Source organism: Crinia signifera, chromosome 7, assembly GCF_055691185.1.
Source record: "Crinia signifera chromosome 7, ASM5569118v1, whole genome shotgun sequence".
Lineage (NCBI taxonomy): Eukaryota > Metazoa > Chordata > Amphibia > Anura > Myobatrachidae > Crinia > Crinia signifera.
In genome coordinates this window covers 41937563-42009651 of record NC_139223.1, presented here as the reverse complement: position 1 = coordinate 42009651, position 72089 = coordinate 41937563, and the positions used below count along the sequence as shown (strand labels likewise).

At 46.9% G+C, this 72089-nt stretch overlaps 2 protein-coding genes across 3 annotated transcripts; one reads left to right on the top strand and one right to left on the bottom strand.

Annotated features, from left to right (window-relative positions):
- Nucleotides 1–18438: 18438 nt before the first annotated feature.
- CAPN15 (calpain 15) lies at nucleotides 18439–67792 on the bottom strand. 2 transcript variants are annotated; one of them, XM_083152906.1, is made up of 12 exons: nucleotides 67645–67792; nucleotides 36234–37383; nucleotides 32220–32428; nucleotides 27856–28039; nucleotides 27541–27764; nucleotides 27060–27191; nucleotides 26807–26959; nucleotides 25203–25364; nucleotides 23042–23274; nucleotides 22780–22952; nucleotides 22443–22621; nucleotides 18439–22340 (listed from the first exon to the last, which is right to left on the bottom strand). In XM_083152906.1, exons 2-12 carry the CDS (start codon nucleotides 37368–37370, stop codon nucleotides 22163–22165), a joined length of 2964 nt encoding a protein of 987 aa, XP_083009032.1. In that variant the 5' UTR covers nucleotides 37371–37383; nucleotides 67645–67792; the 3' UTR covers nucleotides 18439–22162. The 2 variants fall into 2 exon arrangements, with proteins under 2 accessions (XP_083009032.1, XP_083009031.1); XM_083152905.1 differs by lacking the exon at nucleotides 67645–67792 and adding an exon at nucleotides 47666–48205.
- LOC146020087 (uncharacterized) lies at nucleotides 58807–60742 on the top strand. The gene is made up of 2 exons (XM_083152904.1): nucleotides 58807–59792; nucleotides 59990–60742. The coding sequence occupies exons 1-2, from the start codon at nucleotides 59180–59182 to the stop codon at nucleotides 60451–60453; spliced, it is 1077 nt and encodes a 358-aa protein (XP_083009030.1). The 5' UTR covers nucleotides 58807–59179; the 3' UTR covers nucleotides 60454–60742.
- Nucleotides 67793–72089: the final 4297 nt, after the last annotated feature.

Below are 72089 nucleotides of genomic sequence, written 5' to 3'. Positions count from 1 at the left end.
AATAGAAGCGGCACAATGATATCCTCTGGGTGTCTGGGGACAGATGGATAAAGTTCTGTTGGCTTTTCTTGTGTTAACTCCTCTACCACCAAGGCAATAACACTGCTCCAATCTGCCTACCCCATTCTGTATGTAGGTGTCATGCCCAGTGTTTATGTAAGTTTCCTATTGGCAAGTTATTATGTAACTGTATGGGGAACTGGGCTGAGGAATGCATGTTACTGTTATCATTGGGTAATCATAGTCAGCAGTGTTAGGATACAAGAGAGGATGTGCAGTATATCTGCTTCACAAAGCTTTATATCCTTAATCAAGTGTCTCTGTATTGAAGGCACTGACAATTAGAGCACAGACTCAATGGGGCAGGTAATTACATCTGAGAGATGGTGTCGACAGCCCTGGAAATGTGCTGCATGTAAATGAAGGTTATGAATGTACCTGCAGAAACTCAGGTGACTGTCCGGGGGTGAAGGTCTGTAATAATACACTGTATACAGAGAGAATGAGAGTCATATATCAGCTATATATATCACAAAGCTTCCCTTGTCCTAGCCTGGCTGACTCCAGCTGGATGTCTATTGCACTAATCATAATTGAAGATGACAGAGGCTTCTGACAGTAAATCTGTTTTGCAGGAATACAACATGGGAAGAAGTTGCTTTAAGACAGAAAGGACATGGCTCCGTCTGCTGAGCCCCGCGAGCATTCCCAGCCTGGTCTCCATCTTCTCTCCCAGTGCTCGCTCTCTATCATTTTTCTTCACTCTCGCCCTCCTTTCATCTCCACTTATTATTTCTTCTTCACTCTCTCCATCCCCTCTCACATTCCCTTTCTCTACCGTTCCCCTTTCCCTTCCTCTATATTACATCCACTGTTGACTTCCTCTAATTGTAATCCACCTTTCCCTTCCTCTAACTCAGTGGTTCTCAACCTCTGTCCTCAAGTACCCCCAACAGTTCACGTTTTCCAGGTCTCCACACCGAATCGCAAGTGAAGTAATTAGCTCCACCTGCGGACCTTTTAAAATGTGTCAGTGAATAATGAGTACACCTGTGCTCCTGCAGGGTGACCTGGAAAACATGAACGGTTGGGGGTACTTGAGGACCACTGATCTAACTCACATACATCGTTCCCTTCCTCTAACTCAGTGGTAGCCAACTCCGGTCCTCGAGAGCTACCAACAGTTCACGTTTTCCAGCTCACCTCGCAGGTACACAGGTGCACTCATCACTGACTGACACATTACAAATGATCCACAGGTGGAGCTAATTACTGCACTTGTGATTCTGAGATCTGGAAAACATTAAAGGTGCGTACACACGGGGGAGATATATTGCTCAGTGTCTCCTTTTCATCAAGGACCAGACATGGTCGCTGATGAAAGGGATCCTCTGCCGGCGGTGCCGCAGAGGTAATCAGCTGGTAGCAGGAGCAAGCTCCTGCGACCAGCGATTACAATGGGGCTGAAAACGGGAGTGCGCAGCCGGCGATTTATCGCCGGGGCACACTTCCATCACTGCCAATATGGTCGCCAGCGACCATATTCCCAGCGATTATAGCCCCTATCACCCCCGTGTGTACACGGCTTAACTGTTGGTAGCTCTTGAGGACTGGAGTTGGCTGCCCCAGCTGTAACTCATGTCCTCTGTTCCCTTCCTCTATAGGTGAATATACAATGAGCGATTTTTCGCCCGTCTAAGTAATTTCACAGTACCACACAAAGGTGGCATCCTATAACAGTACCACACAAAGGTGGCATCCTATCACAGTACCACACAAAGGTGGCATCCCATAACAGTACCACACAAAGGTGGCATCCTATCACAGTACCACACAAAGGTGGCATCCCATAACAGTACCACACAAAGGTGGCATCCTATCACAGTACCACACAAAGGTGGCATCCTATCACAGTACCACACTATGGTAGCATCCTATCACAGTACCACACAAAGGTGGCATCCCATAACAGTACCACACAAAGGTGGCATCCTATCACAGTACCACACAAAGGTGGCATCCTATCACAGTACCACACTATGGTAGCATCCTATCACAGTACCACACAAAGGTGGCATCCTATCACAGTACCACACAAAGGTGGCATCCTATCACAGTACCACACAAAGGTGGCATCCTATAACAGTACCACACTACGGTAGCATCCTATCACAGTACCACACTATGGTGGCATCCTATCACAGTACCACACTATGGTAGCATCCTATCACAGTACCACACAAAGGTGGCATCCTATCACAGTACCACACAAAGGTGACATCCTATCACAGTACCACACTATGGTGGCATCCTATCACAGTACCACACTATGGTGGCAACCTATCACAGTACCACACTATGGTGGCATCCTATAACAGTACCACAAAGGTGGCATCCTATCACAGTACCACACTATGGTAGCATCCTATCACAGTACCACACTATGGAGGCATCCTATAATAGTACCACACAAAGGTGGCATCCTATCACAGTACCACACAAAGGTGGCATCCTATCACAGTACCACACAAAGGTGGCATCCTATCACATTACCACACAAAGGTGGCATCCTATCACAGTACCACACAAAGGTGGCATCCCATAACAGTACCACACAAAGGTGGCATCCTATCACAGTACCACACAAAGGTGGCATCCCATAACAGTACCACACAAAGGTGGCATCCTATCACAGTACCACACAAAGGTGGCATCCTATCACAGTACCACACAAAGGTGGCATCCTATCACAGTACCACACAAAGGTGGCATCCTATCACAGTACCACACTATGGTAGCATCCTATCACAGTACCACACAAAGGTGGCATCCTATCACAGTACCACACAAAGGTGGCATCCTATCACAGTACCACACAAAGGTGGCATCCTATAACAGTACCACACTATGGTAGCATCCTATCACAGTACCACACTATGGTGGCATCCTATCACAGTACCACACAAAGGTGGCATCCTATCACATTACCACACAAAGGTGGCATCCTATCACAGTACCACACAAAGGTGGCATCCCATAACAGTACCACACAAAGGTGGCATCCTATCACAGTACCACACAAAGGTGGCATCCTATAACAGTACCACACTATGGTAGCATCCTATCACAGTACCACACTATGGTAGCATCCTATCACAGTACCACACAAAGGTGGCATCCTATCACAGTACCACACAAAGGTGGCATCCTATCACAGTACCACACTATGGTAGCATCCTATCACAGTACCACACTATGGTGGCATCCTATCACAGTACCACACTATGGTAGCAACCTATCACAGTACCACACTATGGTGGCATCCTATAACAGTACCACAAAGGTGGCATCCTATCACAGTACCACACTATGGAGGCATCCTATAACAGTACCACACAAAGGTGGCATCCTATCACAGTACCACACAAAGGTGGCATCCTATCACAGTACCACACAAAGGTGGCATCCCATAACAGTACCACACAAAGGTGGCATCCCATAACAGTACCACACAAAGGTGGCATCCCATAACACTACCACACAAAGGTGGCATCCTATCACAGAACCACACAAAGGTGGCATCCTATCACAGAACCACACAAAGGTGGCATCCTATCACAGTACCACACTATGGTAGCATCCTATCACAGTACCACACAAAGGTGGCATCCTATCACAGTACCACACAAAGGTGGCATCCTATCACAGTACCACACAAAGGTGGCATCCTATAACAATACCACACTATGGTAGCATCCTATCACAGTACCACACTATGGTGGCATCCTATCACAGTACCACACTATGGTAGCATCCTCTCACAGTACCACACAAAGGTGGCATCCTATCACAGTACCACACAAAGGTGGCATCCTATCACAGTACCACACTATGGTAGCATCCTATCACAGTACCACACTATGGTGGCATCCTATCACAGTACCACACTATGGTAGCAACCTATCACAGTACCACACTATGGAGGCATCCTATAACAGTACCACACAAAGGTGGCATCCTATCACAGTACCACACAAAGGTGGCATCCTATCACAGTACCACACAAAGGTGGCATCCTATCACATTACCACACAAAGGTGGCATCCTATCACATTACCACACAAAGGTGGCATCCTATCACAGTACCAGACAAAGGTGGCATCCCATAACAGTACGACACAAAGGTGGCATCCTATCACAGTACCACACAAAGGTGGCATCCCATAACAGTACCACACAAAGGTGGCATCCTATCACAGTACCACACAAAGGTGGCATCCTATCACAGTACCACACTATGGTGGCATCCTATCACAGTACCACACAAAGGTGGCATCCCATAACAGTACCACACAAAGGTGGCATCCTATCACAGTACCACACAAAGGTGGCATCCCATAACAGTACCACACTATGGTGGCATCCTATAACAGTACCACAAAGGTGGCATCCTATCACAGTACCACACTATGGAGGCATCCTATAACAGTACCACACAAAGGTGGCATCCTATCACAGTACCACACAAAGGTGGCATCCTATCACAGTACCACACAAAGGTGGCATCCTATCACATTACCACACAAAGGTGGCATCCTATCACAGTACCACACTATGGTGGCATCCTATAACAGTACCACAAAGGTGGCATCCTATCACAGTACCACACTATGGAGGCATCCTATAACAGTACCACACAAAGGTGGCATCCTATCACAGTACCACACAAAGGTGGCATCCTATCACAGTACCACACAAAGGTGGCATCCTATCACATTACCACACAAAGGTGGCATCCTATCACAGTACCACACAAAGGTGGCATCCTATCACAGTACCACACAAAGGTGGCATCCTATCACATTACCACACAAAGGTGGCATCCTATCACAGTACCACACAAAGGTGGCATCCTATCACAGTACCACACAAAGGTGGCATCCCATCACAGTACCACACAAAGGTGGCATCCCATAACAGTACCACACAAAGGTGGCATCCTATCACAGTACCACACAAAGGTGGCATCCTATCACAGTACCACACTATGGTGGCATCCTATCACAGTACCACACAAAAGTGGCATCCCATAACAGTACCACACAAAGGTGGCATCCTATCACAGTACCACACAAAGGTGGCATCCCATAACAGTACCACACTATGGTGGCATCCTATAACAGTACCACAAAGGTGGCATCCTATCACAGTACCACACTATGGAGGCATCCTATAACAGTACCACACAAAGGTGGCATCCTATCACAGTACCACACAAAGGTGGCATCCTATCACATTACCACACAAAGGTGGCATCCTATCACAGTTCCACACAAAGGTGGCATCCTATCACAGTACCACACAAAGGTGGCATCCTATCACACGACCAAGCTTGAAGTCACTGAGGGGTAGATTTATCAATAGCTCCATAACGTTCTTTATGCATGCAGGTTCTCTTCACCACTTTATCGTGGTGAATCTCACCTGCAATTCGCCCGAATGTATTATTAGTTTAGTGTACGTTATGGGAGTGCGTTACCTCCAGCCGACGGGGATACGCTTCCTCCCATAACGGATGTGCGCTCCCCCCTGCTGCCAAGTTCTGCGCATGTGCCGGTTACCTGGTCTTGCGATGTGTAGCGGCGCATGCGCAGATACATCCATCAGACGGCGGGGACCAGCAGGCGACGGGGAGACAGAGAGCACTGTCAGCCGGGGAGAGGACCGATAAAGTTTATTGAAAGTGACAAAAAAAACCCCCAACATTTTGCTCTGACCCCATCAGACAAAAATAAAAACGGGACCCCAGCAAGTTACTGCAGAAGCCACATCACAGGTGTAGTCAGCAGACAGCACATACATGGCAGGATTGTGGAGGCACAAAATGATGGGATGAGTCTAAAATAACAGACAATTCAACAGATTGTTCAGACTATGGGCCAGATGTACTATGCTTGAAAAGTGCTAAAATGGAGAGATTGATAAACCACCAGCCAATCAGCTCTTAACTGCCATACTACAGGCTGTGTTTGAAAAATGATAGGTAGGAGCTTGCTTGGTGGTTTATCACTCTCCATTTTATCACTTTTCAAGGCTTGGTACATCTCACCCTGACTGAGATTAGAAACGTCATCAGCTTGGTTGTAAACAACATAGATTCGCAACCCCATGCTGAAAAAGTCGGGACCCACTTTTGGGTCAGGACCCGCAGTTTGAGAACCGCTGGCATAGTCAATATGGCAACCGATGGTATCAAAGTATAGATGGAATTAATGGGACTGCCTGGGAGCCAATGCTAGAGTTGGTCTGGGAACTGATGGTGCGGCCTTGAAGTCGGGGGTGGAGTCGGTCTGGGAACCAATGGTGCGGCCTTGAAGTCGGGGGTGGAGTCGGTCTGGGAACCAATGGTGCGGCCTTGAAGCCGGTGGTGGAGTCGGTCTGGGAACCGATGGTGTGGCCCTTAAGCTGGTGGTGGAGTCGGTCTGGAAACCGACGGGTGGCCTCAGAGCCAGGGATCGGTAGGGATCGGTCTGAGAATCGATGGTGCAGCTTAGGAGCTGATAGCAGGGATCGGTCTGGCGACTTAGGATCCCATGATATCTGGATCCTGTGTAGTGATCCTGGGCTGGGCACAGAAAACTAGAATGCACTGGAGTTGGTAAGTAGTGAAGTCTCTGACAGCAGTGGAATCACCAGTGAAGCAGGTACAGCAGGACACAGGAATCCGGATCTCTGGGGTAAGCCTGGAGCCTTGGGAGCTGACGCTGGAGAACTTGCAGGGAAACTTTGTACAAGTACTTTGGGACACACATTTGCAAGTGATGCTTTTAGTAAAGACATGAGTCCCGATATATATATATAGGAGAGCGATACGTGGAGTCACTCTGGGCAGCAGTTGCCTACAGTTATATAACAGAACCAGCACCACCACTAGTAGCATGAGAGGATGTAGGGATCAATTAATTGGGGCAGATGTATTAACCCTGGGGATAAGATTTTTTAAACACAGCTGGTTGGTGCGTTATCACCTTCTACTTTCTCTTCACTAATCTCTTCCCCAGACTTAGGGGGTTATTCTGGTTCACTCGCAAAGGCACAATCATTTGCCCATTAGAAAGTGATTGTGCCTTTGCGAGTGAACCAGAATAACCCCCTCTGCCACTTCCTCTCACCCTCTGACTCTCCCTGTCACCCACTGCCATGTTGCATATTGTGAACTTGAGGTAGGCCCAAATTATATTTTTGCACCTGAGCTCACCACCCACAAGTTCAATCGGCCCGATCTAGCCCGCTGTCCCCACACACTGGTATAGGGACCTAAATTCATCAATGTTTGAAAAATGCTTGTCAGAGCTTTACAGCAGGAGCCTTCAGCACCTTCACCTGGTGCGGATTTTGCCAGGTGAGACCACTGCTCAAGTATCCCAGATAGGCATCGCGGGGACAGCTGAGCTTCGGATAAGCCGTCTCTGCAGCGGAGAAATGTGGAATTGCTCCGGTGATTATTCATCCATTGGTTCTACTCGCAATGAGTTGGATACTTAATTGCCAGGGAAATCCATAATCCGTTCCCCTATAACATACTTGCCTAGTCTCCCACGAGTTGCTGAAGACTCACGATTTATTTGGTAGTCTCCTGTACTCATGGAAGAAAGACAACATCTCCCGCATTCCACCTGTATCATAGTAAAGCAGGCAGTATACAGAGATTAACAGTGGAATACCGACACTAGGGGGCAGAGTGAAATATGTAAATTAATGTCACATAGCCTAGTGACGTCACAACCCGGCCCTGCCTCCCTGAAGTGCCAAGCAACGTCTCCTGTGAGATGTGACAGGTAGGTAGGTATGCCCTTATATGAATAGGCCTCGAAAAGGGGAACAGATGGACATATTTTAATTTAAAGAAAACAATCGGGTGCAATAGTCACGTGGTTGCTCCGCTTTCCAATATATATATATTAACATATGTTAGTTAGGATGAATACGTATTGGCTGCTCCCAAAAGCAATTTTGGAAATTGCTAATGAAAATAATGGGTAGTTAGGCAATATAAACCAATTATTCCTGTACACATATGTACTTAAATATATCTGACTCAAAGGGCGGTATTCAATGTCCTGAATCGTTGGTCACAGTGATTCAGATTTTACATTCGCCTGCCAATCGCCGTTTTTTTGCTGTGAATCGCCATGCATGGGGATTCGTGTGGAGTCGCCGAGTCACCCTATTCAACGTGGCTGAGAATCGCCGGCCCTAACGGCGATTCTCAGCCAACCCTGCGTTTCCCAAAACAGCGTCAGTAATGTCGTCAGTGTTTAAAAAAATGCAGTGAAATGCAAGAGAAATGCTATTTACCCTGAATAAACGCTTCCAATACTGCAGCCGGCAAAATCGGGGTAATCTGCACAAAGGGCAAACGAAGGAGTGAGGTGGGGAGGAGAATCATGGGTAAGTGAGGTGCACCATGGGTAAGAACAGTGCTTTGTGGGAGAAAAAAAAAATACCTCAAAAAATTAAATATATATTTGTATAGCACTTCTACGACCATCACATCACACAAGGGCAGCAAATAATAATACATTACACTTGCACAGTTAAATAGAACACTTAAAACCAATTATTTGACATGTTCCTATCAAAGTTCACCAGAAAAAAATGACGAGGGACACTCGGTGAGGAACGGCGATATGTAACAAGAAAAAGGAATCGCCAACTTCACATTGAATACACTTTTGGCGATTCCCCTCGACTACCGTCGATTCCCCATGCAAAATCCTATAGACTAAAAACGGCGATTTTTAGAGAATTACATTTGGCGATTGGTGCTTCATTCACCGGTCCTCAACGGCGATTATAGGTCATTGAATAGGGTGATTCGCTTATACAGCTCATAAAATCGCCGGCACACATGAAAAAAACACAGAATCGCCATAAAACTTGGCGATTCTGGCTCATTGAATACCGCCCAAAGAGAGCGCCACACACCTGAAAAATTATTCAAAATGTATTAGCTTGAGAGTACTTTAAAAAATAAAAACATAAAATAACAATAAACAATGACCCAATATAGATTATTCTGAGAAAGAATACAGATAGGGCAATTTTCCTAAAAGATTTTTCCTTAGAAAAATATTAGTAAACATTAAATTAAACCCAGCTCAAGATCGATATTCCTTCTGAAGAAACCGCCGTTTGTACCTAGCGGAGAAACGCGTCAAGGATTTCATTTGGGGCACCTACAACCCTTGCTCTCACCTGCTGAGATACTTGTCACTCTCAGAGATCGCACACAGGCGACTGGAACCTCCTCCTTACAAGCTATACACCGCTGACTGAACGAACGGGTTGGAACAGTGAAATGTACAGAGCGTCCAGTGTGTACGCTCTGTGTCGCTGACAATGCACGTTCCCGTGCATAGACCGCAACATCCTCCATCGTCTCTGCATGCAGGGCCGACAGAAGACATCGCTAGAGAGGGCCATGCTGTGGAATGAAGCATTGCTGCCACCGGCACGATGTCACTGCTGGTGTCGGCAAGTGTGAATGCATGATCTCGCTGGTTACACGTGTGGTCTAGTGTGTACCGAGCTAAAGAGCTGTTTCTGTAGTCACACATTATGTCGCACTTGTAAGACGGGGACAGTTGTATAATGTACACAGCCATCTCATAGTGCATTACAATCTGCTCTGAATACTTGTGACATGCCCTGTGCCATAGAATAGCCAGGCTTCCCTGCTCCATATTCTAAATTCTGACCAACAACACATTTTCTATCCGATTCTGGTTCAAACCCGACCGATGGTCAGTTTGTGACAGCGCATTTCTGTGCATGTGCAAACCCCCTACTGCGATTGACCGTGGCAATTTACTGTGTCACTGGGCCATTTCCAGCTGGGTGGGAGGGACGGAGTCGATGGCGGTGTTGGGCCATGGGAATGCGGACGGGACAAAGTCTCCCAGGGGTGGGCGGCTGCCATTAGCCACCAGCCCTATCTTCGTCCTGGCGCCACTGACTTATATTTTGAAGGCAGGAAAAATCATTCCATGGTCGGTAACTTCTGATAATTTCTGATGGTGGGGGCACATGTAAGTGGGTACAACACATCACATGCAAAGGGGATAACATATCCCCTCGCATGGTTGCAAGGGGTAACTTGGCTGCTTACAGAGTCAGTTAGAATCACGCCTTTGTGATGTTGGTCGGAATTTAGACACATAGGAGGCATATTTCCACACATACAACCGCAGTCCGCTGTGGGGACCCTATGATGTGTGGTCCTCCTCTGAGGATCCCAGGCTGCTTGTATCCAGGGGCTGACCATGCTACCCCCGGGCTCCGCACATTTTTTATTTTATTTTTTGTTTTGCTCCTAACTCTAAATAATTCCATATATGTTTAAAAACCATATTTTTGAGTGTTACAGAATTGTACCTGCACCTTCTTATTTCTTTCATTTGTATTTTGTCTCAAGACTTCCACAAGTGCATTGTGCTATATAAATTATTCCTAAGGTTTGACAAAGGCATCGATCTCCTACTGTCAGTTACACATGAGCCAAGTTCTTTATTCTGAGTTGCATGTCCGCAAGCTGAAGTTGGCTGTTGCTCTCGCTGCTCACTGGAAGTCAGGCTGCTGCTATATTCCACTAGTCTACAAAGTTTTACTCCGGATACATACAATACTGGGGAGCATAACGGAGAATGGGGGTACTGTGGGGAGAGCAGGGGCACGACTAGTGATATTACAGCGCTAGGCTTTCACTGTACACCACAAAGATAGCACTGGGAGGCTGCAGGCACTATTGGCAGGTGGCTATGAGTGGGATAGTCCTCGCAGCAGTCTGGACTGTTGAGATGATGGGAAAGTCCATGTACTAGCTGTAAGGCCCAGAGGTATTGGGGGGTGACCTGAATTGCACTGTAGCTGAGGCAGAGAGAGCCTCTTCTGTCATCATCCTGTACTGTTTGAATGATTGGGGCAAGTAGAGGCAAGGGGCAGCGGAGATGGAAGGGGAGAGCAGAGTCTGTGGAGATAAATCTAACAGTGGGCAACAAGGCTGGCGAGTGGAGGAGGGTGAGATGGTTTCAGTGTCAGTCTGGGGCATGATGGGCCCACCAGGGGCCCAGGCCTAAGGGATGTGGTCATCTGCCACAGAGGGGGTGTGGCCAGCCATCACTAACCATTAGTCAAATATTGGTGCAGTTATTGTAGATGTCAACTTAAGCTCCCGTGTCTATCAGTCGTCCTGTCCATCGGGTAACTGACCCTTTAACAAAGTAACCATGTGCAATTTGAGTCCGGAAGCGTAGAGATGGATCCTCAGGTGGTGAAGCCCACCAGGGATTTCTTCTGGTAACCTGTGGGCCAGTCCAATCCTGGATGGTTTGGTTGTTATTGGCTCTGCTAGTGCTGTCTGTACACCAAATGAATGCTTTATTGTGTATTGTCAGAGGGTGTACATTACAACCTGTAGGTACATACACCAGTTCGGGTTCCAGGATCTAATTTTTTGGGAATTATGGTTATTAGATTGTACATTGTATTGGAAACAAAATCTTTTGCCACCCAGGATCAAGGGCACACTAATGCTAGGAGTTCTGGGAAATTGCCCCATTTGTACTTGGGGTCCCAGGATGAGGATTATAAAACTAGCAACAATTTGTAAAAGTTTTTGAGGGAAAAAGAAAAGGAAATATTTGCTGACCTTCCTTCATCTCCTACCCGTACTCTACTCCTCCTTATTTTTCATCTGACTCTATGGGGCAGATTTAATGAGTGATCAATGGTACTCCAGCCAATCAGCTGTTATGTTTGAAAAATGACAGTTAGCCCTGCCCCCTGCTTTTAAAATGCTGGTGAAAGCGGAATGCAAGGCTACAGCAGGAACACCATTAAGTAGGCAAGTATGCTCTGAATGTTGGCTGGGATTACTCGGGACAATATATAAACTTAACTCCCAAAAATTCTGAGTGCAGGGGCTAAATGGAACAGAGTTCCAGAGGTGTAGGACTTTTGTGCGAGCCCACACATTTTTAAAACTGCAATCATTTACAAGACAAAACCAACCAATGTGGCTACCCCGCCATATTCCTGGAGACCTGTACATTCACAGTAGACTCTGGCATAGCATCAGCTGTGTCCTAGCTGAAAGGAGCATCATTTTTTTCAAAACAACGGATAACAAGAATAGCAGGTACTTATATGTTAGTTGGGCGCCCAATTAGCATAAGTATGGTTACTTAGGGAAATCGCATCGCATGGGCCATTTTAAGTGGCATGCGATTTTCCTATGTAATTTATTCACTGCTCTCTTAGCCCCGGGGGATCGCATCGCACCTCCTGCAAAATCGCATGTCCCGAAGTGTGGCGTGCGCAGCGGAACGCGTCCTCCTTTTCATACCCCCACTATCCACGTCGGCGTGGAGTTGAATTTATATAGTGTGGCGAGCGCACGCGGATTACTTTACATGTATTCCGTGTCCGCTCGCCCCGCTTCGGGCTCGGTTGCTCGCCGCGCTCGCGGGTGGCGTGGATAGTGTGTGTGTGTGTGTGTGTGTGTGTGTGTGTGGGGGGGGGGGGGGGGTGCCTAGAACATCATTGGGTACTTGTTTCCTAGCACGGCCACAATCTTAAGTAATCGTGTCCCTTAATTAAGGGACACGATTACCCCGATGGACCCGATTTCTTTTGAAATCAGGTCCATTTTGCCGGCTAGGAAACAAAAATCGGGGGCATCGCGTCGGTCGGGACCATTAACATTGGTCCCGACGCGACCGACGCGATGCCCCCGATATTTCCATTGACTTCAATGTTAAAAAAATTTTTAACATTGAAATCTTGTCGGGAAGTTAAAATATCGGGGGCATCGCGTCGGTCGGGACCATTAACATTGGTCCCGACGCGATGCGACGCGATGCACCCGATTTTTGCATAGGATTCAATGTTAAAAAAAATTTTTAACATTGAAATGGTGTAAAAATGTAAAAAAATGTGAAATGGGTCAATATGACCCATTTCACATTATAAATGTCCCCGTCGTCGCCCCACGATACACGCCAACCCGAAGCGTGGCGAGCGCAGCGAGCCCGCGAGGGGCGGCGGTACGCGTCCTCCGACCTTTTCATGCCCTACTATCCACTAGGGCGTGGAGTGAGAATAGAATAGTGTGGCGAGCGCAGCGAGCCACCGAGCCCGAAGCGTGGCGAGCGCAGCGAGCCCCGCGAGGGGACGCGGATATCTTCACAGTTATACGCGTCCCTTCGCGGGCTTCACAGGTGTCCGTGGCGACGCGGACAGCTGTGAAGCCCGCGAAGGGACGCGTTTACCTGTGAAGGTATCCGCGTGCGCTCGCCACGCTTGGGGCTCGGTGGCTCGCTGCACTCGCCACACTATTCTATTCTCACTCCACGCCCTAGTGGATAGTAGGGCATGAAAAGGTCGGAGGACGGGTACCGCCGCCCCTCGCGGGCTCGCTGCGCTCGCCACGCTTCGGGTTGCCGTCTATCGTGGGGTGGGGTTTACGCGCTTGAATTTGGGGGGGTTGGGAATTTTTTTCATTCAATCCAATGTAAAATTGGGTCCCAGGGACCCAATTTACATTGGATTTAATGAAAAAATCGGGTGAAAAATCGGTCGGTCGCGTCGATCGCATCGCATGCGACCAAATCGCATGCGATGCGATCGACCCGATTTTTTTCAGCACGATCACCCCGATCTTAATCGGTGTGGCCGTGCTAGGAAACAAGTACCCATCATTGTATGTCATACAATGCTATTATTGTATACCTAATGTCATGGCATCGTACACCCTATAAAATTGCATCACACGCGATTTTGTGGGAGGTGCGATGCGATCCCCCCTGGGGCTAAAAGAGCAGTGAATAAATTACATATGGAAATCGCATGGCATGGCCCATGTGATGTCATTTCCCTAAGCAGAATAGCCCACTAAGCAAATAGCTTAGTGGGCACCCAACTAACATATAAGTACCCATTATTTTCATCATAATAACCTGTAATGTTTACCTTTTATAGGAAATATAACACAACATTTTTGGGGGATTTTATATAACAAATGTGAGCGATATTGGCATCTTCAGCAGATATTTTGAACATCTCTCACAGATGTTGGCACACAAAGGGTTAAATCTGCCTCTATGTAAAAGGAAGTAAAGATTTACCTATCATGGTAAATCATGGTATGCTGTCAGTAATTGTTAATTCTCCTTTTATGAGTATAACAGAAGTTAAAAAAAATAATAATATTTTATTTCCACCCATTAAGTTCTGCTTGTTCTTGTGTTTCGGCAGCCTCTTTGCAATTATAATGCTGTACCAGCGCTGTCCATCCCATGGGCAGCAGAATCCTTAAAATCAATTTTTTCCTCCAACCAAATTGAAACAATGCTGATGGCAAAAAAAGGACATAGATTCCAAGTATGAGACCATGCAGACAGCTGGGGGTAAGTAACTCTTTATAAGTCTCAGCAGTGGACTTGTCCACTAAAATACTAAATGACCTTTATACATAATAGATCAGCCAACAAAATAAATAGAAAGTTTACTCCTTTTTCCTCTGGTGATTCTACTACATCCAGCTCTCCTTAGCTCTTGTCAGAATAACCTCAGGGACACCTCTTAGTATTGTGAATGGGTGTAGAATCCATTCTGCGGTGTACGTGCTCCCCCTGCTGGAAGGTTGTAGAATTACACACTACAGATGTACACATGGAGGAAATGTGTATGAACAATTGTTATCTGTGAGACTATTGCTGCATTGTGCAGCGGGTTTAGGCAAAACAGCTATAAAAAAAAACAAAAAAACATATGCAATTACTGTGGCTCGACCGGGCACCAATTAATTATGAAAGGCTGCCACAAAAACAATTAAAAGTGATTGCGTATTAGGGTAAAATGATTAAAAAAATGTATCAAGGGCCAATAAATGATTAAATTAAAAGGGTAATATTTTAGCAATATAATAGGGGGGGAAATACTATACGATTTATTAATGGAGTGAATAAAGTATATTTAAGACAGGTGCAACACTCAGTTCTTCATGACATGGTCACCATTAATAGTGATACATTCCAGTTTGCAATTTTTAATGGTATTCGGTCACTTAAGTCGACTCAATTAAAGTCGACATGCATTGGGTCCACCACTGAAGGTCAACACAAGCATTAGGTCGACAATGGGAGTGTTGACAGTCAAAATATCAACATGAGTATTTCAGTGTTGGGGGCAGCGCTAATCGGTGCAGGGACTGTAGTCATCTTACAGGCCACAGCTCCCCCCCGAACCACCGACCTACATGCAACTGTTATGCTGAGCTACACTGCATCGGGGGCATATGTGTATCTGGCACTGCACTATTGGGGCATATGTGTACCACAACCCCATTTTCATTGGCCGCACCCAATGTGGCTACAGCTCTTAGAGCACTGACCATGCCCCCGTAGTGGAAAAAATGGGGGCTGTGGCCTTGCAGGAGTACCACGGTAGTAGGGGATACCCTAATTTCGGGTAGATGTCCCTTCTCCTCTGCCTCCAGTGTTGGGAGGTATGTATGCAACATATTGGACATTGCAGTGTGTGGCATATTGTGTCTGGGGCATTGTGGTGTGTGGCATAATGTGTAAAGGGCATTTTTTGGTTATTATGCAGATTTTTCTGCATAATAGGGCGGTTTCTTTTGTTGCGAGTAGCTCACAGCCCAAAAAGGTTGGAGACAACCGACGTAGACCATGTCGACCTAATGCTTGTGTCAACCTAATGATCTGTCCACCGTGCAGTTTGTCGACACAGTGGTGTCGACCTAATGAATGTCAACCATCTTTAGGTTGACCCATTGACTGTATCCCCCTGCACAGCTTCATGGACACTGAAGAGTGTCCCAGCACCCAAGCAGCGGTACACAGGGACACAACAGTAAGAGTGGGACACCCCATTTACTATACAACTCCCACTCTGTCCAATAGAAAACACAATTAAAACTAAGGTGTAACTATCATGCCTTGCTACAAGGCATGAAGAACAAGACTGGGGCCGTGCTGAAGGGGAGGAGTTATATACAGCTTAGTGATAGGCCCACACTCTATCCCCAGAGGAGATGAGGCAGATAGAGGAGGAATAAATTAATTAGAATAAAATAAATTAAAATATTTTTCAATCCTTATAAGTTAAAGACCTTCTCCTCTTTTTCATCCTTGGTAACTCTCCTTTTATTTGTACTGTTTCTATACAGTATGTCAGGGGTGAAAACAGCGATGCTGGTTAAGCGACCAGTACAGGAAGGACTCCAGTCTGTACCACCCTGAAGGCCTTCAGCCAGCATGATTGGCTAATCATGTATGATTTACCTCATGATTAGCCAATGCTTGGTAACCATTAGGAAAACCAGGCTGACCTGAAGGACCAGCCGCATGACTATTTGCGTTTTCTTAGAAAACTTTTCAATAGTGTTCAAGTTAAACTTATGGGGTGACAGCTCACTGATATAGGAGGAAAGAGGCAATGTAATTAAGTCACCGGATGGAAAGTCATGATGCTGTCAAATACAGTATTATTGCACTAGAGAACAAAATCCCTCAATACATGCAGGCAACCATTAAACCAGGTAACCGAGAGGTTAAAGTCCCTCCCCCTGGGAGAAGCCAGGAGAGGAATCCCTGCAGGACACTTCAAGGTGAGGCCATGTGGCCATTAGGCCCCACCCCCCAATATGAGAAAACACCTTTGATTCACGGGTATGCTGTGAGGGGGTGGAGCTAAATTGAGATCCAGTCATGTAGCCACGCCTTTTTTCACATTAGCCAGTAACATACAATCATGCAAGCTGCACTAGGATGATGGAGAGATGCCTATTGTTCTGGGGATAAGGGGGACTACACCAAGTATTGGGAGCCTCCCGCAGCTGTCTGGAGGGTAGGCAAGTATGTGTTAATGTTTGTAAAACGTGAAAATCCCCCGGGTTTGGATGGACAGTGATCCATACATAGCACACAAGAGGCGGCACAAGTACCTGTGTATTCGGGATGCATACATGGAACATATTACCATTTTCCTGAAATGCATGGGGGCACAATCCTGCCAAATTATAAACGCAAAAAATCAGCAAAGGTCGTTATTACTGTCTGTTGTCTACACTCCTTTAAATGTTTATTAGGTGTGTCGGGATCCATATACAGCCATTAATACTATTAACCCTTTGACTGCCAACGTCTCACATTTGTTATATAAATTCAAATGTAAAAAAAAAAAAGATTATATCTGCGGTACTTGTTTCCTAGCACGGCGCCCGTCGGGGTTGATCGCATACCTTCAGTTAAGGTACTTAAGGTATGCGATCGACGCAATTTTCTGTCAATTACCTGCTTTATTGCCGGCAATGAGAAAATCGCGCTGATCACGTGCCATTATAACGACATGCGATGCAAGCGACGCGATCAACGCGATTTTCCCATAGAGGTCAATGGTAAATGAGCTTTTAAAGTTAAAATCGCGTTGATCGCATGCGATGAACGCGATTTTACATAGGGAAAAATGTAAAAAGGGCCAATGTGCATATGCACCCTCATGGGTATTAAGTATGTTTAATGGTCCCCCATTATGAACGCCACCCCAGTATTGACGCCAACCCGAAGCGTGGCGTGTGCAGCGAGCCCGCGAGGGGCGGCGGTACGCGTCCTACGACCTTTTCATACCCCCACTATCCACGTCGGCGTGGATTTGATTTTAAAAAGTGTGGCGAGCGCAGCGAGCCCGAAGCGTGGCGTACACCTGTGAAGTTATGCGCGTGCGCTCGCCACGCTTCGGGCTCGCCTCACTTTATAAAATCAACTCCACGCCGACGTGGATAGTGGGGGTATGAAAAGGTCAGAGGACGCGCACCGCCTGCGCTCGCCGCGCTTCGGGTTGGCATTAACAATGGGGGGGGGGGGGGGGGGGGGGCATTTCAACCATGAGGGGGGGGGGGTTTGCAATTAAAATTGGGGTTTTTGGGGCTTTTTACATTGGAATCAATGTAAAATTAGGTCTCAGGGACCATTTTACATTGATTCCAATGTAAAAATCACGTCGACCGCATCGCATGGGATTTGGTTGCATGCGATGGCCGCGATTTCTTCGGCCGCGATCAATGCAATCAAAATCGCGAGCGCCGTGCTGGGAAACAAGTACCATATTTCCTATATAAAGTAAACATGACAGGTCATTAGGATGAATAAAAATCGTTTGCTTGGCAATTATTTACAATAAAAAAAATAATAATAATTAACTTGGCACTCAAAGGGTTAAGTTATTTATGTGGCCGACAAGTCCAAGTTTAATGGATACAAGGCTTCGAGTAGTATTGAATAGTGTACAGTAATGTTCTATTGCATTAGAAAAAGCAAAATGATCACGTGCTGAGAGAAAAGCATGAAACGAGTCTTAAAAAACAAAATCTTTATTTGGTCCGAAAGAACCTGAGATGGGAGCGAGGGCCACCCAAAATGTATCTATCTATACAATCTGAGTATATAAGCTGATAAAATAGCATTTTGTCTTATTACAGCTGAACAATATATACAGGTTTCAAATATTTCCCAGTTGTGGCAGACGGGGGGACAGATAGGGACCAGGGACCCCATTATACTAGTTGGCGGGAGAGAAGGAAGCGTTTGGGGAACCAAAAAAGGTCTTCTACTGGATTTTACAGACATCTGACAGAACATGAATGCAGTGGAGGTCATTTACAAAGTGCGGAGCTGCTGATTCGCAGAGCATTGTCAGCATTGGTGCCGCAGCAAAGTGCGTCTGGATTGCGGATAGAGAGCATGGCATACACAGCGGACGTTTGGAGAAATGTTTAACAGCGGCGATTAGGTTCACAGAACACCCAGCGTGCTTTGTAAATGAGACCCTTTCGCAATAAAGACAATAACCACTTTGTGCTACTAGCGAGGACCCTGTAAGGTAAGGAGGGCGATAAGACAGCATTGCATCCGTCTGACCTTTTGGCAAACATCAAATTGTAATATTGGCATCACATTTCCAGAAACAAACTTCTACTTCTGCATTGTGACATTTCCATTAACGGTAATAAGGGGATGTTAAAAAAAAACAAAAACAAATATTAAAAAAGTCCCCAAATTCCACAGCAGCTTTGGTAAAAATGAGTATAATCAAATGGACCATATTTTAGCTACACCCCAAACGATAAAATAAATGTTTAGGTTTAATTCAAATATTGGGAGCGCTTTAAAGTGCATATGCTGTCAACACAGGGGAGATGTACTGTATCAAGCGTTGGGGAGAGATCAAGTACCAGCCAATCAGCGCCTACCCGTGGTTTTTACTGGTCAAGTCTGAAAAATGACAGACAGAAGCTAATTGGTTGGTACTTTATATCTCTCCAAAGCTTGATACACCTCCCCTACGGAGTAGGCAGCCATTTTATGGGTTGAACTAGTATGCATGAGACAGATTTAGTGCCTCTCAGCCATTGGATACTAGTGAGTGGGTAGATGACATTTTCAAGACCATAGAGGGACATTAATTTCATCCTCTAAAAAAGAAAATAAATTATTGTCTATTGCAACAAATCAAATTGTAACTAGCAATATATAGACTATACTACAGTAATGACAGCAAGGATCTGATTGGTTGCTATAGGCAACACTTCTAGTTTTCCTGTTTTTACCTCTGCAGTACACAAAATGGCTTCCTTCATTCTGTTTTGAGAGGTAAAAACAATGTATACAATGCTGTGAGCAAATAATTATTTGGTCCCAATACTGAATTATTAAGGTAAAAGCTATCAGGGAGGGTTTTTTTTAGACTGTATTGCCTTTAAGGATAAACATTGTTCTACCAGTACAATGTGGCAGAGACCTGACTGATCCTGAAGGTGAACCTACAAATAATTGTAAGCATATACCAAATACACCAGCAAATTGCAAAAATAAGGTTAAGGGGTATGTGGCAGACACCATTCTCCATAACTATTCAGTGCCCTTCACTATTATTTATTGCAGGCCTGGCCAACCTGTGGCTCTCCAGATGTTGTCATACTACAAATCCCATCATGCCTTGCACAGTTTTGCTATAAGGGAGTGTTAAAACGGTGGCAATGCATTCTGGGATTTGTAGAGCCACAGGTTGGCCTGTCCTGATTTATTGGTATACCACACACATTGACTGCTAAAAGGAGTTGCAGCTATATTCATGTGAATTATCACCGGGAAAAGTGTGCACAAAATGGCTGCCTCTAAGATGCGAGGATGACAAGTGCACGTTAATGGCGTTCTGTGCAGAACCAGGCAGCAAAGCATAGCGATGGGGCAGATGGTGGTGAATACCTCAGATTAGTCACAGCTGTGAATAAAGGGTCCTAATTATTATTTTAACCAGGACACTAATCAGAGATTTGCGGTCTGAGCTGGCTAAGCCAAAATTTCATGTAATCCAACCTCATACTAGTGGTTATCCTGATCACCTGTCCTGTCAGCAGTCAAAGACCCTGCTGAAATACATTGCCATACACAATTCCCCCTTCACCATCCATTTCAGACATCAGATAATATACATTAAATACAATTCTCTTTAGCATATTTCACATACATGAACATAACATGGTATAAACAAATAGCCCAGTGTATTTCATTTCAGGATGTAGGCAGGAAAGAATTAGTCTAAGGTAGGGTGTTAATGAGTGAGCAGCGCTTCTTTCCCTGAGACTAAAGCCCCCATCTTTGCCACACAAAGTTCGTAACGCCTTCCATTACTAAGCAAGCTGCTGATTGGCTCCCTAACAAATTAGACTATAATAGCACAGGCCAGGACAAACCATGCTGGAACTTGTAATTTCACAACATATGACTTACAGGTTGTCCAAGCCTGATGTAGCAACTGCATACAACCATGTACGCGCAACTAATTTTCACACAAATTTGCATTTATGGCGGGACGAGTTCATCAGCGCTGCGGGATGTTGAACGAAAGCAGACTTTTTTTTTTTAAGTGGCAATCATTTACAAGGCTTGATCGCCACTTTAAAAAAAAAGTCCGGCTTCCCGCACCCCAGCGAACTTTGACCCTATTAAACCCCACCTCTAGTGTTTCCAGCCATGCATGTCTCAGAACAATACATTCTGCCACAATGACCAGTCACACAGCTGCGAGGGGGCCGGTGCATAAGGGATTATACAAATCTATGCAAGACCTCATTTTCCGTGAGATCAGCTACTTATAAGTTAGTCTAAAACACTTTCTGAGGTGATAAAAACAATGTTCTTTGCTTTCATACTTACCCTGTTTGCAAATGTACAGGATTACTGTATAATTAAGTATCATGGCTGCATTTTCCTCCCTTGAGAATAAAAAAATATGAGATTTACATTTATTGCATGACGGTGGGTTTCACCCCCCCCGATATATATGGTATATAAGCTCCGTGTGATCATTAAGACTTCAGCAGGCAGTGGGATGTGCAGATTTGGAGTAGTAGCAGAATGCCCCGGCTGATGCTATAGTAGAAAATGAAGAAAGCAGTCTATTGACACAATTCCCTCTCACTTGTAAAGCTGGCGCCCATGCATATTATCGAATATTTCATGATCATAGAGTTTTCTCTATGGTCACTGATGAGAGAGAATTAGCAGCCATAAGTATGTAGCGTTCGATATACAATGAATTTTTAAAATATGTATCTTATTAAGGATTAACTTGATGAATTACCGTGTGGCCACCAGCTACTCACAGTGGAGGCGGACATATTGTGGGCTGGGCCAATATTAATGAGAATGCTGCCTATTGGCTCATTAGGGACTCGTGAGGTCGCGCGTTCCAGGTCACACTGCCTCCACAGTGAAGGTGGTGGGCGCAAAAGTGATAAAAATAAAAAATAATTTAAAAAAGCAAAAACAAACACAAATTAAACTTGAGGAATTAAAATGTACTCTTTTTTGCCTACGATGCGGCCCTTTAAAATATATGGGGGTAACGGGCAGGATTCCAGGATGGGGTAGGGTCCCTGTATACACAGGATAAAAGTCCTGAGTAGATTTCAAGTGTAGTTTTCCGGGAATTGTTTAGTCTGTAAAGTGCTCCCACTGTACCTGGGTAGTCAAAGCCCCCTCCCCCCCCCAAAGGGACGTCTTGCTGTGAGTGTTTGTCAGAGTGGTCGGGGGCCATGTAGACCAGAGACCTCAGGGGACAGAGGGGGGCTGTGGGTGCCTTTGCTACACATCCAATCATTCAGAGAAGCCTGGTTAGCTTTCCGATGTGCCAGACGGTGAGTAATGGAGAAGCCAGCGTTGCCCTCCAGCTGGGACAAGATGACCAGCACCTGCCTGAGAACGGAGAAGAACAAGCTGTAAGTATATGTACATGCGATGCAAGGACAGCAGAGGAGAGGGACTGCAGAGAGCACAGGAAAGGCTGAAGACAGTCACCTGTGGAGAGGGGGGACACTGTCGCTGGTTTTGAGGCTCCCTCTGGTGGATACAACATTGAAGCTGTCTGTGCAGTCACACTGTATGTGCAGAAAGGACTTGGGATGACGATTTTCCACGACCACAATAAGCCCGGCCCATCCGTGTGTCAGATAATAGCAGGTCATCCCCTCACGGCCCTGTGGAAGGAGTTCAATGAGTAATCTAGCTCTATATGCAAGAACTGGATGCTGAGGACACTTTATTGTGGACAACTGTTTAGCAGAGTACAATGACATCTGTTATATAGGACTAACAATGACTTATCGGTCTCTATGGAAAGGCAGCGTGCTCTCACCTCGTGTCGTTCCCCCTTGTCTTCAGTCAGCAGAATAATGGCATCTGCAAGTGTTGTTGGTTGGGCCTCCACTTGCTCAACCATGACAAGCCGGGAACTATAAATAGCTAAAATATACCCCATGGGATCTGCTACTGAGCGGCGGTTATTACTGCTACCTGTGGGACTGGAAGCTAGAAGACAAGAAACGTTCTGGTCAGTTCCCATACTCCGGATTCATCCTTGCAGAAAAGCAATCGCATCAGTCTTGTGCTTACTGTACCTTGAACTGTGGATGAGGCGGCCAGATTCACGGTATGCCAGTGGTTAAATGCGCAACATACCACCGCGTACTCTCCGGGCTCCAGCATCACATCGCAGCCCACAAACTTCTTCACTGCCCTTTTGCTGTGTGCCATGAGCCTGCCCAGCATCACCTTCCCAGCACCCCCATGGGACGCCCGGAACACCATGATGCAGAGGTCCAGGAGGTGACCGTCCACTGTGTCCGATCGTCTGCAGGAGAAGAGGACAGTTACAGTGTGCATACCGCAAGGAGATTTCTCAAGGCCCGCCTCCTTATTATGATGTGGCGCACTAAGCAGTACAGGAGGGCAAACTGAATGTAACATAGCTTAAATAGCTCAACCTCAATAAGCAATGAGAGAGGAGCTGAGATTGCCCTGCTTGATGTACGTGATTAGGATGCAACCGAAGACTGTGTAGATAAATTTGATTATGTGACACTTGTATACCTGTGTGCGACTGAGTCTCTGACTTTGTATGCGGCGTGCTACAATGTAGCAATCAGCTTTTTCCCAATTCAAGCTCTTCTCTGTGTACAGACTCAGCTGCACACAATATACAAGTGTCCTATCAAATTAACCTCCTCATGCGCCCTAGTCACATTGCGACTGAGACGCATTTTTGGCACAAAGGTGCCAAATAATAGCACAGAGTTACATGGGACCTGGTGGCTTACTCATGCCAGGCATCTCACGCTACTTGGAACGTTACACACACAGAGGAATTTTGGACACTGCTATGAAGTTTTAGTGTCCACCCAAACACAAAGGAGTAAGATGATAGTGACTGTTCTACATGAAGATGTTATGAAGGGGATTTGTGGGCTCATCTGCTGATCCAAGCTATGGTACCTATATACTTGAAAAAGATCCCAGAGTGGATCGAAACGCGTTGTGTGTACTGAGAGGAAGGTGATCCCTGGATGACTGCTGGATCTTGGAACTCTGAATGACCTACTCCCTGGCTGGATCGTCCGGAAGACCTCCCAGGTTGTAGACTCCAAGTTTTCACCACTGTTCTATTATATACGGCAGTCACAGTGATTACTCTGTTTGATTTTATTCTATATTGTCACTTCTGGATGTGGAAGTTATTAAAGCACTTTTCCGATCTATCAACTGAGTGGCCTAAAAGATACCTTGATGCGAGTACTACAACATTTGCACCAGTGAGTTGGGGTACGCACCCCCTTGACAGAATTCTTTATTTCGTTTGGTTAAAAGATACCTTTATGTGAGGATACCATTCTTCTTAATTGTGAGTTGGGTACGCACCAAAGATTTAAAGATACCTTGATGTGTGGAACCAGCCACATTTTTATGTGAGTCTTGGTACCCACCATTCTTACAGATTATATCTGTCTGTCCCCTTCTTTGTCGGGTGGAAGAAAGAATACTTCACAGCCTCCATCCATCCGCACGGGTGTAGAATTAATTATATAGTGTGGAATATTGATGTCTGTACTCTCCATTTTTTACATGTACTATAAAAATCTATGAGAGTTGAATCACAAGGACGATCAATCCCACACACCTGTCTGTAAAGAAGTATCCACGCCAAATAAAGGGAAGTACCATCTTTCATGTTTAAGCGCTAGAGGGTTTCCACTTATAAAATTGTACTGTGTACCTATATGAACTTGCCTGCAGAGACACATTATCAGTATGGCTAACCTTGACTCGCCAGCTGTTGTTGAACTACACATCCCAGCATGCCCTGCATCAGTTTTAGCATGGCCAAATAGCAGGGCATGCTGGGATGTGTAGTTCACAGCTGGAGTGTCAAGGTTAGCCATCACTGGTGTATAGCTATCCTAAATGAGTGTGTAGTGCAGAGTATTTAAGACAAATGGTACAGTTAGTGGTGGTGGTGGTAGTGGTAGTAGTAGTACTAGTAAGGGAGGATTAAAAGCATACGTCGTTGGCATGAAGAGCATGGTCGGGAAGGCGCAGAGGCTAAGGAGACCTGTAAGAGTTACAGTAAGGTAGTGGCCATTCCTGGCAAGAAGGAGTTTTGTATTCTAGAAGTAACAGGCCCCCCCAGTCCAGCAGCCTCCAGCGGGTAACATTACTAGCGTTAGTAAAACGAGTTGGTAAGAATATCAGGGGGGCAGCCATTTTCTTGCCTATGGTCCTTACCTGCTGCCTTCCTGGAAGAGGGAAAACTCCACAGATGTGCGTTCCACCACCGTGAGAGATGTAACGGTCACCGGGACCGAGGCCTTGTTCGGGAAGGTGCCCTGGACACGGACTTCATGCCAGTCCGTGTGGATTTTGCAGATATCCACAGAGTCAAAATACCTGTGGGAGACAATGTAGCGGGATAAGGGGCAGAGCAGGGACGGATAGTGCCGATATGTAGACAATTAGCAGCAATAGTACAAAACAGAAACAAAGGTCATTTGGAGAGATGTTCCTAAAGGTCTTTTACATTAAGTGATAATAAAATAAATATGTGCACAAAAGGTGAACAGGTTCTTGGTACTCTGTCTGCTGGTGCTCAGAGGGTCTGGCAGCTCACTCCCACCAGTCATCTCATTTCACATAGCGACTTGTATGAGGACACATCTGCATGTGCAACCTAGTTACAAGAGTATGAAGCACATACAACTGGCTTCTGATTTGGCAGTGACTTGCTCATCCAGTCAGCAGCTGGCAGCTAATAATACCCCTATCACACCAGAAAATGCAGGGACCCACCCGGGAATATGGCCCAGGGATCATGCCGGGCCATTCCTGCATTGGCCCCTTTCACACAAGAAAAGTCCCTGCATTTTCTGGTGTGTGAAGGGGCTGTCAGGGAGGAGGCGGGCAGGTGGCTTGATGCCGGCGGGATGGCAGCGAGTACTCACCCCGGTTGCTGGTCCTCGGTGCAGGCCTGGGATCCACACAGCCGGCAGGCGCAGATGACAAGTCAGGCGGCGGGCGCAGATGACAAGTCAGGCGGCGGGCGCAGATGACAAGTCAGGCGGCGGGCGCAGATGACAAGTCAGGCGGCGGATGCAGATGACGCAGCTCTCCGGCGGCAGTGAGGGCGCCCCGGAGAGCTGCGTCATCATCATCCGCCGCCGCTGTCCTTACACACCAGCGCTTGTCGCGGGTTGTTCCCGGGCCCAACCCGGGAAATTTGGCTGGTGTGAATGGGGTATATTTCAAGTCACTAGAGCACGCAGATCCTTACGGATACAGAGAAAGACGATCAGCAGGGTTTGTGAAGAGCGTACACTATGAGGGTCCGGACAATGTTTAGAATGGATAAAGAGTTTACCGTAATTTAGAAAAAATACTGGTTTAAGGTTCTATACCCCATGTAATCCTGCAGGAGAATATATATATATATATAGCTTGCTGGGAGAGAAGCACTCTATGCTTACTCCTATACCGCATACACTGCAGGCACTAGGGCCCAGAGTCTTCAGGGAAGTGCAACTGCAGCAATCTATACTGTGCAACAGTGTCGCAGTACTGCACACAAAAGCAGTACTACAATCCTGAGGTGAGAAACCAAATCTCTCACCCTATTAAATTTCACCCCGCATCTCTGTCATCAGATAGGTGGTGTGGCAGGTAAGTCCAGCTGCCCCCCACCCCTAACTGTTGTGGTGCCCCTGTATATCACATAGAACATAGCCATTATGTTAGTTACTCTGTAGAATAATACAACATAATAAGGTTGGCCTTACATTACAAACCATTTTATTACAACTTATATTTCCATCCCTGACAATTAGCGGGCAACTCACCGGATAAAGTCACTGTACTCCATCCAGAAGACACCCTCACTGCTGCCATGAGGCATCAATTCATGTTTCAGCGAGGAAGGCCACAAAGCCCACTCGTCCGACCAGCTACCATTCCAAGAGAAGCGGCCCCAAGGGTTCCGAAGTCGGAGAAGACTGAAGGAAGTACGGAAGGGTGATCAGACATGGCACAAGTGGTATAGATCAGGTCTTCTACTCGCAACGATCATGCCCAATGCCTACATCTTATACTCACCGGGAACCGTGGACATGGACATCTCTCACGTCCAGTATAGAGTACGCGTGTCGAGGTCTAAGCCCAACGCTTTCATAAGCTGCATCGTCCACCTTCATGTTTCCTCCTCCGCAGGAAGCTCCCATTAGGAACCTGGATTAATAGGAGACAAAGACAATAGAACCCACATATCAGTTTGTTGATAAAGCCTTAAGGATCCTCAAGATTGGAAGAAGAAAAAAAAAAGAATCCGAAATATATATTAAACATACATAAGTGCATCTCAAGCACCCCTCCAGAATAGCCTTCTGAAACCTACAAAGGCGAAGATAAAAGGTTCTCGTGAACAGAAGCTGGAGGTTTAATTAACATACTCAAGGGGTGATGAAGTCTTTCACGGTGTACAGGGCTGAAACGAGCCGTACGGTGGCTGTGTGATCACAGAGGACACAGCACAACCAGATTATCAAGGAAAGGTATTAACCCTTGACTTTGCTCTTACCCTGCCTCCTTGGAGCTCAGCATTTTGGCCCAGATAAGGTCCGTGTCTACCGTTTCCTCTCGGGGGTTGGTCGAGCTGACCTGAAGCATCAGACTTTCGCAGGGAGCTCCAGTCAAAGTGGCTAAGCCCTCAATGGCACGGCCAGCCTGAAGGGCAAAGTACGAGCCGTGAAGCTTGGCTAGGGCCTTTTCGATCAGAGCCACCCAGAGCTGCTTTCTTTGGGCCTGCATGGAAGACAAATACCAGTCTGCTCCAATCCAAACTGTATGTATTACACAAAAGCCTGTGTTACAGCAGGGTTACTGCAATGTGTACCTGGGAAAAGAGCAAATATCCTGATTCATCACACGGCAACATGTCGTCCACCAGGACTGTGCTCCACGTCCCGTCTTTGCATAGTCGCACCTGGTAGGCGCCTTCTGGGCAAATTGTCCTGGTGATCATGACCCGCTCCACCAGCTCTGGTCTCTCTGCCAACACAGCCAAAGCACTCAGGAACCTAAACAAACGAGAAGACGTCATAAGATATCACTGTTATCATATTCCTGACTGGCTCAATCTTCCCATTTGGTAGCCTGAAAAAATGTACTTACAGTACTACTGAAAAAACAGGGCTAATTGCAAAGTCCTTAGGGATTCAAAATACGCTTAAACCTCAAACCGCAGGGGCTAAATGGATAGTCTCTGGGGATATTATTAACCATGATAAATTACTGCAGGCAATTGAATACTCCGGTATCGTTGTGCCTGTGGTGTCACTCTCTGCTCTGGTGCTGCTAGCACAGTCTAGTTTATATCTCAGTACTGACAGCCCAAACTGTGCTAAAAGCTCCAAAGCAGAGTGCGACACCCCAGGCAGGAAAGTAGAACTGTACGGGTTTAGAAAGGTGCACGGTGTTAGAATGAACACTACTATTCACAATGTGATGAACCAGGAGACTACACTGTTTAATAGATTTATAGATCTGCATGCATCTGAGTCTGTGTAAGAAGCGCTACAATGTAGCGCCGCTGTTTTTCCCCATGCCATGTTCCGCTGTGCTCAGTACAGTGGTCATTCTAGCACTCGCCATCTTTGAAAACCCATGCAGTTCCTCTTCCCTGCCTGGGGTGTCGCGGTCTGCTGTGGTGTTTCTAGCACAGGCCTGGTTTGCATATCAGTGCGGATATACAGACCACACTGTGCTAGAAGCACTACAGCAGACACCCCAGGCAGGGAAGAGGAACTGCATGGGTTTTCAAAGATGGCGGGTGCTAGAATGAACACTATCAGTATACAGACTCAAGTCGCACACAGATACACGGAGTTGCATACCAACTGCATCAGTTCAGGAGGAGACACGGATTAAATATCGCACTGAGCAGATTTCTTACTTGAACTGGAACCAAGCGCCATTTTCAAGCAGAGAACAAACAGCTATTGCTAGCAGAGTTACAGTGGACATGGCGGCCCACTTCTGCCATCTGCAGGAGTGGGCCACATGGTAGGAGGTGTATGAGGTAACATCTGTAGCAAAACACAGCAGTGCTGCGCAGGTGAAGTTCCAAGCTAGACTGGAGGTAGGCATCCAGTGGCTCTCCAGCTCTGGCGGAACTACAAGTTGCAGCTGTTGTATATCGAGATGAACCTCAGTATACAACAGCTGCAAAGCCACTGGCTGCCTACCGCTGGGCTCAGTAGGGGATTTCCCATAACTACAGTCATGTTGCAACAAGTAGCAATCTCATACACCCGCGGCTGGTTACAATGCGTCTGTATCTTACTTTTATACGTTTTCGCTGTGGCATAGATATAACCAGTGGTAAAATCTGGACATTAACTTCCATTATCTCAGAGGGAAAGATTTACTAATCTATTAAATTAGAATTCCAATTGATCTAAATCAAAGTTGTGTGTTCTGGAAAAAAAATGCAATTTACTAATACACTTTTTGAATGTGGATTTTTAAATGTTAGCTGGTTATCATTGATGCAGATAGGATAAGAAAAGTATTAAAATTGATCTTTAGTAAATTGTGCATTGATTGGAAAGAAATGAATGAAATCCTCCACAAAACAGCCAGTTATTGGGATTTCAGCAGGTGGACACACATACCTTGCAGCAAGCTATGGACCACCAGCAGCATGTATTACTACCAGTGGTGGATTTTACCTATGGGTGCAGTACCGCAGCCTCCCCAGTAATATCCAACACCCATAGGGACTGCCTAGCAGTGGTTACTCATAGGAAGCACTCCCGGCTGATCACAGCCACATTCCTGCCAGTCCAGACTGCAATTAGCAGAGAGTGCTCTGAAGCCACTCCCCTGCAGAAAACTCCTATGGCATCTGGAGGCTGCAGACAATGCAGTCACTAGGGACCTGGGCTGCTTGGTAATTTGGTTAGCAATTCATATTATTTCACTAACTTTTGTTACTCAAGATACATGTTTCATCATTGTACATGGCTGGTCTTGGCTGCTGCCTGTCCTCTTTCCACAACCCAAAATCAGGTAGCCTCCAAGTGGATGGAAATTATCACAGCTGGTGCTTTTTCTACAGTAACAGCAACCATGCCTAAGAGGTTCATGCCGCAAAAACAGAATGTACAGTATAATAAGTATGCCGGCTCCTACCACAGGTACCACTAAGACATAAAAGCTATTAGTATCCAATTAATCCACAAAGGTTTGGGTTAGGGTGTCAGCGCAGCACAGGAGGATGCCTAGTACGCTGGCTGGTTTGAAGTTAAAGAGCTTTTCCACAGAGGTTGCACACTGCCTACGCCGGCTCTGCAGGAGGTGGAAATCTTGCTCCTGGCAGTGGAAAAGGTTCTTTAAAGAACAGAGCAGGAGCAGAGATCCCCAGTCAGAGAGGTTGCTGAAGAATTCTGTGTGTTCCACAGCCCCTGTATACACTGCAGGGTGTGCAGGCTCGCTGGATATACAGACAGATGAGCTTTCAGATGAAAAGTTACAGCAACATAATGGACTGAAACACCACTCCATTCCTTGGAGTTAAGGCCCCCATACACCGCTGCGACTTCTACCCTTGGAGAAATCACACGCAGCGCTCCCTTGAGCAAGATTGCATGCTAAAAAATCCCCACCGAGTCTGCATGGAGCCGGAAGCAATCCTGCAGGGGTGACTCGCACCGGATCGATCATTGCAGCGGAGCTGCTGTTATTCACCTGCAATATGGGCTCTTTTCCAGAGATTCATCACCACAATCGCAGGGAAAGAGCCTCAATTGCAGCTGAATCGCCCAGTGTATGGGGGCCTTTACTACAAGTGTTTGCCCTTTGATAACAAAAAACTATGCAAACACCAACAGGAACCAGGAAATCCTACATAAGTCACCAGTAATTCTGCATATTCACATTGTGCCCACAGGGGGGCGTTGCAGGATGCACAGTTACAAGCAAGAACTCCCAGAGTTCAGTCTGCAGTCGCCAACCTCTAACAGAGAATAGCTGCACAGCGCACCTGCTTCCCCGCTTCGTTTCTTCTAGGCATAGAACTACAAATCTCAGCAAGGTCTCATTACAAGCAGCTGGGTGTGCAGTCTATAGACTGTTTTCCTAATTATTTATATCAGAGATGGCTAACCTTTGACACGCCAGCTGTTGTTGAACTACACATCCCAGCATGCCCTGCTACAGTTTTACTATTTGGCCATGCTAAAACTGTTGCAGGGCATGCTGGGATGTGTAGTTCAACAGCTGGAGTGTCAAGGTTAGCCATCACTGATTTACAACATCAATTCTTACCCAGACTTTAGTAGTGCTAGAGCCAATTAGGGGTAATTTATTGAAGTGAATTGCTATTTCCCAGTATTATGTAACATAACATTTTTCTCACCCAATACGATAACCAAATAAGCATAATTTAGCATATTCAATCAAGTGTTGTTTTTCCAGGACGACTAATGGTCCCCATACATTGAACGGTCCGTTTCCCTGATCTGCCCAATCAGGGATCGGCAGGATATGGGAATGGCTGACAATGTCAATAGGTCCACACCAAAAGGTCGGCCCAACAGCTGTTGTTAAACTACACGTCCCAGCATGCCCTGCAACAGTTTAAGCATGGCCAAATATCAAAACTGTAGCAGGACATGCTGGGATATGTAGTTTAACAACAGCTGGAGGGCCGAAGGTTCCCCATCCCTGATGTAGACCAAGACATGGTCTGTGCGCTGATCCGCACCAGATTACCAGGTTGCGACTATCGGCGATCAGTCAGGGAAATGAAGCATGTTTAAATGTCAAATTTGCTCTTCCTGACCATTTGCGGACAGAATCGGGGAATCGGGAGCTTGAAACATGTTCATTTCCGATTCCCCAGCTCGGACGTTGGGGGATCGGGAAATTGCCCCAGTACATCTGTGAAGTATGGGACTATTTGTTTTGCTATTTCTTTAATACATAGGCCCATGTACATGTCTACATTATGTGCATGATATGTGAAGGACCAATAACACGTGAGAGACTGCTACCAGAACAATAACTGTAGGCCTAGTGCCCATAACTCTTTCAGTTTGGGCATTACCACCCTACCCTAGCAGCAGACATCTCCATAGTGTACACTTGTCAGAGACGAGCTGAAGTGAGGAGCCATGGTCCAGTTATCTCATCTCCGACAATCGAAATACAAAGACATTGGAATCTGTAGAGGATATACAGGTCACACGTGCTCACCAGCAGTTTCCCAGCAGCCCTTGCAGTATGTCGGATGGTCTCGGAGTTCGAAAGACGGACCACTTCACCGCGCGGTCCTTGAAGATGCTACAGTTGATCTCCTGTGGCCGCAGCCACTGCTTCACCCGCTGCTGGACGCTATCAGACTCCGGAAAGCCGACAGAGCGGGGACCAGGAGGGAAGCTGTCATCCACAAAATTGACCCTGTTCTGGGATGGGAACAGCCAAGAGGACAACTGTCAGGAGGGGGCAGTAGTATATAGGCAGTGTGACAAGGGGACAGAGGAGGGAAAGAATGACAGAGTAGATTAGTACAGAATGAGAGGAGCTTCTGATGAGAGTCACACGGCTTTGTGCAATGAGTGAGAAGTAAAGCAGGAGAGGAGCACAAGGGATTAGAGCCGTCAGGAAGGACCAGCAAATAATACCAGGAAACAGAGAGAAGGGAGGTGATATAGGAATTCAGAATGAGGCACTTGTACCTATTATAGGAGAGATACTGAAGGAACAGATAAACATAAACACAAGACGCACAATAATATTTCTACATGATAAAAACAATTTTGGGTCAATCACAATACAAAATGGAATTACACTATAACTCTTGGCTTTGGTGAAGTCATCATGTGACGTACTGCGATCAATCAGATGCTGTCAATTGTCTCGGTCATAAAATGAAAGCCAGTGTCTCATTGGCTGCTGCTTTCTACCGTTACCTGCTCAGCAGCTGCCAGGGCTGCGCCCTGTACAGAAGGTTCTTCATGCAATGTAATATCATTAAGAATTACTCATTGGATCTTGTACACAAAGCGTAAACTGGATAAGATGCAGAGCAAAATACTGTAAGGCGGAGAGAATTAGCACAGGGGCACCTAGCTGTGCCACCAAAGTGCATGGGTTTACAGAGTAACAACAGTCAGCAGCAGCTAAATGGGAAGGCTTGGATGAGATGAGGGTTTTCCAACAAAATACACAAATGGTGCAATGAGGCTTGATTAAAGAAATGAGAGAAGAAGGGGCGAAGGTGGCACATTTTCAGTAGGGGCACAACACCTGTATTTGGCACCACCCTGGCAGAGCCTCATCTTGTACGGTCAGTGTGACACATTTTGCAGACTGGTGATTGGATGTTCGGGGGAGGGAGCTTTGTTTTGTTTGCACAGCCCTGTCCCCAATAGATGTGGGACACCTCCGCCGTACCTTGGCCTTGTAGTCTTGAGATGCGGCATGGCCAGCTAGAGATAATTCTCTTAGGGCAGGATGTCACCCGATACAAAAAGCATGAATGAACTTTATATATAAATACAGCTACAATACGGTCACCTGCCACTAGTCCTGCACAATGGATGTCCGTCACCCCTAAGCCTCCTAAGATTCCTCACACTGCCAGCACACTAACTGGAAACCACGGTGTTATTGTGTACACAATAGTGTCATGTAATGTGGTGCTGAAACAAACTGTCAGGTGTCCGTTTCAGCTTCGGTGTCAGGTTCATCTTCTAGCGGCTCCTCATTGAATATCAAGGTGCAGGTAAAGTGGTTTTATTGAGCGTGGCCGCGTTCTAGGCTGTTACAGAGATCGCTGCCTACAAGCGTATAACAGCAAACACTGCTGGGGCTCATTGGCATCTCACAGACTCCAGAGGCTGTTGGGTTCTCAGAAAGGGACTTTTTTGAATGAAAACATATTATAACAGCTCGTGGCTGCCCAGGCTATTAGTGGCGGGTTCAGCTGTCCTGGGGTATGTAGCATTCCCAATCTACGCACTTTAAGTGGACGCAGAAACTTGCATATTCATGCCATACATCTACATATATAAAAGGCTAAATACTCCTCACCTCTGAGGTGAAGGACCGCCAGGGACCACTAGAGGCCATTTGACAGACCAAATTACTCCTTAACAGAAAGTGAAAGCAAAATGATCTGTTTCAAACTTGTCGGATAGGTTAGATCTAAATTCCAGTGGGCTAAAGGACCTTTTCATGCACAGGGGGAGGAGCAAGGCCTCCATGCCACCACTGGTTACCTCTAGTAACCAGGTGGCGAAGTGGAGCAAGCCATGGTGCCCGAAGCGTGGCGATCGAAGCAAGCCCGCAATGGTGCATTTGGGTCTCTTGTTCCGACCTTGCCCCTCTCCTTCCCTGTCATGTGAGCAGCTTATCCCAATGTTCCCATGGTGCAGTAGAGACCTGAAGTATTGGGAGTCTTCTTTGGGTGTCGGATGACTCGCAGTCAGGGTCTCGATGTTCAGTTCAACTGCCCGACAGTCGCAATTCTGACCAACAGGGGCTAATCTCCCTAGTGGGATCCAAGACCGAGGGGGGCTTTTTTGCTCTACCTACCCTACCCTTACCACCAACCAACCAACCCGGGAAATTATGTTGGTGTGAATTGGGTACTACAAAGCGCAGCGGGGATTAGGACTTCTCCCCACCTTAAATAAATATATGGCGCCTGCAACTTCTCCCCTTCTAAAGTGGTTACCCAGCAGGTTTATAGTTCTGTGATAACCATGCCTGCTCTTACGTGCTCATGTTTGACCTGACACTGTGTATTTAGAAGGCTCGGCGTTTACCGTTTATAGGTTTTGAAAGTTCTATTTTTAGCTTCTCCGTTTATCAAACCGTGGAGAGATAAAATACCAATCAGTAATCTCCTAACTGCCATTTATCAAACACAACAGTGGCAGGTGTATTGCGCCTGGCGAAGTGATAAAGTGGAAGGTGATAACACACCAGCCAATCAGTTCCCAACTGTCATTTGTTTCAAGCCCAGCCTGCAAATGATAGATAGGAGCTGGTTGGCTGGTGCATTATCACCTCCCCAGGCTTAGTGCATCTGTCCCAGAGCCTGTTAGGAGCTTATGGGTTTGTACTTCCTCTCTCTCCAAGGTGTAATACATGACTCCCTATAGGAATACCAAATTTTAGGTTGTGGCCTATATGTCTGAGCACTTAATTCTGTGCATCGGAAGATGCCCCCCCCCCCCCCCCCCCCCAAGACTTTCTCCATTTTCTCTTCTGTTTTTAAATAAAACTACAAATGTATTAAAAAAAAAAAAATCATTGATGTATATTTAATTACATCTTACTGTTATCCAGTCAAAGGGGTGAACTGTGCGTGACGTACTGTTCCAGCAATGACATCGCGCCCACGGTGATGTTGGCACTATAGTCACTGTGTGCAGCGCGGCGGCCTATCGTATAGAAATTAATTCCCCCCAAAGACCTCGCTCATCAGTTCTGGATAAAATAGTTACATTTACTTGCCATTGAATAGATTACAGATGATATCTAGAGATGTGCAGATCTAGATTTACTCAGATTTACCCGGATTTCAAAACGGGATCTTATTGGCTATCAGCTGTCACATGTTTTGGCTCCAAAACATGTCACAGACGAATAGCATATAAGATCCCATTTTGAGATGCAGGTAAATCCAGATCTGCACATCTGTAGATAAAACTGATAAAAAGTTAGGTACTTGGACACAGTAATATTACCCTATTCCCGAAGAAATAGTAATGCTAGAATATGGGATTCAACAAAGAGAGTTGGAAGTAGGATGAACGAGGGATCAGAGAGTATTAATATCATTGTTAATGCCAGTAAGGGTAACAGGGAAGTATTGGGCAGAGTAATCAATGGGAACATGCCAAGACAAATAATTGTTTTAAATAAAGAATGGATGAGTAAGTGATCTAACAAACTGTCACAATGGCCTATGTACACTAGCCTGATGGTTGGTGTTTATCACCGATGGTCACTAATCTGTGTATGCGTACTTTGCGAGGACGGTCACAGTGCCCCTAAGATGCAGCATGAGAAACAGGGGAAGGGCTGGGCATGGCAAGTGTTTCACAATAAGGGGCTCTCCAGGACATTTTGTAGGCAAGCCATGGTCTTGGTTTTACCAACAATTTTACCAAGCCTATAATGATGAAGAAAGCAGCATAGGAGGTAATAAAAGCATTTGGTCTGCCCCTTAGTATGGGTTAGTAAGAACCAGCTCACCTCTTGACAAAAGCTGACAATGTTCTCCCAAAGTTCCTTGGCTTCTCCTTCATCCGTCTGCCGTTTGGTCTCGGCCCGGACACTCTCTCTCCGCCGGAGCATCCGTGTCCTCTGCTTACGGTGCTGTGCGAGGTAGCCCTGCGGTGTGTGGCAGGCTACACAGTTTGTAGAATGAGTTTCATTTAGGAGGGTACAAGCTGGGCAGGACCACTCTACCCTACGGGGAGCAGGCACGGGGAGTACTGGTGTGCTGGAGGGCGACGGTAGGACCTCAGTTACAGTTGGGCCATTCTCTCTCTCACTTTCCCGTACTGTCCCACATACTCGGCATCTGCTGGTGCTGCCAAGGTTGCGCAAAGTGCATTTCCCACACTGCCAGCTGGTGTCTGGACTTTGTAGCTCAGTAGAGGTTGGTGTAGCATCAGATGCCATTACTTCTTCTTCCAAGACGCTCAAGCGTTTAGGAAGCCGATTTGGAGCAGGAGGAGGAGAGAGCGGATTATCCGGTGCCACTTCCCTTCTACTTCTGGGAACAGGAATATTATGTGGACCGGGTGATAGTGGCAGCGGAGGAAGAGGTCGTGCGGGGTCTGGCTCACGGAGAGGAACAGTTGCTTGTTCATCTGTGCCTTGAAAGGCAGCAGGTGGTGGGACAATTTCTGGGACCACCAATGCCTCTGGGGGTATTTTGGGCAAGGACAATTTACGTGGGCCACCACATGCTGAGCAGGAGTTGGATACCGGTGTGTTATGTAGAGTGCAACGAGGACAGCTCCACCCTGCACTTGTTGCAGGCGGGAGACTAGAGGCTTTCATGTCCTCCACCTCCGACTCCTGGACGGGGGATACGGCTTCCTCGTGTGGTGTGCTCGGGATGCCATTGGAAACAGGCGGAGGTGGCAAGAACCCACAAAGCTGACAGCCCGTAAGAGGAGGTGAAGGGTTGGTGGGAGTAAGATTGGAGAAGGTGCAGCGGCTGCAAGACCAACGTTGTTCCGCAGAGCTCAGGCGCAGGATGTGGTTGAGGTCCGGCAGGTGGCGCGGAGCTTCACAGATGGAGCAGTGTCGCTGCCCATGGGGATTCAGGAAGGTACAGCGGCAGCACGACCACTGTCCACAAGCAGAGGGGGCAGCCATGTGGACCGGAAGCCTACAGGAGAAGAGACAAAAGTGGCTTTGGTTAACGACAAAAAAAAGGTGCATTGCAGACATTCATCCAAGCTGCAGTAGTCTGCTAGACCCAAGTGCCAGTGGTCTAACCCACTAACGCAGGCCAAACAGCAAATCCCAAGCAGATCCCAGTTACCCACTTCTGCTGCCCAAATGCAGAGACCAGAAAGCAGTCAGCTATTAGACCTTTGCTCAGGAGTTCATCAGACTGTGCTGCGGATCTGCCAGGTGCAATGGGGGCTACATACAGTGATGGGAATTATCATATGACTTTGTTTTTCAGATCTCCCTCCCCGCTAAAGTGTGACCTAACAGGATGGGATATTGATCAGACACGACAAGCCCACACATGGTAGGTCGTCTGCAATCACACTCCATGCCGGCTACGTTACAGTGTGTGTGTGTGTAGAAACAAGGATGAGGAGCAATCATAGGCCGTCATAGATTTAAATCACGTGATGAACAAACTTGTTATTCAAATGAGTCAATTAGGACAATGGAGGAAGTGCAGGAAAGCTAAAAAATAATGCAAATGTATTTAATTAAAAGCTGCAGCAGGGAGTGTACAGGCCTAAATGGACTAATGTTTTATTGGAGAAGTACATTACCATGACAAATTGCCTAATCATCCGTTTTAGTGATGCAGACTAATAATACAGGATATTTAAGTTATAGTGACGCTTTCTGTTCTTAGTTTGGATTTAATTCAAAAGCAGAAATGGATCTGGAACAAGTTAACGTAAGAGTGATTAAGTAGGTAAGTAAAACGTGCTGCTGCATGCCGTACTACAATACATTGTCATGTCTACCGGTACAGCTAGAAAACCCAGACGGACAACGACCGCATCCGTCTATGGCCAGAAACTGTATGTGCTCTGTGCCTGCCACCCGTTCTGGTCAGGTGACTGGATTGTTCCAAGTTTGGATTGGTGTACCTACAGCTATGGCAGAAAGGGTGAATAGAATTCCAACATACGCATTAAGAATTTGTGTGATAACACGAATACACCTAGATCAGGCATGGCCAAACTATGGCCCTCCAGCCGCTGTGAAACTACATGTCCCATCATTCCTTGCCCCAGTTTTTCTATTAGGGAATGCTAAAATTATGGCAAGGCATGCTGGGATGTGTAGTTTCACAACAGCTGGAGGGCCACAGTTTGGCCATGCGTGTAGGGAAAGTGGATAACAGTCTCTCAGAAACAAGTAGCCAGAAGACACTGGAACTGGATTACTGCTGGGGATATTTGTGCTCACCAGTGTCATACGTTTCACCAATAAGGTGATGGTGACTTAATTTGTCCAATACCAAGGGTTCGGGTATACGGTGCCCTACCGCAGAGAAATCCCGCCCAGTGTAAGCCTGTGATTTGCCTTGCGTGGCTTGCAAAGAGTAGCTGGATCAGGGATTCGCCTGCAAATCCGCTCACCATCGAATGAGTTCCCCAGTGTGTGCATAGCCCAGGACTTCCTGGACGGCTGCAATAGAAACAGTCGGATCAAGGCCGGAGCGGACATCACACACCTTCCCATCAAATGCCTGCGTTTTCCCTGACACTCCCAGAAATCGTACGGTTACCAAACACCGTCTTTCTGTCAATCACCTTGCTATCGGCCAGCGGTTAAAAAGAGTAGCAGGCATTTACCGCAGGACGGCCTCGTGCATGCGTACTACAATGCTGCAAAAGATGGATGCAGCTTTGCAAACAGTAGAATGTACACATTCAGGGGCCGATTCGTATTCGGCTACAGCCATGATGGTCAGGTTGGAACATGCGCATGTCTTTGCATGCGCAAACCCCGGCTCCAAATAGCTTCAGCAAGTTACACACTCGCCGGGCCGCTCGTTACGGGGAGGAAGGGCCGAAGGCGGAAACGGGGGGGGGGGACGGACGGACGACTCCTAGCGTTTTATGGGCGTCCCCCTGGGAATGCGCGTGGGCTGATGCCAGTCACGTGACATCAGAGCCTGCCCCCTCTTTGGCAAACACCAACGGAAATAAAAGTCAGTTCAGTTGTATTTCCGAAGGGGAGAGAAAACATTCGATGGTCAGCGACCGATCATATTCAGCGGGGGAGAGCTGAGGTTCAGCGGGGGAGAGCGGAGGTTCAGTGGGGGAGAGCGGAGGTTCAGCGGGGGAGAGCGGAGGTTCAGCCGGGCGGCGTTTCAGGGCTTGCTAAGCTCTGAACAACAATCACGCCATTAGGTGCAGGGGAAACGACAATTGGCCTTAAACTCTGCATCAAAACAAGTGTGCTTGCAGATCAGCCACAAGAGCCAGAGCCCACCTAGGCGGGAGCTGCTGCCGGCACTGCGGATATCACCACAACTGCGGTACCTGATTTCTCCCCGTGCCTCCGTAGCCTGCAAGCAGAACAGAAGTGCTGCAATAATACATGTCCCCCAGGAATCTGTACATCTGTCAGACCAGACTTAGGTCTACAGTCATTAGTCTACATGGGTTTAGGTCGACATGGGTTTAGGGCGACATGAGTTTTTCACAGTTTTTTTTACCCAAATGTCGACACAGTCGACATGGACACAGTTGGAGTTGAACCGCAGCCCCTCGTTTTGCTCGCAATGCTTCGGGCACACTATTTTATTCTCCCACCAAGCCCTAGTGGATGGTAGGGCATGAAATACCGCCTGTCGACTCGGCACATATCAGCTCAAAAAACAGTTAAAAACTCATGTCGACATTGACCCCTGTCGACCTTGGGGCCAGTCGACCTTCTGGGGTCGACCTAATGACTGTCGACCTAAGTGTGGTCTGACAGATGACCGTTTCCCGTCCCCCAGTGTTCAGCGCTACACTAACCTCCTACTGCATGTCTTTATAATAAAAATGTACCTACCCCATCTCCATTACAGGCAGCGGAACCTCCTCCTCTATAATAAAGGCCAGGCCTTAATTACATCTGATACAAGTCGTAGAGCGGAGAATTATTTGCTGTGACATGATCTGCCTGCCCCCATGTATGAATCAATCATTCCACACAATGCGTTTCTGCAACGCAAGTCTGCCAAGCTGTCAGTCACTGAGGTTTTCTTTAATCAGAGAATCATCCCCTCCTAACGTGACATGACAACCCCGCTGCAGAGGAGTGACAAAGCGCTGTGGACATAGTTATACACTAGGGTTGTCTTATGCTTATTCTACAGCGCCGAAAGGCCTTCCATATAGATGTGGGTCAAATTACAGCCCTTTAAATGATGCTTACAATAGAACACAAGCTAGGATTTTGTGCATTCAATGTTTTAACGCAAAGGACAAGTCTGTTCTAAAGCTAAATACCTATGTAATGACGCCAACGCTACCTCAAGTGATCCGTGGTTACGGAGGAAACCAGCTCATTTCTAGAAAGCCACTCTCCCGTGTCAGGTGAGGATGGACAAACTATAAATAAGATGTAAGCTGGGTACACATTACGCCAGCTTGGCGGAGGTGGCCAATTCAGGTTCAGGTAAGCATATACATTTACTGATTGGCCGCTCGATGTGTCATCCTCACATTTGAATTTGCCCGCCCAGATGGGAGGTCAGTCCCTGCAGCCAGTGTGCCGACCCCCGTACACACAGCCAGAAACCCAGATTTATCTGTATATATACCAGGAATTCGGATGTGCTGCAGGGCAGACTAAATACCTAGTCGTTCACAGACATATTTTGTTGTATACACCTGCTGTCCTGCTTGCATTATATCTGCTGTTTGTTGGAACAGCCGATATATCACCCTGTATGTACCCAGCTTAGCAAGAAGGGTTCTGGCAGGAGAAAGAAGAGGATTATGGGACAGATGCACGAACCATGGCCATCCAGGTTATGACGAACCTTTAAGAATAGATCTATTTATAGGTGCTAGGTAAAAGTCTGTCGCACATTTCCTTCCCTGTCTTTACATCAGAAAATAGAATAAAAACAGGGTAATACTGTATAGCACAATGCCAAGGCTGGATACCTTCTGTGATTTGCTAAAACCTCTCATCCAATGGCAAAGCATGTACATGGGGAAAGGACATGGAACCATTGGTCCTACTCACCACATACAGATGTGTCGCCAAGAAAGACTTTTGCTATTGGCGCTACCAGTATGGCAAATAAAGAGGAGGGGGACCTCAATCCTATGCCCAGCACACCCTGACATATACATACTCACCTCCCAGATACAGAGGGGACATCTATACAGGGCTGGTTGGTGAATAGCACCCAACTAGGCCTTTTATAGCCTTAAGTGGAAGCTGCCATGATAGAGCTAGGCAAACAGTTATTGAAGTTATTGGGGGTGTGGGGGGGGGGGGGTATTGTAGTTGCTATGCTCACAGGTTTGACATTGTCTATTGTTAGTGCCAACTGCAAAAAGTTTTGTTTCTTTGTTATACATATATAGCAGTGGTTCCCAAACTTTCTGGATTCATGGAGCCTAAAGGGGCATTCACACGTAGAGATCTGTGCTAAGCAATTTTGCTGGTGTCAAGATCCCCCATGGAGAGCACATACACACGCAGAGATTTGTGCTAAGTGATTTTGCTAAGCGATTTTTCTAAGCAATTTTGCTTAAGCAAAAAAAGTCAGGGTACACGGAGCAAATTTGTGCTATTTTCTAAGCAATCTGACTAGATTGCTCAGAAAGTAAGCACAGATCTCTCTGTGTGTATACTCCGAGAGATTAAATATCTCTTGCTAACTAAGTCAGTGCATGCAGTCACAATCTAGTCAAATTGCTTAGCAAATGACTGCAAATCTGTCTGTGTGTACAGAATGAGAGATACTGATTGCAATCTCTCATTCTGAACCACTACCCTGCCTTTTTTTGCTTAAGCAAAATTGCTTAGCAAAATCAATTAGCAAAATCACTTAGCACAAATCTCTGAATGTGTATGTGCTCTCCATGGGAGATCTTGACACCAGCAAAATTGCTTAGCAAAATAGCTTAGCAAAATTGCTAAGCACAGATCTCTACGTGTGTATGCCCCTTAATGGTTCAGAATGAGAGATTGTGATCAGTATCTCTCATTCTGTACACACAGAGAGATTTGCAGTCATTTGATAAGCAATCTGACTAGATTTTGACTGCATGCACTGACTTAGTTAGCAAGAGATATTTAATCTCTCGGAGCATACACACGGAGAGATCTGTGCTTACTTTCTAAGCAGATTGCTTAGAAAATAGCAAAAATTTTCTCTGTGTGTACGCCCCTTTAGAAAATAGGGTACTTATGTATTATCTGGGCTCCTATGTTAAATGCACCCCATTTTTTCATACCCCTACTATCCAACTACGCATGGAGTTGACTTTATATAGTGTGGCGAGCGCAGCGAGCCCCGCGAGGGGACACGTCTCATAAGAAAAACGGGAGCCCAGATATTACATAAGTACCGAAAATAGCATTAATTTGCTCCGTGTGTACACCCCTTTAGAGTCAGCGGGATACGATCGTTAGGTTGACCACTAAAGGTCTTCGGTCGACACATGAAATCTGTCAATATGGCTAAGATCGACAGGGACAAAAGGTCGACACAAGTATAAGTCCAGCAGAAAGCACCTTACAAATCAGCAGCAACCAAAACCACCACAATAATCGCACCAAAACCGAGAGATTCTGCTTATGTATTACACTATGAGATGTCAGAAGCAGACTGACCACTATTATGCCAGCTTATGTAGCCTTGTATAAAATACACTGTGTCCTTGTACCAAATAAGAAGAGGAGTTGCAAAATAAAATAAAAATTAAAAAGACACAAAAATACAATAGTATCCACAATAAGAAGCCTTCTGTTTATACAAGAGAGGAGATCATCTGCAGGGGGTACAATGTGCACCCTTATCATCATTATTATTTATGTCTAGTGTCCTTGAGTCTCCGAAATGCACAAACACAGAATGTAGCAGACTAGGGGGCAGATTTATTAAGCTTGGAGAAGGGATAAACTTGAGATAAAGCGGAGAAAAGGTAAAAGGAGATCAAGCACCAGCCAATCAGCTGTGTTTGAAAAAGACAGTTGGGAGTTGATTGGCTGGTGCTTTATCTCCTTTTACCTTTTCTCCGCTTTATCTCCAGTTTATCTCTTCTCCAAGCTTGATAAATCTGCCCCTGAATTTCTAAACTTTTGCTTCCAGCGGGATTACTAGTAGGGTACAATCAGCTACAAAACCATGAGCCCCCCTCTCTGTGCTAATGAGCTGACATCATAGACACAGGTTCCTGACATCACGCACAGACCATGTGCTGGATGATTGGTAACATCCTGTGGAGCATTCTCCTACAGGCACATGTGACTCCTATAAGGTGACTACGGTTACACTGGAATGTAACAAGGTGACTGCAGATGGAGCTATCCGGCTAGTACACCCAGTGTCTGCTCACCTTTCAACTATGATTGTTTCTTTACGTTTCTAAGCCCTGAGGAAATAATCCAGGTATCTTCCTTTTACCACAGCCTTAGCAGTAATCCGAGAACACAAAACGAGGGCGTGGAAGGGCGCAGAGTTCGAGTTTTGACAAACAGCGATTTTATACTAAAGAGGGAGAACGTTTGTTTTTCCCAGGTGGTGGTTCTATTCTGAATAAGAGAACTACACCGCGGTCAGCACCTGACTGGGTGAGTCACATAGTCATGCCCCATAATGCTGATTATGGTATCCTCTAGTGGAGAAGAGACAGTGATACCACTTTTACACCAGAACTGCCAGGTCGCACCCAGGTTTTTGTATTTGGCTCCAACCCGGATGCGACACGGCAGTTGTTCCCTTTTACACCGGCGTCCCCCGGCATTATGCTGGGCGGGCTACGCCAACGAAGGTGGGCTCTGACATCATCTCCAAGCGCTGGGACACGCTGGGGGCAAGCCCAGCACCCAGGAAAGCTGCTGGGCTGCCCCCAGCTTCTGTGCGCCCCCCAGCGTTCTGTGCGGTGAATGGATGCCGCACACAGGCATCCATTCACCTCCTCCCGGCCTCAGCTCCTGTATGCACTGACCGCAGGACGCTGGGCTACCCTATTTGTATGAGCTCCCCTATTACTCATTTACAAGGCTCCTGACCCCGGGGGAAGACACGTGTCCGACCCTGAGCATTTTCCAGGTCGGACACCTGGGGAACAGGACCCGGGTTCTTTTTTTTACCCCATTTACACCAAGCCCCGGCCTGGAGTGGAGTGGCAATAACCCGGGTCGAGGCTCTGGTGTACAAGGGGTATAAGTAGCATGGTAGTCCAGGGTTGGCCAGGCTGCTGAGACACTGCGGCATCTAAGCAGCGATGCTTTGATGCATTGTTTGGGTTGTGTGAGCATTTAATATTGGTGCATGGGTCATATGATGTGACCCCAGGTAATGTGCAGCTACCATGTGACGCTTAAAGCTACACACCACCCTTGTACTGTTCTATAGATATTAGTGTTCCCTGAAAGTTCATTCCAGCACCCTGCACCTTTCAAAACCCATGCAGTTCCTCTTCTTTGCCTAAGATGTCTATCTGCTGTGGTGCTTTTAACAGAGTGTGGTCTGTATATCACTGCTGAGATACAGACCAGTGTGTGCTAGAAGCACCACAGCAGAGGGCGACACCCCAGGCAGGAAAGAGGAACTACACTGGGTTTGATTGAAAGGAGCAGGACAATCAGTTGTGATCAGGTGTAAATCAGAAAAAACGATTGGCTGATGAGCACATCAACTTGCAATTAGGGGCACAGACCCCCCTCTGCAGGGAGGTTAGGGGCGCAGACCCCCCCTCTGCAGGGAGGTTAGGGGCGCAGACCCCCCCTCTGCAGGGAGGTTAGGGGCGCAGACCCCCCCTCTGCAGGGAGGTTAGGGGCGCAGACCCCCCCTCTGCAGGGAGGTTAGGGGCGCAGACCCCCCCCTCTGCAGGGAGGTTAGGGGCGCAGACCCCCCCCCCTCTGCAAGGAGGTTAGGGGCGTAGACCCCCCCCCTCTGCAGGGAGGTTAGGGGGGCAGACCCCCCCCTCTGCAGGAAGGTTAGGGGCGCAGACCCCCCCCTCTGCAGGAAGGTTAGGGGCGCAGACCCCCCCCTCTGCAGGAAGGTTAGGGGCGCAGACCCCCCCCTCTGCAGGAAGGTTAGGGGCGCAGACCCCCCCTCTGCAGGGAGGTTAGGGGCGCAGACCCCCCCTCTGCAGGGAGGTTAGGGGCGCAGACCCCCCCTCTGCAAGGAGGTTAGGGGCGTAGACCCCCCCCTCTGCAGGGAGGTTAGGGGGGCAGACCCCCCCCTCTGCAGGAAGGTTAGGGGCGCAGACCCCCCCCTCTGCATGGAAGTTAGGGGCGCAGACCCCCCCCCACCCTCTGCTGGGAGGTTAGGGGCGCAGACCCCCCCCCACCCTCTGCTGGGAGGTTAGGGGCACAGACCCCCCCACCCTCTGCTGGGAGGTTAGGGGCACAGACCCCCCCTCTGCTGGGAGGTTAGGGGCGCAGACCCCCCCCTCTGCTGGGAGGTTAGGGGCGCAGAACCCCCCCGCCCTCTGCTGGGAGGTTAGGGGCGCAGACCCCCTCTGCTGGGAGGTTAGGGGCACATACCCCCTCTGCTTGGATGACACACTCGGTGCATGCCAGCGCTGTGTGCCTATTAGGCGTCTCTCATACATCAGCGGTAACTCGTGGGGTCCCTGATCCAAGAATTCATTTCCTTTCCTGAAGCAGAACTGAAAATAGCACCGCTGGGACGTTACAATTTCTTCAGGAGCAACAGAAAGGAGGAACTGCTAAAGGTCAAACTTGATTAACCGGTGTCTTTTTTCAACCACAAGAAGTATGTATCATTAAAGCAAGCCCTGTCTAGGATATCATGGTGCGCATCATCCCAGCTTGGAAATGTCAAGACTCAGCTGTTCTGCACCATGCAAGGGAGCTGCCTGTGATAACTGAAGGACAGTGCTCCAGAAATCACAGTATTACCCATCAGCCCACACACAGTGCAAGCTGAACAGCAAAACCTCACAACCAGTGACATCACTGAGGCATAAGGAGGAACCTCATGCCTCAGTGGGGTTTCCAGTGAACTGAACGGCTTATTTTCTGATAAATATGGTCTCTGTCTGCACAAAGGTTGCTTCCAACACATATATGCCATGTGCACAATTTAAACAATATACTTGTGAAACAAAAGGGGGTCGGACAGATCGCAGCCCATTGCTGTAGTTCAATCTAAAGGCGAGTGCAGGAAACATGCACACGGTGATACACGTTGCACCTGTCCCTCCCCGTGTGGTACAGGCTCAGGGGAACTTTCTCCTGACCTAAGCAGTTGTACAGCTCAGTATAATCAGATCTGCAGAGATTACACAGCCAGGGACTAAGAAGGGTTAACACAATACAGCGTTTCGGATCCCAGTATTATATTTCATAACGGTCACACACAACGTAAAAGACAAATGTGCATCTGTGGACATTGTCAATAAAGAAAGAAAAAAAAAACTTTCCAGAATAAATAGCCGTTATATCAAAAGGATAAAAACACAGATCATTTTTTTTCCAAAAAGAATATTTTTTTGAGCGGAGCGGTTTTATCCGTCCTGACCTGTGTAAATGTGACTACTTTTGCTGATGAACATAAGATTGGAAATCACATCCTCGTTAGAAAAGCGAGCGTCATTTAAAAGACATTAAATATTTAAACATCGTTATTGAGCTGCAGCAATTTTACGCAGTGTTTCCTATATTGATCTGTCAATTGCACAACGATAAACCAAGAATAAGTGGAGCGGCCTATTCCAAGCTATGTAGCTTCTCATTTTCCATAGGCGATAGCGGGAACCGAAGACAGACACTGCCCCATCGATGGCACATGGTCAGGACGTTGGGCTAACTCTTGTTCAGGAGTTGGCACTTGGTAGATTGTGTTTTGTTTGCCCAGCCGTCTGTTTAGTACAGACAGTGGTAGTGCCAGCCTATGGTGTGCCACGCGCGGCGTGCTATTCAATAAGGGGACTGTTGTGTATTTCTATGACCCAACGCACGGCCAGATGTGTCTGTGACTTATAAATAGGAGACTGGCACATACAAACAAGCTGTACAGTTCTAATAAGGCACTCCGTGCTTGCCCGCACCTCCCTGGGCAACCCTGTCCCCAAATGACATGACTAAATAGCACAAAGCTACAAACATCAGCAGCACAAACGCTCTACTGTACACATAAAATATTATGCACATATTTATAATACAGATAGTATTACTATATATATATGCCAAGTAGAAAGCGATGCAAAAGCCACACAGCAGTAAAACAGCATGCCACCCGCAACGCCTTTTCTTACCTGTGGGTCCTGTACATTGGAATGACTGTGCCCTGCCACACCGACCCTTGTGCCCCGCTTCTATGCCAGCCCAGGAGGCTGAGTCCAGGGTATGCAGTGCCCATGGAGCCATGGTGCGATTTGCCCTCTGCAGCCAGGGAAGATGCCGAACTCCCCATGTGTACCACTCCTGCCCGATCTCAGGCAACTTATCCCGGGCTAGATCCGAGACAGTCACGCAGGAGGTGCCAGGGGACGTCGGAGGGCATCAGAGAGAGAGAGACAGGGAAAGTGAGAGAGCTACAGCACAAGGGAAGGGAATGAGCGGGGAGAATGGGCACAGCTGTCAGGTGGGAGGGGCACAAGTTGAGTACGGAGGGGAGGGCAGGGTGAAGGAAGGCATGAGATGTCAGGGAATCACCTTTATCAGACAGCCGGAGTGCAGGGGAAAGCAGAGGGAAGAGAGAGAGAGAGAAAAAAAGTGGGAGAAGAAGTGACTACAATGACAATGGAGGATAATAAAGGACACACACTTGACACAATGACACAAGGTGATGGAATCCCAGGATTCTGGGCTTGTTGTACAGCATTCACATGTAATTATGGGACGTGCAGCACGGTTACATCACACTTATGATCAAATAAATGCTGCTAAATATAGAAGTCTATTGGCCACAAAGCAGCCTCTAACAAGGCCATAAAACAACACGACAGTACTTCCTACCGAGGTGACGGGACTCTGACCAGGAAACCACAGCCCTACTAAATCACAGCAACATCAGTATAACACTAAGGTTATCAGGCACATCGGAGAGATTATGCTGTCACAGCCAACCATGCAAGGCTATGGCCCTATGAAGCAGCCATTCAGTTTAATGTTACTCTGGCTAGGCCTACCTGTGCTCTATAGCCTCAAGGCTTCCTGGCTAGCCCCGTGACAGTACCCTAAGGCAGAACATGTGTTGGTGTTTTTCCTCCCACAACTGATGGTCCTGCTCCTTTTAATCAAACACTGTGCAGTTCCTCTTTCCTGCCTGGGGTGCTGCTCTCTGCTCTGGTCCTTCTAGCAGAGTCCGATCTGTACCTCAGTGCTGAGATACACAGCAGACTGTGATAGAAAAGCACCATACAGGGGGATACGGTCGTATTGTTGACAGCACTTAGGTCAACAGTCATTAGGTCGACTCCGTTGAGTCGACAGGTGGGCAGGTCGACAGAGTTCTAGGTCAACAGGTGTCTAGGCCGACATGGGACAAGGTCGACATGGTTTTAAGTTGACATATGCGTTAGGTCAACATGTTTTTTTTCACTACTTTTTGAGCCATGTGCCGACAGGCGGTATTTCATGCACTACCATCCACTAGGGCGTGGTGTGAGAATAAAACAGTGCGCCGAGCGAAGCGAGGCACCGTACCCAAAGCATTGCGAGCGAAGTGTGTGATTCGAGGGGATGTGGTTGACTTCCAACTGTGTCCATGTCAACGGTGTTGACATCTGGGTAAAAAAAACTGTGAAAAAACCCATGTCGACCTAACGCATATGTCGACCTAACGCATATGTCGACCTAACGCATAGGTCGACCTAACGCATAGGTCGACCTTCACCCATGTCAATCTTGAACCCTGTCAACCTTCCCACGTGACTACCCAACGGTGTTGACCTAATAACTGTCGACGAAACGATCCACACCCCAGACAGGAAGGGGAATTGTACGGGACGTGACAGATGCAGGGTGCTAGAATGAACGCTAGCATGCCACTAAGAATTTACCATGAGGCAAATGCGGTGTCAATGATGGAAAATTCATGTCGACCTTGCCATTGTCTACCTATTTCTTGTGTCGACCTTCCAACCCCGTCGACCATTTTCATGCGTCGATCTTCAGTAGTCGACCTAATAGTTTGTTATCTCTTCTATAAAAAGTTCTTTGGCCCCGCTGGAGAACATACGGAATAACTATGTAATAGGATTACCTAATACACACAGATTAGTGCACCAATATGGCGGGATTTCTCTGAACACACAGATTACACATGCGGATTAAGAGACAGATATGAACAAGTGCCGGGAGAGCAGATGTGCTAATACCTAGTATTCTACAGAAACATTGCACCAGTGCAACAACGTAGCATCATCCCGCATAGGAAGGGAGGTGCCAACATAAGTAGGATTAGGGCACAAAGGCTGACAATCTAGCACAAGCGTTGGGTCACTACACTCTGTCTAATGGTTCTGCAAGTTAGAAGTCTGCATACGCTCTGGGGGAAATTTACTAAGATCAGAGTTCTATGTCACATGGGATGTTGCCAAGGGCAACCAATCGGAATCTACTTATTTATTTAACACCTTCTAGAACAGGGCTGGGCAATTGCGGCCCTCCAGATGTTGAGGAACTACACATCCCAGGATGCTTTGCATTAGTTTTGCTATGTGGCCATGCTGAAACTGATGCAAGGCATGTTGGGATGTGTAGTTCCTCAACATCTGGAGGGCCGCAATTGCCCAGCCCTGTTCTAGAAGATAATAGACAGTATCTGATTGGTTGCCCATAGCAACATCCCATCTGAAATGGAATTCCCATCTTAGTAACTGTCTCCCTCTGTCTCTAACAAGCAGGCATGGGAGAAAGGTTTACTGCAGAACGGAATACGCAGCAGACCATTCTGTGTACTCTATATTAGGGACGGGGGACTTCCGGCCCTCCAGCTGTTGTTGAACTACACATCCCAGCATGCCCTGCTACAGTTTTGCTATTTGGCCGTGCTAAAACTGCTGCAGGGCATTCTGGGATTGTAGTTTAAAAACATCTGGAGGGCCGAAGGTTCCCCATCCCTGCTCTATATAATAATGACATGATCTCTAGAGGCCAAAAGTATTAGGGATTATTCCACACTGAATAAAGACAAAACAGTAGGGGCAAGTGGTAAAAGAAGGGTGTGGGTCATTGGGTTGACCGCTGAAGGTTGACAGGCCTTAGGTCGACACCTGGAATAGGTCGAGATGGGTAAGGTCGACAGGGTTGGAAGGACGACACAAGCATTAGGACGACAATCAAAAGGTCAACATGTCGACATAGTCACAGTCAACATGTACCGCTTCGGGCATGGGGCCTCGCTGCGCACTATTCTATTCTCCCTTAACACCGTAGTGGATGGTAGGGCATGGCGGCACATGTCGGTTTTTGGACTGTCGACTGTGCCATTGTTGATTGAATGCTTGTTTCGACCTTCCAACCCTGTCGACCATAGCTATGTCAACCTATTTCAAGTGTCGATCTTCAGTGGTCAACCTAATGACCGTATCCCATAAAAGATTGTACACACACAAACAAGTAATCAGGGTCCCATTACACTAGGGTCCCTATGCCAAGCCTTCGCTGTCTGTGCCTCTTCTACACCCCTGTACAGATCACTCAGAACCTATTCATTGTGAATGTGCTGCTCAGCCGCTAGCGCCGATCAAATGCAATGAGGAGAAGTTGAATAGTTTCTTAGGGGCTAGTTCTCCCCACTGGGACCATATATACGGTAATGCTGCGTTCATCATGTCAGCAATGCGCATAGCGTCGCGCCACACAACCTAGTGCTAAAAGCACAGTGCATGTAGAACTAATTAGAAAATAAAATTGAAAAAAAAAAAAACCCCATGATTAAGTCGTGCGTCAGTTTTACACTGGCAGGAGCAGATGTAGTAACGAGTTTTTGGGAACCGGAGTGAGCGGGGCCTCGGTTCTATCAGCAGAGAGTGGAGTGATGGCAGCTGTGCGACTACATGCACTGCCAATTGGAAGTTTCAGGGGGATTCTGGGAACTTTAAAGACATCTAATTACCAGACACATCTGTACTGGGTCCTCTCTCCTGCAATATACAGACAGACAAGGAGGCTGCGGAGAACAGCAGCGAGGTGAAGGGCTGGAAATGCATGCAGGTGGTAATATCGCAGCATTAACCACAACTACTAGATCGGGCAAACAGAGAACCTGACACAAGCTAACAAAGGCTCACAGAAGCAAGTGTGTGTAATAATACTATGACTGAAACCGGTTTTGCCAGTCTGGTGGCTCTGGAACCCCCTATCGCCTGATCCATCAGAACGAGAATTAATTGGTTAGCAGTCACTGAGCCAGGTACAGCTACGGGCGCTCAGAGATTCATCCCTACTGTAGTCCAGGCATTGCCAACCTTGCTCCTAAACATTTATCTTTACTTTTACTGTTTTTCCACCAAAACCCTGGGTCACACACCTGGGATTTTGGTGAATCTCCTTCCCATGTCCCCGATTCCACTGCCTTGTTTTCCTGGCTTTTTCCCAGGTTGACTCCCCTGGCAGGGGGTCAACGGCTGCCAGCCACCCAGGTCAAAAAAACCAGGTAAGAGCTGTTTCCATGGCTTGTTATCCAGGTTTTACCCACTAAAAACCCTCCTCGAATCCTGGGTCACTAGACCTGGGATTTTTAGCTTGTCACCAGCTCCTCTGACAAAAATCCTGGATTGGTGCGCGTCCACGTGAAAAAAAAAAACAGAATTTTTAATCCAGTGTTAAAGCCGTATATGTGTCTGGTTTTGGTTGATAGATCTACAGTGTCTACATAGACAGTCAATAGATCTACTCAAAAGGGTTGGCATGCAATAGGTCGACAGGTTCAAAATGTCGACATGTTTTTTTTTCTTAAAACCAGCTTCCTCTCAAACGTATGTTTTGTACTGCAGGTGTTTTGTACTAGATCGCATCTAGTTCACGTTGCATGCGATTAGAAGTAGATGCGATCTAGTACATAAGGTACTGCCTGCACATAATGGACACCACAAAAATAATGTTTACAACTCATGTTGATCTTTTCATTTCGACATTTTGATTGATGACCTTTCCATGTCAACCATTAATCTAATAATCCACACCCTTTCTGGTCTGGTTTGAACACAAATCTAGTATTGAATGGTAGAATATGACACCCGACCATTTTTTCCCCAAACGCTGGGAAACAGACAGACCATCGTTACACAAATTGGTTTAACCCATCTGATCTAATTTGTCCAAATAATTCATTTTTTTGCCCATTTTCCAGTGTTTGGGAGCAAATGATTGATTTTTGGACCCACCAGACAGATTTGGCAGATAAATATGTCTGTGTTCTCCATACACACTGCCCAATCCATCGGCACTGACATCACAAATGGGCTGGTGCAATTGCATGAGCCCGCCCACTGAGCTGTCAATCACCGGCAGCTCCCAGCACGGCTGTATGGGAGGTTGGTGGTCCGCCCGCCCACACAGCACGATGTGCCGCTATATGTTTAGTTATATCAGACATCGGCTGTACTGCATAGCTGAAGCAATATATTGGTGAACAACATAGTTTACAGATATATCCATGGTACACACTGGCCGATGGTTCATAGATATATCGGCCGTTCAACTGAACGTCTGATACATCGGCCAGTGTGTACACACCTTTAGTGAGCCTTGAGGGCCGAGGTTGTGAATTCCTGTTCTATATATTACCAACTACTGGCTGATTCACATTTCTACATCTATAGGTGGCGCTGTTACTGCAATCTATTTAACTGGCAGCGCCATTTACAGGGCAGGCAGATGCCACAATTCACACTGAATCGGGTCATTGTAGCCCCTCCCCTCTATACAGCGATTTTGTCACCTCTGACTACCACCAAAACGCACAAAACAGAAGCTACACCCCGCGGCACCGCTCGCTCAGCAGCATGGCATATTGAGGCTACATGAGGACACGTGTGTGTTTGAAAAAGTCACAGGTGTGCTTTATTTCAGTGTATGTGTGACCAAGGTGCCGCAAGCCTTGTCCAGGTATACATCCTATACAAGTACAGGCTACACAATTATCCAGCACTTGTGTAGGAGCTATTGTCACCTGTCAGATATGTGAGGACGTGGCAGGTGTGGCAGCTAATTATTACCCACGGCCAGGATAACAGTGTAACAGTGTCAGCAGTTAGTAAGCAGCTACGGGCCAATCAGCAGCATGGGTTCCCCGACGTGCCAAACTGTTTCTCCTAAGTGGATTTACTCCTACCCATAGACGAGGGGTGTGCGGTTACCGGGTCTCCAGTTACCATGATGTGGCATGTTTAAAATGTGGATGCTTGCAAAATGTCTATGAGGCCCAGTACAAGAATAGTGGAGGAGATTCAATTGTGCTGCGCTCCCCCTGCTCGGTGCGACTGAACCCGCAGATTTCAGACACGTTAAATGGGGTTTAGGTCATTGGGTCGACCACTGAAGGTGTTAGGTTGACACCTGAAATAGGACGACATGACCAAGGTCAACAGGGTCGGAAGGTCTACAAGCACTCACCATGGTTGGGGCACTATTTTATTCTCCGACCACGCCGTAGTGGATGGTAGGGCAAGAAATACCGCCTGTCGACACATGTCGGCTCAAAAAAAACATGAAAAACTCATGTCAATCTTTTGCCTGTCAACCTTCCCATTGTAGACCTAATGCCTGTGTCAACCTTCCCAGCCCTGTTGGCCTTAGCCATGTCGACCTTACGCCTGTCAATCTTCAGTGGCCGACCCAGAGCACATCAACCTAATGACCGTATCCCCGGTAAATGCTAGCGGGCATCTAATCGGAATCAAGAATGATAAATCTCCCATAGATGCCCATTTGTACAGGCACCCGGCACAGTCAGCATTCTAGCAAAGTTGATGCCACGAATAAGGGACCAGGACTGGGAAAATCCCTCCCAGATGTAGGGAAGAGAACATAGGGCAGGATTTGTCAAAGCTTGGAGAGAGATAAAGTAACAAACTATTCGCTCCTGACATTTTTTTTTTATACACAGCATGTAATATGACATTAGGTTGGTACTTTATCTCTCTCCAACATTTGTTCAATATCCCCCATGATATCCTCGCTGAGGGGTAGATGTATGAAGCAGTGACAAGTGATAATGGGGTAGATTTATTAAGCTCGACAAAGTGATAAAGTGTCTGTTTTTTATCACCTGCCAATCAGCTCCTACCTGTAATTTTTCAAACCAAGCCCGTAACTTCACTGTTAGGAGCTGATTGGCCGGCAATAAACACCAGACACTTTATCACTTCCCCGAGCTTAATACATCTACCCCAAATTGCCTGGTACTTTATCACCGGCCAATCAGATCCTGACTGTTACATTACAAGCTGGGTTTAAAAAAGGACAGCTTGGAGCAGATTGGACGGTGATAAAGTACCAGGCACTTTATCACTTCTCCTCCTTATCACCGCTTCATACATCTACCCCAATGTACGGTGCCTCATCATGGGGAGAGTTTCACGTCCTGGACAGAGGAAAACCCAATACTTTGCAATTCTGGAAACCAACCACCAACTCAGAGAACCGGCTGAAGGCAATAGGTGCATTCAGTACAACGTGCACACAAACAGTACACTGGCCCCCTACATGCACCGGAGGACAGCCATTCTGCATGCTGAACCCATGAATATACAACCCAATATATGTTACTGTTTCTCCTATAGCCTTCCTTTTAGTTACCCTTTCATTTAGCTTTTTCTATACCCATCATAAAGAAAAAGTACAAATAAGAAAAGGCATACAATCTAGAAACTCAACAGAAACTAGCAAGATCAGAGAGGCATGAGGCACACAAAACATCTGCCTCTGCTGTGCACAGATATTACCCCTTGCTCTACAGGTGACCGCAGAACAGATGTCCTAATAAGGTTGGCATTGAGTGACAATTGGTGGTGAATATTTACTGTGAGAGGCATCAATCCTCCGGGAGAGGTGTGTAGAAGTTGACCAAACCAGCCAATCAGAATGTGTCATATATCTAGCACAAAATATGACATGACAGTTAGAAGTTGATTGGTTGCTATGAGTGCCTAGGCTTGATACCCTCCCCTGATTTTCCTAGTCAGCCTAGAACCCTTGGTAGCCTTCACTGCACAGTGGCATGGTCCAATGGATGGACGAAGATATAAGGAATCCCCACATCCCCATTCAGCACCTTCTGACTAGTGGCGCTGGCGGATCCTGTATCCGGTAATTGCTATATATACAAACAGCTGCACCGTCCCTCTGTAACTATACATAGCAGCTAACACGTCCCGGCTTACAGCAGCTATAGCAGTGGTAGCGCATGGGGCATAGGTTAGGCAATTATTGGAATTAATACATAATCGCCAACCCACCCTCTTTTTCAAGGATAGTCCCAGCTTTTAACCCTTTCAGGTCCAACGTCTAGTCAGGCTCAACAGCCCTAGCGCTAGTAGCAGATCCAATGGTGAGCCAGTTTAAAATAAGAACATTAACATCGTTCAACATTCAATGTAGACCATTTTTGAATAACAAAAAAAAAAAAAAAAAAATTAATTGAAACATTTAAACCATACTTTTTGAACTGCAAAAAATTTTTTGGGGTTGCAAAGGGTTAAAGATTTGCCCCTTGGAAATGGTTATTGGATAATCAATAGATCGACGGGTTACCATTCTTGGTCGAAGGTGTCTAGTTAGACGCCTAAAGATAGTCAACAGTGACAACATTGACAGTGGCTGGAGTTAAGCCAAATACACACTAGACGACGGGGGCCATAGACGATATTGTGCATCCACACTGAACGATATCGGACGCCGACATCATTAGGCGATGTCACCGGGGCCCGCTAAACATGCAGGTCATTTAGTTTTATTGCCAAATTGACCTGCAGGTTCCCTAGATATAAAATCATTAATGATGCGTGGGAGCATGCATCATTACCGAAATTGAGCGTACACACTAGATGGTATTGTGAAAGCTATTGTTGTGAAACTACAAGTCCCATTTATGCCTTGCCAAGGTTTTGCTATTAGGGAATTCTAAAACTATGGCAAGGCATGCTGGGATGTGTAGTTTCACAGCAGCTTGAGGGACAGAATTTGGACATGCCTGCTGTATGGGGCTTAAGACTTAAGCAGTATAACGGATCGGCAGACCCAAGGTCGACAGTCACCACAAGTTTTTAATTTTTTGTTGCCGGATGTCACAGGGGTCCCTGTGGACACAGTGTCCGCTCGCCGCGATTCGGGCTGCGGTGCCTCGCTGCGCTCAGCACACTATTAGAATCTGACTACGTTCATTTGCATAGTAAAGACCTGAAAAACTTGTGTTGACATGGTGACTGTCGACTTTGTGTATTTCGATCTACAGCTTGCGTCTAATTCCCGTCACACACCTTCAACCAAGAGTTAGACAGTGTCGACACGGCGACCGTATACGCTTAAAAATGCCCCTAGTTTATAATACAGCGGGGCATAAATATTATGTTTTCCTGAGTGTTAGTGGCCATTTTTAGAGTTTTCTTTTATTCCCGTCGCTAGTATTGGATCTAGCAAGAAAGACATAAAATGCAGAAATACCTTATAGTAAGATTCTGAATACAGACATGATGGGTATTCTGTGTCCACTGACAGCACTGTGTAGGATGCACTCGGCAGGAATGGTCCCCTGTCCATTACTCATACTGGTGTCTCCCTAGAAGTAAGGCCGACTACACAGGTGTGCATACAGCTTCCACAATACATACCAAAACGCTCAGTCTGTGGCTTCCTGAAGCCTCCACTGTCACATCATGTCACTACCCTCGTCACATCGCTCATTTCCTGATATACTCTGTGCTGCTGAGGGATGCTGCTCCTTTCACTATATAACTATGCATCGGTGGCTTCCAGCAGCCTCCCTTCCCCTGCTCACATCATGTCACGGCTCCTGTTACATGCAGTCCTGTCCTCACTGACATCACTTATCTCCTGATATACTCTGTGCTGCAGGGAGCACTGCTTCTTTCACAATATAACTCGCAGTCTGTGGCTTCCTGCAGCCTTCATTCCTCCTCACGTCACTGCTCCTATTACATGCATCCCTGTCATCACTTATCTCCTGATATACTCTGTGCTGCAGGGGGGGGGGGGGGGCACTGCTCCTTCCGATATGGAACACTCTCCCAGCAGCCTCTATTCCGCTCCTCACTTTGGGGTTAATTACTAAAATAGGAGTTCTATTGAAGATGGGACCAATCAGATTTGATCGATTATCTTCTAGAAAGTGCTAAATAAATAAAAAGCATCATTTTATTGGTTGCTATGGGCAACATCCAATCTCCCATCTTAGTAAATGTACCCCCGTCATCACTGATACATCACTCATCTCCTGATATACTCTGTGCTGCAGGGTCAACCGGACTCCAGGATTGTTTAACAAATTTTTTCACACAGCTATGTCAACCCCTGTACCTAAATGACACCCCTGTAGTGGCGCCCATTCTCTTAGCTTAATTCAGCTACATCAAAGCACCTTTCAATTCTAGGGGACCTCTTCTACGCCCCCTCCATAACATCTGGGTGGCACGGGAAGGAGGGAAAGGATACAGTATTAGAAAGAAGCGGAAAGATGTCCTGTCCATCTAATCAGGACACAGCTATCATTTCCTGGCATGTGTTGGGAGTCGCTCCTAGCACTGCGCTATCTATGCTGACAGGGAAAACATTTCCCCAACAAAGGACTTAGCACAGTGCAAGAAGTCAGTGACTTCTGGGAAACTACTGAAGGCCCAATAAACAGTGCACACTATAATGTAACAATGTTTTCCCCTCCTAAACTATGTCACAGCAACCAATGAAAATATTGCCAGTATAACCGCTACCCCAATGGGTCGTGTACTACATACTGCTGTGTATTCTTGTCTGCATAGAAATAATATGAGGACTTAATGCTGGCGAGACCTTTTCAGGGGACTGCAAGCACATACTATTTGGCACATAATTGGATGCAGTATCATTTATAGTATTTTTTTCTTGGGGGGGGGGGGGGGGGGGAACACATGGGAGATACTGCACTTTTATATCGCTATGTGTGCTTGAGCACTGAATAAAACTTTTTGAAAAATATTTTACAAAATAAACAAACCAACATTTTTCAATGCTAACTAGTCATGTCTTTTAATTTTTATTTTAAATCATTGAGGGAAGGTTGGATGGCAGTTTATCAGTCCTAAAATGGACATTTTTAATGTCATCCATAGGGAAAAGCAGGGCTGACCCAGGTTCAGTGTAAACGGCGCAGACCTGGGTCCAACCTGGGTCACAGTGCTGTGTAATACCCCTTTTACACCAGACTTTGGACCTGGGATATTGCCGCTCCAGTCCGGGGCAGGGCTTGGTGTAAATGGGGTGAAAAAAAATAACACGGGTACTGTTCCCCGGGAATCTGACCCGGCAAATGTTCAGGGTCGGACACGGGGCTTATCCGGGGCTCAGGGCAGTGTAAACGGCCATTATCCGGGTTATTTGGTGGGAAGAGGGGCGCAAAGACCTGATTGGAGCTTCTGCGGCTCTGGCAGATGATGTCATCAGCTGGAGACCCGCACAGGGCGCATGTAGCAGCGCAGCAGCAGCGCAGCAGCAGCGTTACCGCGCTACCACGCTACAAGCTGACTCCACAGTCTCATCGGCTGCAGCACACACTGCCTGTGCAGTGTTTTCCAGTTTGGCTGACCCCAAGCCTGATCTGAGCCATCATGTCCACTTCCAACTGGTCTGACAAGGAGGTACGTGAGCTCCTGCAAATCAGGGCAGATGAGGAGATTCGCCGCCAAATGACCGGCACCGTTCGGGATGCAGTGGTGTATCGCAATATCGCAGAATTGCTGGCATCCAGAGGTATTCAGCGCAGCCAACAGCAGGTTGTAAACAAATTGAAATCTCTGCGGAAGCAGTTCTGCAAAGTGAATGACCAGAAGCGCAAGAAAAGCGGTGCAGCTAGGCCCGATTGGGTGCACTATGACCTGTGCTACAGTGCGTTTGGAAACACGGCACTCTGCAACCCTGTAGCCCTGTCCTCCTCCATAGCACCCCATTGCAGCCAAACGGACAACAGCCAGGACAGCCATGATGTACCGACTACCCAGGCTTCCCAGCTGTCCCCGCCAGTCTCAACGCCTTCTGAAGCCACGCAGATGTCAGCACACATGAGCCCGGCTTCACCGCTGCTGTTTGGTGATGATGGTGCAGCAGAGAATATAATGGATGCTTCCATGCAGTCTGACAGCGCACAAGCAGCCACAGATGATGTTGTGGAAGAAAACAGTCAGCCGACGCTCCCCAATCGAAGCACTCCATTACGTTCTAATTGTAAGTAGACATTCAATATATTTACACCCATTAAACAACCAACGTGGGGTTAGGGCGGGATGAGGCCCAGTACCTGTTGCAGTATGTTGCGAGCATGCAGGTGGAAGAAGGCCACTAGCACATTTTGGCAAACAATACTGCTGTTTATTGTACACTTAACATGGAAGTATAATGTTAATTTTTTTTTTAAATTACAGTGTACAGCGTTCCTGCCAAAAAGAAAAAGCTTAATCGGTCTGAACTAGCGGCTAAAGCGATGACATCGGTGATCGTGGACCATCTACGCCAATTGGATACTGATGTCCAAGCAAAGGAGGATGCTCGCATGGACAAATATTTGGAAGCTGAGAGACAGAACCAGCAGGCATTTATGTCTCAATTGCTGGCAATGCAAGATAGGCAAATGTCCTTTTTAGAACGTACATTTGGAGGTTTTTTCACACAACCTGCACCACATCCCCACCACCCACCTAACTACCCACCCAACCCATATGATCATTACAATAGAGGTGTCAGTTTCAAACCTGCCACATCTACCCAACCAAACCAGCTGACACCAGAATACAGAGGGCCCAATTATAACTTTGGCAATAGTGCTGCTAGTAGTGACCCGCCAATCCTAGAGTCCCCAGAGTTTTCCGTGTACCGGAATTTGAGCTAAGTTTTAAAGTCTTCAAATATTGCTCCAAAATGTTGCACTTTACTTATTTTTGAAATCTTCAAAAAGGTTGCACTAATGTTTTTATAGTCTTTAGAAAGGTTGCACTTTATTGCTGAATATTTGTGTGATTCTCTATAGGAGCAGTCACCATACAGTTCTATTTTATAATAATGTGTCCTATGATGTTAAACTGTATGGGCACAAAGTTTTACAATTGTTCTCTATTCCCAGTTGGACTCTCATATCTTGTTCTTTACATCTATAAACAAGATGTGAAATGTATGTACAGTTTGATGCATATTGTCATTATAAAGCAAACAACTGGAAGATTTCTGTCTGATTTTTATTTTAAATCATTGAGGGAAGGTTTGCTGCAATGGTGGCATTGAGAAGCTGCTTCAAACTCTCTATTGCAGAAAAGTACAGCACAAACTGCAACACAGCCACTCCGTCTGCCATCTTTGCTGTGAGCAGAACCCACCCCCTCCCTTTTCCCTTTCTTGTGACCTCATCTCAAACAGCCCAAAGGTCCATTTTTAATGACACCAGCAAGGAAAGACAGGGCTGATCCGTTTTCAGTGTAAAAGGGCCTTACCCGGGAATAACCCGGATTGAAGTGCAGTGTAAATGGGGTCTGAGGCAGGGCATGCCCTGGCAATATCCCGTGTTCGATTTCCCGGGTCCGATCCGGTATTCTGGTGTAAAAGGGGTATAAATGGGTTATGAAGCTGGGTCCAACCCTGGAAACTCCTGTGCTCAAAGACCAGGGTCCGACCAGGGATTTTGGTGTAAAAGGGGTATGAGTCTCTGCACTACCAGCTCCTCCTGCTCCCTTATCCCTGCTGTACTATAATGAACCTACTATTAGTAGGGCTTATGGTAGCAGTGAGAGTTTGCAGCTCTCATACACAGAGAAGTATTGATAGAGCTTTATAAAAACATCCAGTTGGTCTGTGACATTAAACAACAAGGTTTTCTCATTTCACAGTCTATAACCTGTGCGGCCGCCCCACCACCAGGCAAGCCTGTGTGCCCCATAAATCTCAGCCGGCTGTATCCTGGCACCTGTTTACCGCTGTCTATAACGCCGCCGCCGCTTTTCCTGCCCGGACTTATTTTTATTTATTTTTCCTGCCGTCAACATCATTTATTTATTGCGTTTATCATAGTGACAGAATTGTACACAGAATATTTTACAGCCGCAAATTCCCTGCCCGAGCGAGTTTACAGCGTCATCTCGACGGGATGGGACGGAGTAAGACAAAGTGATTTTTATCCCCCCCCCCCCACAAAAGGTCGCCAAGAGCTGTCACCGGGCTTTCAGCATAGGATGTGCAGCAAATCCGTCCAGTGTCATTGTTATTCTGTATGAGCGTTTAGTGTCTACCCGTCTGCTACGCCCCAGCTTACATCGCAGCCCTGTACCTTTTACTACTGATCAAATAGTGATAAATCACACGCAGACAGGGCGCTTCTGCTAAGCGCCTGTTTTACCTCTGCTGAGTGATCTCTATAAACCCAGACTGCAGGAATCCCAGGAGCCATATTTACTGCTGGCGACTCGCGTTAGAGGGTATTTACGATAATGGGTGTGCTAGGGCACTTAGGCGTACAACCGTGTGGAGTCAGCATCTTATTTGTACCCATACGCACTAACCTAACACTGGCCCAGATGTATCAAGCTTCAAAAAGTGATAAAGTGGAGAGTGATTAAAAAAAAAAAAAAACTGGCCAATCATGTCCTACCTGTCATTTTTCAAACCCAGCCTGTAACATGGCAGGAAGGAGCTGATTGGCTGGCTTTTTTCACTTTCCATTTTATCACTTTTTGAAGCTCGATACATCTGGCCCACTGTCTGCAAAGTACACTCAGCCACAACATTCAAATTTACGATGAACCATAACGGTAAAACATGCTGTTCAGTGCTACCCTGACTTTCCTTAGCAGATCTGTTAAAGGTGTAAAAGGTTACTGCTCCAATAGTGCAGAGCAAAGGTTCATTTTTGTTACACCCAAGAAGCTTTTGATAAAGCCGTCCTGATCATTAACCAATCATGTGACATGGAGATACGGAGGTGACTCAGGAAGGCTGATCTGCCCATATATCGCAGGCTGTCGTACTTTATTGCTCATATAAATGGAAAATAGAAAACATTGGGTTTTAAATCAGGGGGAATGGCTTCCTGTAAGCTATGCCGTGTTAAGCGGTCCCACAGGACAGATTTATAAACATACCTGGCGGGATGATGGACACGGAGACGCGGGGAGACAGGGGAAGCGTTTGTCAGGGTGCCGAGTCACTAAGTGACAACAGCGGGTGTGACTGGAGATTATGGACCTGGTGTGTGACGATAGCGACTGCTGCCACTCTCTGTAATCTACTGATAATGGCTACTTTACATTATCTAAGGACAGAATGTGTGTCTGTGCTGGCACTGGCACTTACAGGAGGGGATACGGATGGCACGGAGCAAGCCAAGCAGGAACACATAGTGTAGATGGATGGGCTCGGGGAAACAGCATCTTCAGTGCATTTGTGACCCTGATCATCAGTATAAAGGGCCTGGCACACAGGCATGTCCAAACTGTGGCCCTCCAGCTGTTGTGAGACTACACATCCCAGCATGCCTTGCAATAGTTTCAGCATTCCCCCAGAAATGGGGGCCTATAAGGAAGGTAACTGGGCATCTATAGTGGCACTCAGATTCTACCATGTGACCAGATCCGCCGGGATGGTACAGATGTCTCAGCAACTGTATGCCACCAGACAGAGATGATGGGTGAAATTTACTAAGATGTGAAATACACTTCACAGGTCATGTTGCTATGGGCAACCAATCAGAATCTACTTCTTATTTATTTACCACCCTCTAGAGTATAGTAGACAGGATGTGATTGGTTGCCCATAGCAACGGTGACCACATCTTAAGTAGGCCCTACGTCTAAGCGTTAGCATGTGACATCACTAAATCCAACCCCCAGATTAGTATAAACATATTAGTCTCCCCAATTCCAGGTGCCCCCCACCCCCCTGGGAAGGCTATGACTGACCTCATAAAAAGCTAGGCCATCCCTACCTTGGTGGTGAAGGAGGGTCTGAGGACACTTCACCTAGAAATTACATTCAAGGCCAGGGACAAACTGACCTTTTCCTTCTGTTGACCGGTGTCTTGATGCCAGTTGTGTTTACCCTATTACACTCAGGGAAGAACGCAAGCACCCAGTCTATCAATATAGAGCTCATGTCATGGTAAGATAGGTAGACTTTATATAGATGTATACAAAGCAATGGGTATAGGATGCCTGATGCAGGGAGTGCAAGAGAAATACTTACAGGCACATAAGGTGATGAGGACCCCAGGGGAGGATGTAGTGTAGGGCACAGGTTCTCAAAGTCAGTCCTCAGGACCCCACACAGTGAATGTTTTGAGGACCGAGTCAGAGAACCACTGGTGTAGGGAAGACATATAAGATAATGGAGGGGGGGGGGGGGTGATGGGAAGGAGGGCTGCATGCAGAGGATGTACTGCATGGAATATATGTAACAAGATGTTGGGATGGGGGGCAAGCAGGGGATATGAAAGGATATAGTGCAGAGAACATATATAAGGTTTTGGGGGGCTATGCATGCAGAATACACATAAGGTGATGGGGGTGGGCACTGCATGCAGGGGATGTGGGAGGATGTAGAGAAGAGAAAACATATGAGGTGATGGGGCGCATGCAGGGGATGTGGGAGGATGTAGAGAATACATAGGAGGTGATGGGGGCTGCATGCAGGGGATGTGGGAGGATGTAGAGAATACATAGGAGGTGATGGGGGCTGCATGCAGGGGATGTGGGAGGATGTAGAGAATACATAGGAGGTGATGGGGGCTGCATGCAGGGGATGTGGGAGGATGTAATGTAGGAAATACATATAAGGTGATTGGGGGCTGCATGCAGGGGATGTGGGAGGATGTAGAGAATACATATAAGGTGATGGGGGGGCTGCATGCAGGGGATGTGAGTTGATGCAGTGTAGGGAATACATATAAGGTGATGGGGGGGGGCTGCATGCAGGGGATGTGGGTTGATGCAGTGTAGGGAATACATATAAGGTGATGGGGGGGCTGCATGCAGGGGATGTGGGTGGATGTAGTGTAGGGAATACATATAAGGTGATGGGAAGGGGGGCTGCATGCAGGGGAAGTGGAAGGATGTAGAGAAGAGAATACATATGAGGTGATGGGGGGGGGGCTGCATGCAGGGGATGTGGAAGGATGTAATTTAGGTAATACATATAAGGTGATGGAGGGCTGCATGCAGGGGATGTGGGAGGATGTAGTGTAAGGAATACATATAAGGTGATGGGAGGCTGTATGCAGGGGATGTGGGTGGATGCAGTCTAGGGAATACATATAAGGTGATGGGGGGGGCTGCATGCAGGGGATGTGGGTGGATGCAGTCTAGGGAACACATATAAGGTGATGGGGGGGCTGCATGCAGGGGATGTGGGTGGATGTAGTGTAAGGAATACATATAAGGTGATGGGGGGGGGGCGCTGCATGCAGGTGATGTGGGAGGATGTAATGTAGGTAATACATATAAGGTGATGGGGGGGCTGCATGCAGGGGATGTGGGTGGATGTAGTGTAAGGAATACATATAAGGTGATGGGGGGGCTGCATGCAGGGGATGTGGGTGGATGTAGTGTAAGGAATACATATAAGGTGATGGGGGGGGCTGCATGCAGGGGATGTGGGAGGATGTTATGTAGGTAATACATATAAGGTGATGGGGGGGGGGCTGCATGCAGGGGATGTGGGTGGATGCAGTCTAGGGAATACATATAAGGTGATGGGGGGCTGCATGCAGGGGATGTGGGTGGATTCAGTCTAGGGAATACATATAAGGTGATGGGGGGTGCTGCATGCAGGGGATGTGGGTGGATGCAGTGTAGAGAATACATATAAGGTGATGGGGGGCTGCATGCAGGGGATGTGGGTGGATGTAGTTTAAGGCATATATATAAGGTGATGGGGGGCTGCATGCAGGGGATGTGGGAGGAGGTAGTGTATGGAATACATATAAGGTGATGGGGTTCTGTATGCAGGGGATGTGGGTGGATGTAGTGTAGGGAATACATATAAGGTGATGGGGGGCTGCATGCAGGGGATGTGGGTGGATGTAGTTTAAGGCATATATATAAGGTGATGGGGGGCTGCATGCAGGGGATGTGGGTGGATGTAGTTTAAGGCATATATATAAGGTGATGGGGGGCTGCATGCAGGGGATGTGGGTGGATGTAGTGTAGGGAATACATATAAGGTGATGGGGGGGCTGCATGCAGGGTTTGTGGGTGGATGTAGTGTAGGGAATACATATAAGGTGATGGGAAGGAGGGCTGCATGCAGGGGAAGTGGGAGGATGTAGAGAAGAGAATACATATGAGGTGATGGGGGGCGCATGCAGGGGTTGTGGGAGGATGTAGAGGATACATATGAGGTGATGGGGGGGGGGGGGGCCTGCATGCATCGGATGTGGGAGGATGTAATGTAGGTAATACATATAAAGTGATGGGGGGCTGCATGCAGGGGATGTGGGAGGATGTAGTGGAAGGAATACATATAAGATGGTGGGGTTCTAGGTGATGGGGGGGCTGCATGCAGGGGATGTGGGAGGATGTAGTGAAGGGAATACATATAAGGTGGTGGGGTTCTGGATGTGGGGGGATGTAGAGTAAGGAATACATATAAGGTGATGGGGGGCTGCATGCAGGGGATGTGGGAGGATGTAGTGTAAGGAATACATATAAGGTGGTGGGGTTCTGGATGTGGGGGGATGTAGTGTAAGGAATACATATAAGGTGATTGGGGACTGCATGCAGGGGATGTGGGTGGATGTAGTGTAGGGAATACATATAAGGTGATGGGTATTCTGCATGCAGGAGATGTGGGTGGATGTAGTGAAGGGAATACATATAAGGTGATGGGGGTCCTGCATGCAGGGGAAGAATAGGTACTTCCTCATCTCCTGCGGCCACCACTTACATTACGGAATTTCTATAGCATGTGGTTCACCACCCTGGGTCCACGCCACCATGTATTACCTTTAGTCAAGTTGTGGCGAGCAAAGCGTACCCGTGAGGGGACGATTATGCTATTCTCAAAGCAGCTTACGTAACTGGCGTAAGCTATAGCCACAAAGATGAGGAAGTACCGAAGAATATTACACAGGGCAACGTGAAGGGGTCCTGCATGCAGGGGGTGTCAGGGAACACAGGGCAATGTGATGGGGTCCTGCATGCAGGGGGTGTCAGGGAACACAGGGCAATGTGATGGGGTGTCAGGGAACACAGGGCAATGTGATGGGGTCCTGCATGCAGGGGGTGTCAGGGAACACAGGGCAATGTGATGGGGTGTCAGGGAACACAGGGCAATGTGATGGGGTCCTGCATGCAGGGGGTGTCAGGGAACACAGGGCAATGTGATGGGGTCCTGCATGCAGGGGGTGTCAGGGAACACAGGGCAATGTGATGGGGTGTCAGGGAACACAGGGCAATGTGATGGGGTGTCAGGGAACACAGGGCAATGTGATGGGGTCCTGCATGCAGGGGGTGTCAGGGAACACAGGGCAATGTGATGGGGTGTCAGAGGGATATTACACAGGGCAATGTGATGGGGTCCTGCATGCAGGTGGTGTCAGGGAACACAGGGCAATGTGATGGGTTGTCAGAGGGATATTACACAGGGCAATGTGATGGGGTCCTGCATGCAGGTGGTGTCAGGGGATATTACACAGAACAATGTGAGGGGTCCTGCATGTAGGGGGTGTCAGAGGGATATTACACAGGGCAATGTAATAAGGTCCTGCATACAGATGGTGTCAGGGAACACAGGGCAATGTGATGGGGTGTCAGGGAACACAGGGCAATGTGATGGGGTGTCAGGGAACACAGGGCAATGTGATGGGAATGTCAGAGAACATTACACAGGGCAATGTGATGGGGTGTCAGGGAACATGGGGTGCCAGAGGGATATTACTCAGGGCAATGTGATGGAAATGTCAGAGAACATTACACAGGGCAATGTGAATGGGTCCCTTGCAGTAGAGGAGGTGGAGCCCGGGTCACTGTAGCAGCAGCATAGAATGGTTCCCCTGCCGCCAGCACATACACAGCAATACACCATACAGAACCAGGACAAGTACCTGCAGGACTCCCAGAGCCGGTCCGGGCGCAGCCGGTCCCTCTTCTCCCGGTTTCCTTCCTCTCCTCTATTTCCGGGTCTCCGGAGCTCAGCAGCTCCCCCCGCCGGCACAGTGACGCCAGCGCCGCCCTGCACAGCGCCCTGGACTACAAGTCCCGGCAGCCGCTGCCTGACACAGCTCAAAGACGCACAACACACACTCTCACACACATAGCATTAGCCATACACATGTCCGCACTCACATGTTCCCCAGGTCACATGCCGGCATAGTGTGTGCTTCCACTGGGGGGAAGTGAATTGTGACGTTAGCAATGGCCGTGGGGACATCACTCACTGGTGCAGAGCTCTGTCACTGGGAGGGATATCTATGGTCCTGCTCCATACTCACCAGTAATATTATTAAGTATATATTGGAAAATCACAAAATACCCATCTCCCACAATGTTTGTGTTTTATTATTATTTTGTATGGTAACCGTACATACAAGTCGTATATAAATCCGCTAAGTTATGTTGTTTCGCCAACGTGCGCAGTAACGGTTGCTCGTCCGTGCCAGTGACTCCTTGTGTGGTTACGGGACAGGCCAGTCACTGAGGACAGGGGCCCACTCTGCACCGGATACATTGGGATAATTATACAGTGGGTGGAGGTCAATGACCCAGTCTACCCTCCAATATGATCCATCCCATTTAGTACACAAATGCTCCTACATAAATTCACATGAGGCAACTGAACTATTCGGACCAGGTTTTAGAACAGGAGCAGCAGGATAATTAAATCCAGTCCAGGTTTCCTAGGCGGATGTGATCAGGGTTTGGTTGATTAGCAGCACCTGTGGCTTTCTGTTAAATCTGTGTTCAGGGCAGATGGTAATTTCTCCTGATGTGGAATAGCTGCCCAGGACAGGACAGAAACCTCCCGTGAAGCAGAAGGGCTGGGGATGTGAGTTTGGTAAACTGAGCTGTGACACCTGTATGCATGCTGCTGTACTGTAATGTGGGGTACACACCAGAATGACCACGACCGATAGACGACCATGGAATGATTTCCCTTGGACTGCCTGGGAGCTCCTGGGCAGTCGCCAGCTAACGATTTGCAAAAAGTGTGTTTTTTTGCGAAACGATCTTGATCCGATCCCGATGCGACGGTATTGGACTGTCCACGATGGACAGTCGGTCGGACTGGTATTGATGGATCCTACCTGCAGCACGTAGGACCCACGACGCGACCAAACAAGCGGCATCGGATCGGAATTGGATCAACAAAATGACAAAAAAAACACAAAAGTACATACAATCTACATACAATCAGTCGGTATTGTATCAGGATTGATGGGATTGCGGGAAAATCGTCCTGGTGTGTACCCAACATAACCCTGTGAACATACTGAAATGCAGTTGCCTGCTACAAATAAAGACTCAGTCTACATCTGTGTCCAGTGTATGTGATTCCTTGTCACAGTTTTGTATTCAAGAGCATAACTAACATAGGTGCAGCTGCTATGGGGCCTAGAGCTGAGTGGGGCCCCACCTCCTCCACATGTAAGTTACATGTGATAAACACATTTATCACCATTAGTTGGTACATAGGGGCCCTGACAAAAATTTGTTCTTAAGCCTACAAATATCTTGTTTCAATCCTGTTTGCACCTAATGGAATGGATCATGTTAAAGTGTATGGTCTTTGCTATCTCCTGGCCCAGCACCATCTTTCTCTAGACATTCCCCCTGGATTCTTGCAGGAGAATGTTCTTCAGCCATCATCTGCATGTTGCAAACATAAGAGTCTCTCAGACGCCACCAGGGATCAATTGCCCAGGGCACCACAATTCTAGGGGCCTTCGATCAGAGGTGGACCGGGCTGGGAGTTGGTGTCTTTTTAGCTTCTTGGTATGCAGATTGGAAGAGTGACTTGGAGGATTCAGGACTTATTGGGTCCAGGCTATAGCAGGATCACTGGGATAACAGCTTCTCCTTTGTGACCAATGTGTTTCAAGTATTTCAGCCTCCTGTGCATCTAAAACAGCCTGGGATAGGACTCCTGACATCTCGCCAGCTCCTCCAGAATGCACTACATCTCTAATTGTGACCTTTTCTTCTGACTTTCACAACAGGATGACCATTTCCGCAAAGCCATCCCAGTGCTCATATGCCCCAATACCAGCTTATAAATATGTTGGTGTCAGACAAACACCTTAAAGGCTTTTGGTGTTATTGTGGACTCCCCTGGGATTTGTAGGTGTGGAAATCCTCTTTATCTGTGGACCCTCCAGCTATCTAGGTCTAGGAGAACAACAACTCCTCTTTTGGACACTTTGTTCTACAAGGAAACCCAATAGTCGAAATGGCCAGCTCAGGCTAGTCTTTGTAAGCACTTTGGTAGAACAACTCCAGGAAGGTTTACAAAACTTGGAGATATTGTTATACCCATAGAACATGTTCTTTGATTCTGCCAGGATAGCAACCAGATCTTTGTCTTAGTGGTGGCACTAAGACTTCTCAAGCTTAAATCCTGGTTCCAAAAGGTTCTTGTCTATGCTTTTCAGGGAAACTACTCATAAGACCAAATCTAGATAAAATATACGAGGATGTAATAGGCTTGACGATTTCCTTCCTTGGAATAACCCCAAAAGACCTCCTGCTGCTCTTCTGGCTTTAAAAAATTACAGAAGCAATGTGTGAGCCGTCTGGCTATCTATGGCTACACAAAGAAGCCATTCTGGAATTTAAAAAAGGACGGACCCCAAGACTGCATGCAGTGGTAATTCACTGTGACTACTGTATGGAACCCAAAGAGGGAAATGATAAAGGTTTTGGTTGACCCCTGGGCATACTTGCCTACTTTTGAAAACTAGTTTCAGGGAAATTATAGATTATAGGTAGTAGATTTTTACACAGCACCCCATTTAGGGGGCGTGTCATGCTCCACCCAAAGGGTGTGTCTCTTTCCATATATGGAAAGAATGTGACAAGATTGTAAATGTGGCACCTAGAAGCGTGGGTGTGTACTGCTACATCTGGGAGGAATCTTTTAAAATGACTTAAATACAAATGTAGATGATCCCCAAAGCAGTTAGTAAGATTTACTATACTTGGTAAAGTGCTGGGAAATGGTGCTGATAATTCAATGTAAATGTATCTGTCGCTCATTCCTTTTATCCCCAAAAATGTAACAGTATAATGTGGGCTAGGTGACATGAGGGAGATTGCTAGACTAATGAGGGAGAGAGGGAGATTGCTGCTATTTCAGGGAGTCTCCTGCAGAATGCAGGAGGGGCGGTAACTATGCCCCTGGGTACTCAGTATTACAAATCATGGATGTTGAATATTTCATTCCTAAACTATTGCATCTTCTTTAAGCTTTCCAGTGGCTAGAAGTACACATTCCATTGCAGGGTCAGATTAACAATGTAGCAGATGAAGTTACAGCTCCAGGTCTCCGAGTAGGCGCATGACTATTAAAATTTCACAAATGTACGTAATTTTTATATAAATTAAGGGAGACACTAAGGGTTAGTATACAGCTTCTACATCCCTACATGGTATTGGCCTCACCTTCTCCACTTTTTATAATAGGCTTTGGAACATTTTCAGCTACAGGCCCATAAGGCCAATGGCGTAAGTAGAAATTTTGCACCCCATTGCCAAAAAATCCCCCCCCTCCCACATGCATTATATATATATATATATATATATATATATATATATATATATATATATATATATATATATATATATATATATAACACAGACAGGTGGCACTTCAGAAATAAGTACAGTAGTCAAACGATCATGTGATCCAAGGTTTCAAATGTTATTACAACATTTTTCATCAGGGTGTGTGTTGTAATAACATTTGAAACGTTGGATCACATGATCGTTTGACTACTGTACTTATTTCTGGAGTGCCACCCATCTGTGTTGTTGTATATTGGAGCGGGTCTCATCCCCCTCTCCTGGGAGGGCACCCGATTTGTTTTTTTTGCTGCTGCATGGAATGCTGGCCACCCTCTGGACCCACTATATATATATATATATATATATATATATATATATATATATATATACGATACAAGTTGTAGGTGTCACTCAGGCCAATAAATAGACAGAAACGGCAGTTGCTTTATCAACGTTTCATTTGCGGAACGCAAATTTCATCAGGATACAAGCCAAAAGAAGTAAATCGGTGCTCACCTTATACTCCCCGGTACAGCATGTCCTGACGTCATCACCGTGCGTCGCGGGGCTGACCGACCATCGGCATCGCCTGTCTGCCGCATCACCGCGTCAGCGGTGACGTCATCACACTCCAGCCGTGTCACCGCATCGGCGATGACGTCGTGACATCATCACGCTCCAGCCGTGGTCACCTGACTCTTCCCCTGACCATGCTACGGGACAGGAGTATGCTGTAACCTAGGAGACAATCATAAACAAATATAACCAA

Bases quoted from the DNA above. Each gene is read 5' to 3' on its own strand.
- CAPN15 (XM_083152905.1), bottom strand. From the start codon at position 47,823: ATGGGGAGTTCGGCATCTTCCCTGGCTGCAGAGGGCAAATCGCACCAT. The intron at 28,040-32,219 runs GTGAGCACGTGT...TCGTTTGTTTAG, and splicing joins GGGCTGCTGGGAAACTGCTG to GTTCCTGAGTGCTTTGGCTG. The intron at 27,192-27,540 runs GTAAGAGCAAAG...CTATTAATCCAG, and splicing joins CTGAGCTCCAAGGAGGCAGG to GTTCCTAATGGGAGCTTCCT.
- LOC146020087 (XM_083152904.1), top strand. From the start codon at position 59,180: ATGTCCACTTCCAACTGGTCTGACAAGGAGGTACGTGAGCTCCTGCAA. The intron at 59,793-59,989 runs GTAAGTAGACAT...TTTAAATTACAG, and splicing joins CACTCCATTACGTTCTAATT to TGTACAGCGTTCCTGCCAAA.